This window comes from Apium graveolens, chromosome 2 (assembly GCF_009905375.1).
Source record: "Apium graveolens cultivar Ventura chromosome 2, ASM990537v1, whole genome shotgun sequence".
In the NCBI taxonomy this organism is placed as follows: Eukaryota; Viridiplantae; Streptophyta; class Magnoliopsida; order Apiales; family Apiaceae; genus Apium; species Apium graveolens.
Genome location: NC_133648.1, coordinates 230469143 through 230541231, shown reverse-complemented (window position 1 = coordinate 230541231; position 72089 = coordinate 230469143). Strand labels below are relative to the sequence as shown.

Here is a 72089-nt window from a genome sequence, read left to right as displayed (position 1 = left end):
TTTTCCCTAAAGATTGGAGGCACTACTTGTATGGAGAGAAGTGCAAGATTTACACAAACCATAGGAGCTCTAGTACTTTTTTACGTAGAAAGAGCTCAACATATGCCAGAGGAGGCGGTTAGAGCTAATCAAGAATTATGATTGGGAGATTCTTTATCATTCGGGGAAAGCCAATGTGGTGGCTGATGCCCTTAGTAAAAAGGAGAGACCCAAGATGATAATGTCTTTGGGATAGTTTATAAGAGATTTTGAGAAAATGGAAATAGAAGTGAAGGTAACCGGAGCCGTTACCGAAAAACTGTTTGAGATTGCAATACAGACCGAATTTTTGGAAAAGAACATATTGTGCCAGAAAAAGTGATGAATGAAGGCAGAGAGTCAATGACTGGAGAAGAGATCCACACCGAGAAAGATGATAAGGGGATAGTGAGGTGTTCCTACAGAAATTGGGTTCCAAAAGTTCAAGAGCTTAAGGATGAGAACTTAGATGAGAGCCATAGTTTGAGGAATAAGATTTAGGGCAAACCCTGAATGTGATAGTCAGGGAGGTTGCCATCAAGAAAGAAAGAACCCATAACATAATAGAGTGGAAAACAAGGTTTTTAATGTATAAGATAACCCCGATTATGGGAGAAGGTTGAAACATTTCATACTAAGGAAACAGAAAGTCGAGTAAGGAAAGGAGACCCGAGATGGTACTCCTATACGACAATTTATGGACCAGTCTAGACAAAACTTAGACTATTATCCCCAACCACCACCCTGAGGAAACAATGCGGTGAGAAATTCTTTCAGGACCTTTAAGTCGCTAAGCTCTCAGAGTTCCAAGGAACAAGCTGACCCAGTCGAGGCAAGAGCCTGGCTAAAGGAAATACAGGAATCATTTGAGATTCTAAATGATTGACGAATCACAAAAGACTATTTTTGTCACTTACCCTCCTAAGAGAGAGGCCACCCGCTGGTGAAAGACCAAGAAAGGCACGGAGCCAGAGGTTAGAATAAACTGATTTAAGTTCAGTCAATTGTTTTCGGGAAAGTAATTCCCAAAGATAAGGAGATAGTGTAAAAGCGTTAGAGCCAGAACAAGGGCAGACGAGTATGATGAATTATGAATCTAAGATGTAAAAGTTGTCAAGATTCGTTCTGAAGACACGAATCCAGAATGACGGGATGTTTGAAATCAATGCTTATGTTGTGTTGGTTCATGAAATAATGATAAGAGAAAGGAATATAACGGCAATAGAGTTTGAGGAATGATAAGGGAGTTGGGTATGAGGAAACCCTAAAGACTCGTAGAAATAGAAATAGAAGAGTATGTAATCGTCAGGATGAGGGTGATTCACCATGAGTTAAAATTGATGGTTGAGGGCATAAGAGATACATATATTTTATCCCCTGTAAGTTGGGAAGATTCGAGGAAACCTTGAGATAATTCGAAGGATAAATAATGAGACGCGGATAGACTGAGGAGACAAGAAAGTAAGAAATTAAGAAAATTGGATGAAGGAAGTGACCTTCAAGAAGGTGAAGTGTAAGATCGGTGGCATGATACCCAGAAAGGGAGACGCCAGATATGAAAGATATCCCAACATTGAGGTGACTGTTGAGATAAACAACAAAAGTAAATAAGGAATTATTAAGAAGAAGTTCACGTTGAACATGACCAATATCTTCCAGGTCATCCTTGTTATCGTTACCAAATTAGGCAAGAAAAGCGGATGACCATTGTTATCTTTTGGAGGCCATATTGATTGACCTCATTTTGAATACAGATGTTATTGCGAAATTAGGCATATACTATCGAGGTGGGAATGATTGAATAAGACACCCTTATCAGGGGTATATGACTTGATTTATCCATGAAAGGATGCATGTACCTTTTTAAGGTGGAATTAAGGATAGAACATCGATAACTTAAAACGAATCCTAGGGGAATGCCTAAAGGTTGGCATTTCACCCTTAATAGGGGCAGTATGAGTTTTGACAGTATGATTGGGAAAGGGTTAAGGTAACAACAACCTTTAAGACTCAGTGGAGAAATTTTTCAGAAGTATATAGACAATGGTTCTAGTAATAGTAAATGGTATTTCGATATGCCCTGTATCTAGGGAATACAGGAGGAACTATTGAAAGATAACCTTAGAGGTTTTGCATGGAGAAAGGTAATATTCAAAATTCTCAAGAATAGAAATATGGATAAAGGAAATATGACGTAATTATAGTGTTGCCAAGTGGGGCACGTGTTAAACCACGAGAAAGTATGGATCGAACCAGTAATGGTCAAAATTATTCAGGGCAATTAGGACTTAAGATAAAAGATGTTCTAATTATGATTGAGAGTCAGTCATGACAGTGATTAACCTCTAAAGACTGAGGCAATAACTTATGGAAAAATGGTGATTTTTTTTTTACTCATCAGATTTTAAGGAAAGCATTTTCATATAAGCTGTGATTGAAATAAGGTAGAAAATTTATTTGGAGATGGTTAAAGTGACATTGACTGTAAGGAAATTTTACTATCAGGAAAGGCCAAAGAGGTGGCCGACACTTTAAAGGTAAGAGGATAATTATAGGCGCTTGTGCCAAAAGAATACAGTGATGATGGTTAAAACTGTGAAGGTTGTATTATGGTTTGGAAGATTGACATTCCTTCTGATGACTGTGCAATACCCAGCCATAATAGTAGTTGGTAAAGGTTTAATTCATGTAATCGCCATGAGCGGGCTATCTATCTTAGAAGGTACTATCTTGAGAATGAGCCTGGACCATGTTTCAAAAGGACTTAACGAACCTTTGAGATCAGGAGTGTTCTTCATGAATCAGAAATGGTGATTATGTTATCTCCTTAGAAGGATTTGATACGACATGTATGGACTCCGTATGGTTAGCTATTAAGACTTCAAGGAAAATGAATGACTACAGTAGGTCAGTGGTGGACCATAGTAAGGCAGCAATGATTCTGCGAGTAATGAGCTGATTACAACCGTGAGAGTTGTATTGGAATGGTTGTTGAGATTGAGTACCACTAATCGGGTCGTGGTAGTGTATAAGTTATCATTGATAGACTAATTAAGTAGAGTGTCTACCTATTGTATATTTATTCTACTTATCAATAGAGAGTCGTATTACTATACGAGGAAGGTTGCAGTGCAGGCATAGAATTTTAGTAACGGTGATGTCTGGAATGAAAACCCAGATTCGATTTTCGATGTCGAGGGAGTTTCAAAGGTGATTGTGTATAAGCTCGAGGAAGAGCATGGGTCCATAGAATGATGGACGGATTAGCAAAAATTATTTAAGCATGCAAAATGCGATGCGATAATACTTGATGTTGATATAAATGCATATGTTTTGTTCTCCTACAACAAACCTCTATAGTTCAGAGGTAGGTTCCAAGCCAGATATTTTGTGGCAGTATATTTTTTTTTTATATACAATTCTCTTCAGTTCGTTCTTTTCTCTTCTTTTCATTTCATGTAAGTTGAGAAGAACAACCCTTCCAGAAGGGGAGGTATTGCCGAATGACTGTCTATCTGTGTGATAGAAGTCTAGTAGGATACCAACTATTGTTTAATTGCTTGTCAAGTACTAAAGGCTGGCCACCTTCTGTACTAACTATGCGAGATAACAAGTGTTCATGATCATAGTGATCTCTCAATAAATTCTTTTACTTCTATATGAAGGATTAAGCTTTCGAAAATAGAAACAGCTGAAAAAGGAGTAGTAAAGTTATGGTGGTATTCAGAATGGGAACACATTCGTAATACTAAGGTTGACGTGGTTATTAAAAGGTTATAGAACGCTAACGAGCAAAAGTATAACCAGTATAATATTAGGAACGGAAGGTAGTAGCGATTACGAACTCGAAAAGAATGGGTATTGAGAAGCAAAAGCTCTAATGCTAAAAGCTATAATGAGAGTCTGTGCAATAGACTTGAAAGAAATTGGAATGATTACTTAACACGGGTTGAGTTTTCTTACGACAATAGATCATATGTCAGTATTGAAGTATCGCCTTATGAGATCCTTGAGGGAAGACAATGTCGATCTCCCTTATGTTAGGATGAAGTTGTAGAGCGCAAGATGCTCGGACCCGCAGTAGTCCAAAGGACCAGGGATATAATAGATCTAATCAGAGGACGGCTGGTAGTAACCCAAGATGGACATAAGAGGTATGCTGATTTGACTCAAAAAGGACAAAGAGTATGAAATAGGGGGCCTAGTAATGTTATAGGTATCCCCTTGGAAACCCTTGAAAAAGGATTGATGAGGTTCGGAAAGAAAGGAAAGCTAAGTCTACAATTTGTTGGACCCTTGGATATATTAAGACGTTTGGGAAGTTAGCATATGAGCTAGCCCTACCCCCGAACCTGTAGCAAGTTCATAACGTGTTCCACGTATCAATGTTAAGGAAGTGTAATTCGGATGCCAGACAAATAGGGGCATATGAGCGCATAGACATGCAACCAGACGTAACCTATATGGAGCAACCAGGAAGGGTATAGAGTAAAAAGGAACGAGTGCTTAGGAGAAGGGTTATCAAACTAGTAAGAGTTTGATGGTAGAACCACAATGTGGGAAAATTTACTCGAGAGTTAGAAAGTGCAATGCTAAGAGAGTATCCCTATTCATTTTCTATCTGATTCCGGGACGGAATCCTTTTAAGGAGGGGAGACTGTAATAACCCCAATTTTTGGGAAATTTTTGAAACCCTTATGAATAATGTTTTTGCTGAATGAGAAAACTTTTCATGCCACACTATGTAGGGGTTCTGATATGGATATTCTGAGATTTTATTAGTACTTTATATGGGATATAAGTGTATGTAAAGATCGTCAGAATCCAAATCCGAACACTTTGATTTTTCCCGGAAATACACTAGATACGGAAAGATTTGAGAAAAAGGTAATAGGATAAAATGGATTTAAATTAAAGGATTATAGGAGAGGATCATAAAAGGAATATAATATATTGAGAAAGGTTAAGGGAACCTAAGTAATAAGATCCCGGGTATGATCCTTCAAACGGTAAATGAAAACGAAAGTTAAGCGAACCGTATAACAGATCGGCGGTCATTAGGCAAACAATTAGGAAGTTAATCAAAGGGATTAGAGAGGATGATGTCACCCAACCAATGAGAAGAGGACAAGGAGGGGAGGATGACATCATGAGGATGACACAAGCATGACATGGGAAGGAAGGAGATGTGGTGGCTTTTTAACCACACAAAATCAAGGGCAACTAGGTAATTTACTAAAACAAACACAAAAATCAAACCAACCAAGCCAAGCAAATCATTTTTCATCAAAATCAAAAAGAAACCAAGGCATTGTTCTTCATGCTCTCGGCCAAAACAGAACCAGAACACTAAAACTGCTGTATCTCATTCATTTCTCACTCAAATATTGTGTTCTATAGCTCATTGGAAAGGTATTGAGATGGCCTACAACTCTTGTTCACAAGTCTCGTCCAAATAATCATGGTAAGACCCTCATTTTTACAGTTCTTTAAATCGGACTTTTAGAAACTTCAAAGCCTAACTTTGTGTTCTTGATTTCTTTGGAAAGATCAAGCTTGTAGGAGGCTCCCTAAGGCTTCCTAGCAACTTAACACCTCCCAAGGAAGGTATAAACTTCAAACCCTAGCCTTTACTTTATTTGTTAGTAAGTTTAATGGTTGATGTTGTGAAATGAGAAGCATGGATTGTGATTATTAGTAGTTTGGTTTGATTTGGAAGTGTTTTTGGTAATTGAAGCTTGATTATAGTTCATAGGTCTTGATTGTGGTTGTTTGAGTTGAAAACCTTGGAGATTATGGACTGATGTGGTATGGTTTAGGTGAAGTTTTGTTGTATTGATGGTTATGAGTTGGTTGGTGGTTAATTGGAGTAGTTTAAACATTGGTAATCGCGTAAACATAGCCGTCGTAATATCCGATTTTCTTTGGACTGTTTTTGTGCATAACATTAGGACCCGAGAACCCCCTGCTAGATTATGACCACTGCCATGTTTAGGTAGCTCATGTTACGAGCTTCGTTTTGATATGTAGTTCGTTCGATTCCGATGCACGGTTTAGGAAAAACGACCGTTTCAAGTAACGGCGTTTCGCGAACGAAACTTTTCCCCTCGCCTTACTTTGAAATATAGGTTAAAGACCAAAAAGGGTTAATTAATGCATGAAACATTTATGGTAAGTGTGTTAGGCAGTTGGTAAGACACTCGCGAAGGAATCGCCTTAAAACTCGTAAAGGTTAAATTATTAAAAATGGTGGAGCCGAGGGTACTCGAGTGACTTAAGAGAATCAGTAAGCGCAAAACGAGCGTTAGAGTCTGAGTTGGTTAGAGTATAGATTTACAAGTGACTTTGGTTTAATTCCAACTTACTTGTTGTTTATAGGTTACCAGACTCGTCCCGAGCCATTCGTAACCCCCAGTCGCTCAGGCAAGTTTTCTACCCGTTATACTGTTGTTGTGATGTATATATGTATATGCATTATCTTGTGATAGATGCATGTTGGTTAATTAGCAAATTTTGCGATATATTGAAGCATGCTGATATGGAATATATATGCATGCCTGTTTCGTATTCTTTCCATATATAATTGTTGATAATACCTATGCTAGAGGATAGCGGTAATTTGCATATACCCTTAGTATAGGGACCCAAAGGTGGAAATATTTTCTAAAACCGGGAGTCGAGGATCCCGAGTAGATTTTGTATATATGGATATAAATATAAATATATATATACTTATATATATATGGTCATAGTTTTCAAAACTATTAATCGAATAAGGTTTATTCGATAACTTTAACTTTATTGTATTATTGAATATTATTTCGAATATTATTCGAAGGCGTATGACTCCTTTATATTATTTATTGAATATTATTTGAATATTCATTTGAGGATCTATGACTCCGATTATTTGCTGAGATATATTCTTTATTTTATTAAAGAATAAGGTGTCGATAATCAAACTTACTTTTGATTATTCAAATAAAGATATTACTTTCGTATAAGTATATCTTTGATTATTTGCTATTCATTTCAAGTATAAGTTTTAATACTTCTACTTCAATTATTTTATAAAGATTATTCTTTATGGGAATATTATTTAAATAATAATATTCAGACATTTTCTAAATATTCTGGGGACTGATTTACTTCATTAAATCAGCTTCACTCCAAACATTCTTAAAAATGTTTTGCGAGTCTTCAAAATGATTTTTTTAAAAGTTAGAGCGGATCCCAAAACTCATTTTTTTTAAGATCCTCCTTTCGAAGGGGATTTAAATACTCGCTCAAAACCTGAGGGATCCGGCTCTGTGGTGTGTTTTATATTCGCAACAAGGTTGCTGTTTTGATAAATGAATTGATTACTTACCCAACACTCGGGAAGTAAAATTCTTGGAACAAGTTAATCCATTAACAGGCATCGCCTGGGAAATATCGGTGAGTTCTCCTTTCCAAATAGATACGACTTCTTGGTGGAGCCGTATCAACAAGTTTCTACTTGGGGAAAGTGGGGACAAGCTTTATATTTCAGAGTCATGGATTTCATCTGAACTAGGAGTGGCGTAAGTGGCCGAGTAGCGCCGGCCCAGCCTTATTATATTGGCCCAAATGGCCTGGAAGTTCCGCTAAGGCGGTCCATTCCTTAGGAGTTCAGTGTTCGGTTGACAAGTAAATCCGACAGGTTCTCCTCTACATGTAGAAAATGGTGGGGTTGTACTACTACGACTGATCATCGTAAGTGGTCTTCCTGGCGCGGCAAACTCCCGTAATGAGTTCATCATCCAATTGGATAATTTCTGCAACACTACCCAGAGCACTTCGATAGAAAGGCTACGGTTGGGCGAATGTTGAGTGTTGGCATGGTCAAGTTTTCAAAATGATGTTTACATCAAATGAAGTATCTCGTAACTTCATTTTATTTTGATAATATTTTAAAGATTTAATCTATTCAAATCTTGCCTTATAGTCTCATCTATGTGATGAACTTTTGAAGCTAATTATAACTTGAACGGTGGTAGTTCAAGTAGTATTTGGGAAAGATATAAGTATATTGGGGTATCTTGTAACTTCATCTTTTAAACTTATATCTAATTAATAATTGTCTTATGAATGACAAAGATTTTCAGAAAAACGTTGAGACAAGGTTAGATATATGAGATCACCTTGCAATGATATTTTTTTTATACAGTTATACACTGGGACTTTGTGTATATTGTGCATGGAAGAGGACTTCCAATATTTTGAAAAGTATATATGTATATATATATACTGAATATTTTGCGACTTCATCGCATTAAGATATCAACTTGGTTCATTTCTTTTGACCAAGACTTTCATGAGTACTATGAGAAGGCTCATATATTGTTAATCATTATACATATTATTTTGGTGGGCTTGCTGCTCACCCTTGCTTTCTTCTTTCATCACACAACATCAGATAGACAAGATGAACCGGACCAAGCTCCCGATTCGCAAGAGGTTAGGAGACGTTCCGCAGTTTTCTAGAAGCACTGATGCCGCCATAGCTGAGGTAGGAACTACCAATAGGCTAGGCTTTCAACTTTTGATATATCATATTATGTATATTTATGAATTGTAATAATGGCAAAGAAATGTAAATTTATTCAGAAACCTGTTTAAGGTGTATTGGCATATAATTGTGGAATAAAACGACTTGTGATTATTTTTGGATATTCATCTCTGAGACTATAACTTGTGGTGTGTGTGTTTATTGTGGGGTCACAGTACAGAGTAGTTGATTATTTATTAAGATTGGGTGTTGTTAAGGGAAATGGAACTCGTGACAACCCGGATCCCCGACCCCGGATTTGGGGGTGTTACAGAAGTGGTATCAGAGCTAAGCGTTATAAACCTCAGAGATGATGTGACGTTAAGATAATAACTAAGATAATAGGAACTCTTGCCAAGTTCATAGTCGGGCTACCTAACGTAGTACTGACAGTTAAAACCCTTATGGGAACCCTTATAAATATCGTGATAGAAGAGTAGTTCGTTATCGTATATGGTAGCGGGACTCCGAACCTTGAGGTTGAGGAGCAACAACGCGATGATGTTTTATTACTAATTGGAGATCGGATTGTGGATCCGATAGAGCGTCCTAACGCAGGACCGGATGATGTTCATATTGAGGATGTAGCGGTTGAGGATGTTGTCCTAGAAGGGATTGTTGCTGAGGAGGATCCCGTGGAGGATCCTGACAAGAATGAATAAAGGACCACTGAGGAATTGATGACCATGGTTAGGGAAACTACCAGAGGTAGGATTGGTCGGTCACTACCGGAGGTTCGTTCAAGTTTGTAAAGATAGTAGCCCCTTTAACGCGGCTTACTCGTAAGACTGAGAAGTTCGAATGGACAGAGAAATGCGAGAACAACTTTTAAGAACCGAAGCAAAGGTTGGTGACGTTCCCTATGTTGGCATTGCCGGATGGAAAATGAGATTTTATGATGTGTAGTGACGCTTCGCATAAGGAATTAGGGTGCTTCATATACAGCACAGCAAGGTAATCGCGTACGCGTCAAGACAATTAAGGGAATATAAAATTTGATATCCCTACCCATGAGCTTGGGCTCGTGGCAATAGTTTTTCCCTAAAGATTGGAGGCACTACTTGTATGGAGAGAAGTGCAAGATTTACACAAACCATAGGAGCTCTAGTACTTTTTTACGTAGAAAGAGCTCAACATACGCCAGAGGAGGCGGTTAGAGCTAATCAAGAATTATGATTGGGAGATTCTTTATCATTCGGGGAAAGCCAATGTGGTGGCTGATGCCCTTAGTAAAAAGGAGAGACCCAAGATGATAATGTCTTTGGGATAGTTTATAAGAGATTTTGAGAAAATGGAAATAGAAGTGAAGGTAACCGGAGCCGTTACCGAAAAGCTGTTTGAGATTGCAATACAGACCGAATTTTTGGAAAAGAACATATTGTGCCAGAAAAAGTGATGAATGAAGGCAGAGAGTCAATGACTGGAGAAGAGATCCACACCGAGAAAGATGATAAGGGGATAGTGAGGTGTTCCTACAGAAATTGGGTTCCAAAAGTTCAAGAGCTTAAGGATGAGAACTTAGATGAGAGCCATAGTTTGAGGAATAAGATTTAGGGCAAACCCTGAATGTGATAGTCAGGGAGGTTGCCATCAAGAAAGAAAGAACCCATAACATAATAGAGTGGAAAACAAGGTTTTTAATGTATAAGATAACCCCGATTATGGGAGAAGGTTGAAACATTTCATACTAAGGAAACAGAAAGTCGAGTAAGGAAAGGAGACCCGAGATGGTACTCCTATACGACAATTTATGGACCAGTCTAGACAAAACTTAGACTATTATCCCCAACCACCACCCTGAGGAAACAATGCGGTGAGAAATTCTTTCAGGACCTTTAATTTGCTAAGCTCTCAGAGTTCCAAGGAACAAGCTGACCCAGTCGAGGCAAGAGCCTGGCTAAAGGAAATACAGGAATCATTTGAGATTCTAAATGATTGACGAATCACAAAAGACTATTTTTGTCACTTACCCTCCTAAGAGAGAGGCCACCCGCTGGTGAAAGACCAAGAAAGGCACGGAGCCAGAGGTTAGAATAAACTGATTTAAGTTCAGTCAATTGTTTTCGGGAAAGTAATTCCCAAAGATAAGGAGATAGTGTAAAAGCGTTAGAGCCAGAACAAGGGCAGACGAGTATGATGAATTATGAATCTAAGATGTAAAAGTTGTCAAGATTCGTTCTGAAGACACGAATCCAGAATGACGGGATGTTTGAAATCAATGCTTATGTTGTGTTGGTTCATGAAATAATGATAAGAGAAAGGAATATAACGGCAATAGAGTTTGAGGAATGATAAGGGAGTTGGGTATGAGGAAACCCTAAAGACTCGTAGAAATAGAAATAGAAGAGTATGTATTCGTCAGGATGAGGGTGATTCACCATGAGTTAAAATTGATGGTTGAGGGCATAAGAGATACATATATTTTAGTCCCTGTAAGTTGGGAAGATTCGAGGAAACCTTGAGATAATTCGAAGGATAAATAATGAGACGCGGATAGACTGAGGAGACAAGAAAGTAAGAAATTAAGAAAATTGGATGAAGGAAGTGACCTTCAAGAAGGTGAAGTATAAGATCGGTGGCATGATACCCAGAAAGGGAGACGCCAGATATGAAAGATATCCCAACATTGAGGTGACTGTTGAGATAAACAACAAAAGTAAATAAGGAATTATTAAGAAGAAGTTCACGTTGAACATGACCAATATCTTCCAGGTCATCCTTGTTATCGTTACCAAATTAGGCAAGAAAAGCGGATGACCATTGTTATCTTTTGGAGGCCATATTGATTGACCTCATTTTGAATACAGATGTTATTGCGAAATTAGGCATATACTATCGAGGTGGGAATGATTGAATAAGACACCCTTATCAGGGGTATATGACTTGATTTATCCATGAAAGGATGCATGTACCTTTTTAAGGTGGAATTAAGGATAGAACATCGATAACTTAAAACGAATCCTAGGGGAATGCCTAAAGGTTGGCATTTCACCCTTAATAGGGGCAGTATGAGTTTTGACAGTATGATTGGGAAAGGGTTAAGGTAACAACAACCTTTAAGACTCAGTGGAGAAATTTTTCAGAAGTATATAGACAATGGTTCTAGTAATAGTAAATGGTATTTCGATATGCCCTGTATCTAGGGAATACAGGAGGAACTACTGAAAGATAACCTTAGAGGTTTTCTATAACATAAATACCTGAATCAGAAGTGGCAGCAGCCTTCTTATTCTTCAGATCCTCCAAATAAGCATGACAGATCCTCTTTCAATGACCTGGTTTTTTGCAATAGTGACAATCACCAACATTTTGAACACCACATTTAGGCTTCAAAGTCTTGGTCGGATCAGGTTTCGGATTGGTATTAGATTTAGATCTTGTCTTGTTTTTGCCTTTACATTTACCCTTTCCTTTGGCCTTCCCCTTATTCACCATCAATAATGGCATCAGATCTACTTGCGAAATATTTTAATTCAGTTGTATGTTTACAATTTTGATATATATAAGCATTTATGTGATTTTTGTTGCGTGTATATACCTGTATATATGATTTTGAATATATATATATGATATTCATGATGTATTGTATAATCATATGATGGTTGTATATATCGCTGTATGTGTATATATGATATATATTTCTTTATTATGGATATTGTATACGATACGATTTTTAAAAAAACTGAACAGATTTGGTGAAATTTGTGTCGAGTATCCGATTTGTGAAAATAATATGTGTTTTCTGACTGGAATTGGGTCACTGAGCAAGACTGACAAAGTGAGCTTTGCATATTTAAGCCATTGGATGTCGTTACAGACCTTGAAACAGCAATTTTTAGTTTTCAGAAAGCTGATTTTAATTTTCTGAATTTTGGTAAATATGCTATTTTTGATTATATAATCTGATATATGATATGTGATACCATATTAAGATTATAAGTGTTTTTTATGTGTCATGTGATAGTTTGGTGTATGGTTATGGCCTTAAGACCCTTTAGTTAAAGGTTTTTATTTATGATTTTGGTTTCTAAATACGACTCGCATGTCATTTATTCTTTGTAATTCATTTATCTCGAATGTAACGAGTTATTCTTTTAACTGTATTAGAATATATTTTTTATTATTCTATGTAATAATTAATGGAGACTTGCAAGGAAGAAGGAGGTCCAAAAGGGGAAGTTTGAGCAATGAAGAAAGAAGAAGACATGAAATAGTATAGTATTTTAACCATCATAGATTGACCTTGATCTTTTCATTAGCATGAAAAGATCACATAGTATTGGGCCATAATCATGACATAATTTGATTTATGCACTTTATATATATGTGATGTATGTGGTGCAATATATGGATATATAATGCATAATTAATTAGATTATTTATGTTTGTATTAGATACGACACTCATGTCATGCATGCTTAAGAAAGATAAAATCTGTAACGGCTCAAGATTTTAAAATTTACAAACGATTATGAGATTCTCGTATTTATGAAACACGGAATAAAATACGAATCTTCTTTATTTCCGATTTGGGGTGATTTTGTCAAAAATAGGTTCATTGAACTTGTAAGGTTGTGGGTTTTAAGCGAGATCGATGTGACTCCCTCACTACCTAAAAATCAAACCATTGACGAGTATTGAATTTAAGTATTTTAATTAAGGAAAAATTGGGAATCACTTTATGATGGGATCATGATCATTTTAAAATTAATAAAAGCCTAAAATTAATATTAAGTTGATTAGATGTCTTCTAATGAGTCCAATGTGTTATGCCCTAGATCGATAAGGAGTGGGTTCGTCAAAGTGAAGTAGTTCCATTTATCGTGGGAAGGCGTGTTGAAGTATATGATACTTTTTAGACCTTTGGGTTAGACTTAACTAAGTTACCACAATAGGATTGTAAATTTAGAGCCATAGAGTTTGGCGAGATTTATTGGATAAATACGAATAAATATTGTTCCACTAAACTACACAAGAGTTATATAGTTGATATAATTGACAAATGTTCTCTATCTAAATAATCTTGTTTTGGGAGAAAAGCCAAAGCTCACCTAAGGTATGATGAAATATGGATCTTGGCTCACTAGAAAGTATATAGAAGATATTATTTTTGAATAATAGTTAGGGCTAATAATTTGATAAAAATAGTGGGAGATATATATTTTGAATATATATGAATAATTACTTGAACATAATTTAATAATCATTTGTAGACTAATTTATCTTATGCATTTTAAAACATTGTAGATATCAAATGGCAAACAATTCAAACAATTTCTATGTGCGACCAGTCCTTCAGAAGGACAAACTGACAGGAACAAACTTCCTTGACTGGCAAAGGAACTTAAGGATTGTCCTCAAACAAGAGCGCAAGCTCTATGTGATAAATATTCATTGCCCTGCACCTCTCCCTGAAGGATCATCCCGTGCTCAACATACTATTTATCAGAAATATATCTATAATGACACGGATGTTCAATGTCTCATGTTCGCTCCCATGAGTGCAGAACTTCAGAAATAACATGAGAATATGGATTCTTATAATATGATTGAGCACCTTAAACATATGTTTGAAGGACAGGCTCTTCAGGAGAGTTTTGATACTTTCAAATCGTTGAACGCATGTAAGCAGAGAGAACGTGATTCGGTTGGACCACATGTTCTAAGGATGATAGGGTATATTGAGTACCTTGCCAAATTGGGTGCATGCGAAATAAGATATTTAATTCGGAGATTAGATGTTTACCTTAAACGAAGTTTTTACAATTGATGAATAATGGTGGTCAAGCTTGAATCGCCACGTATCTCGTATGTACGATTTACGTCTCTACCAGTATCCATATGAACACTTGATCTTTGAAGGAGGAACAATGTATTAGCACCCAAGGTTGTTTCTCTCTATCTCTCTCTTTCTGAAAAGGCTAGGGTTTTGCCAAAATAACATTAGGTTAACCAGCCTAGAAAGAGATGTATTTATAGAGTACATAAACAGGCTTTCTAGCCCATAATCTGATTGGGCATTTAATTTATTTAAACTTTGAATTCTAATTTAAATAACTAATTAAATCATACTTAATTAATATTTAAATATAATTCGAATTCTAATAAAATCAAATTTCTTTTTTTATTAATTAATTAAGTCCAGCTCAATTAATATCATAAACAAATTTGGATTCATATTTTATTTAAATAAATTCTCCTTCAACTGTTCTTTGTGTGTGACCCTAGAGTTATTATTACGTTGGAAATAATTTTATTATCCAATAATAAAATTATAAACAATGAGCGGCATCTAATAATACATCATTGCTACCCAAGTAATAATAATAAATTGGTGATTCAATTAAACATTTTGCGACTATTGTTCCATGTAATATAATCATTTTAACCTTGATATTTTGGATTAAACTCGAGGCATGGTTTGTGTCATCCTCTTCAAAATTTAATCTTTATTTTCTTGATCGATGAGTAGACTATATTAAACAAATCAATATTTGAGCACGGTCATGCATTTCATAGTCTCACTCAAACAAGAGGCCAATAATATTACTCCTAAAATAGGAGGGTTAAATCTCATCTAGATTATTCATATTTCTCATATGATTCATAATGTTATTCCCAGTGGACTAACAATGAGATTTACAGAAGGGGGTTGAATGTAAATCTCAAAACTTTTTCAAGTTTTGAGCAGTTTGTAAGGCTAAGTGTTTGAGTGATCAAATGTGTGTGAATTGCTTGGAGCTGATGCAGACAGATATATATTCAAACACAAATGTAATGAACACAAAGAACTTAAAAACTTTTCTGGTGGATTTGTTGTTCCACCAGAGATGTGTTATTTCAGAAAATCTGTGATTCAAAATTAAATCACAGCTGCTTCCTAGTACAAACTAGATGATTTTCTCTCTTGATATTTCTAAACAGCTCAGGGAAAATTCACATCTAATTACTAGCTACTACTTGGTTTATATATCACCAAGTTTACAAGTGAAGACAAAGATAAAGTACAATAAGAAAATAGTTCTCCACTTGTTACTATTCCATTTTTATCCAGTGTAATATGGAATTATTTGTTGTCTTTCCATTTTGAACCAGACTTAAAACGGCTGCTTTTTCTGCTGTTCCTGAAATAGGCTACCACATCTCTGTCAATCCATGTGCCTCTGTCAGCTTTGTTAACTGTCACTATCAACTGCTATGAGACTGAGCATCCGTTGAAGCTTTCATCCGTTGATGGCTTTATCCGTTGATGCTCTAGCAGTTGAAGCTTTATCCGTTGAAGCACTTATCCGTTGATGGATATTTATCCATTGAAGCATTAGAGACATCCGTTGAAGCTTTGTTTCTTATCCGTTGAAGGTCTTCAATATCCGTTGACACTTCTTCATTTATACAAAATTACAAGGCATGAAATATTTACAATTAGCCCTCCTATTTGTACATCCATTAGTAGTCAACATGACTGATTATTTCCTAACAACATCTAAGAATTACAGCTTGAAACCAGAGAGTGAAATGTGCTACAATACCAAACTTATTGCTAAGTAAGGTTACTCCTTCAACGGATAGCCAAGATGGTCTTATCCGTTGAGGCTACAAACACTAGATTTCTACTTAAGTGTTTTGCTTAACTTATCATCAAACTAATACACATATTCCTAACAATCTCCCCTTATTTATGTCTACTAGAACTGTAGGCATAAATTTGGGTTTAGCTTGATGATAACAAAACACTTAACAAATATATAAACTGTAACAAAGCAGAAATTCAAAAGTGCTATAAAAGTGTATATGCTGAGTTGAAATTGAAGAAATACATTGTTTCCGAGGGTGCTCCTTTAGCCTGAGCAAATTACTTTCTTTTCCTTTGATCCCTGGTTTTCTTTCCTAGCCTCCTGTCATTCTCCTCTATTTGAAGTTGAAGTTGTCTGTAGAATTCAGCTTCATCTTCTTCATTGATATCTAACTTAGATTGCATATCCTTGAGAGTTTCATTACTGGCAATCTTTAGCTGATCTTCAATTCTGAAAAATCTTCTGACTCCTTTGTTGTCTCTGAACTCCATCAACCAATGAGGTGATTTGTGAATTGTAATACCTCTCTCTTGAATGAGTAAAGTTCTAGGCAAGGCATTGGGCTCCCTCCAAGTTTTCCTTATGTTGGAAATCTTGTTGAGAATCTCAGTCCTGGCAGTCCTAGTAAAGCCAGAATCCTTTTGTATGGCTGAGTAGACTCTAATCAAGGTAGAGTAGCCTTCATTCAGAATTCTGTGAAGAGGCCATGTTCTTTCCCCAGCTCCTTTGTATTTGAACACTAGTCTTTCTGGTAGCTGTCTGTAGGCAGCTATTCCCCTTACATCCTCCAGCTCATCCAGATAGAGTTCAATGTCTGAAAATTCTTTTATGTCACAGATGTGAACATAATCATCTTTAGAGGTTTGAGGTTTAGGCTTAGGCTTCTGTGTGAATTTGATTGAGGCTTTAGGGGGTGTTGATTTGATTCTTCTTTTCTGCTTCTTTGATGGTGTAAAAGAGGTTAGGAAGGTGGGCAATTTGATGGTGTCCCAATCAATTGGTTCCTCCTTAGGAATGATTGGTTCACCATGAATGTTTATGAAGGGGTCAGGCACAATGGGTTCAGGAATAGAGGGTAGTGGTTTGGATATTGATTGGTTTTCTTCAGTCTCAGCTACCATCTTTCTCTTTGCATTGACCTTCTTTCTATTCCCTTTCTGCCATTCTTCCTTACTTCTTTCCTCCATCTCAGTACCAACCATGTCCCCCATAGCTCTATCTCCACCTTTGTCTTCAATTTCTTTCTGTTCTTCAGCCTGACTTAACTTTAGCTATTTTTCAAGCTTTGCTTGTGCTCTTTTGTTAGCCTTTAGCTGTTTGGCTTCTTCCTTCAACCTCTTGGTTTCTTCCCTCTTGGCTATTGGGAATTTGGGATGTCCTTGCATCACATAGATGCTCTTTCCCTCTCTAAAGATAACAGCCATGTTCCTCCTTACAGCCTCATCCATGTTCTCTTTGAGCTTTATGATACTTCTACCCAAAAGCTTGTCTTCATCAGGCTTTGGAAGAGGAAAATCCACTCCTTTCATTTGAGCAAGGCTTAGAGGGTTCTTTGTAGAGTACTTGTTGAAGCTGTTGTTGGGCTTGAGAACCATAGGTTGCAGATCTTTGGAAGAAGTTTCTCCATCCTTATGCCTCCCTACTGGCTTGAGTTCCATAATAATTGATTCCACTTTTGTGCTATGCTTCACAGATTGTGATTGAGAAGTTATAGAACCAAATATTAGTTGCATCTTTTCATCAATCTTCTTCCTTTGCTCTTTGACTTGCAATTCAGCTGCTGCTATCTGGATTAGATCAATTCCATCTAGCTTTCCTTTGACTTGAATTGGTGGAGAAGTTGTGATGACAGGAACCAGCACTTGAGAAATCTGAACTGTTGTAGATGGCTCTCCTTCCCCTTCCCCTTTATTCTCACCCTTTTTGTTATCATCAAGGGTAGGGGTCAAGCCTTGTGCTTTTGCCAGCTGCATGAGTAGATTTGTTTGAGTTTGTTGATTCTGAAGAATGGTGACCATAGAGTCTTCAATGATTTGAACCCTATCTTCCAATCTGGCCAGCCTCTTGTCAGCATCAGATGCTTTCCTCAGTCTCCCCAACAAATCTTGTATAGTACCATAGGGTATAACTGAATCCAATTTCTCAGCATTATAGGATTTCAGATCAGCAATGTCCTGCTTGAGCTCATCCGCACTTAGATTTTGCTGGTAATGCTGCAACTGCAAGAGATGCAGAGATTCCAGATGAGCTTGAAGAATTGCCTTGGTACCAGCATCTTGAGTCTCCTGAAAGGCCTTTTGAATTGTCATGACTTGTCTGACCAAAGTGACACCAAATTCTCCTGATGTTGGTGATTTGGCCAGTGCCCATTCAGGAAGAGCAGGAGCAGAACTTGGGCCTTCTACTCCCCCTAAGTTCATGCTCTCATTCAAAGAATTAGAGTCATCATCATTAGAATTTACTCCAAATTCTTCAGATGGCTCACCAGCTTGAGAAGGCAGCCTGTTGACAGCAGCTTTGTCTCTGAGAAGAGATTCTGAAGTGTGTACAATGTGTAGTGTCTGTTCTGCCTCCACATTGCCCTGAGCAGCCAAAAATTGAAAGGCTGAAATAGGGTGAGTAAAAGTGTCAGCATCCAAGGAAATGTTATCAATGACAGCTTTGTAATGTTGCTGAAATTGTCTTTCCTTATCTGCATCATCCACTTTCATTAACTCACTAGCAATGGCTGGATCCACCCTTATAGCTTCTGTACCTGCCTTTCTCTCAATTTCTCTCTGTTCTTGCATCAGGGGCTCCCCCTGGCTCACACACACCCTTACACCCTCACCTTCACCTTCTAAGGTGGCACTCATCTCACTTACTTTTGCCATGCTGGAAGAAATAGCATGCATTTGGTGACTCTCAACCTCTCCTTTTGCCTGGGAGCAACCCAGCCTCTCACTCAAAAAATCACTCCCTTCCCTCAAACCTAAAAGTGATTGTACAGTTGCCATGTCCTCTACAGTTGGAATTGTTTCTGTTAAGTGTGTAGAGACCATCAACGGATAGGGAATATCCGTTGAAGTGGAAACAGATGGTATCTACGGATAACTGATGTTAAGCTTATCCGTTGAAGAACAACCACTTGCCAACGGATGAGAGATATCCGTTGAAGAAGGAAAAGATGTAGATATAGAAAGTGACATAATTGTTGAATCTGTGTGGATTGATTTTAAGTGTGGTGACACAGATTCTGCAACTACATCTGAAAGAATTGGCTGATGATCCAACAAATCATCTAAAAGATGATGATCACCAGGTTTTGAGTGGGGCTCCTCCCTGAGTTTTAATGAGGGAGAATCAGGAATTGATGTGAATATCATATCCACATCCAGAGAGGGTGTTGGAGAGTTTGATGAATGGTGTGTTTCTATATTGAGAGAATGGGGCTGTGATTCCACATTTGCTGGAATCACATCAAGCTGAATTTGAGAAGACACAGATACAGGTGGATGTATTTGTGCTGTGTGTGTCCCTTGTGTGGAAACTAGGGTCTTGGCATTCTTCTTCCTTGAAAAGGCTTTAAATGGTGAATGTGTGGCTTCAGTGTCCCTCCCTCTTTTATTCTGTGTCCCTGGTTGAGGACTATTTTCAATAGTTACAACCTTTTGGGAGGATGCAACTAGGGATGTGTTGGACTCCTTTTGAACCACCACAGTCTTTTGAGAGACTGTGGCTTGGCTGGTTTGGGTACCACTCACCTCTCCCACCATATCCTGGGGGGCTTTTTGATGTTCACCCCTCCCCTCACCACTCACACCCTGTTCACTCCCTTCAGGGTTTATGGTAGTTGTTACAACTGTTGTCTTTTGAGAAACAACAGAGGTAGGTTTCTTTGACTTGACTTTGGAAACTTAAGATTTGGTGGCTTTGGTAGGAGCCTGTTTGGACAAAGACACAGGTTCCATAGCCACACTAGAAGGCAAAGAAACATTGGGGTTGGAAATAGTAGGAGTTATAGAAACATTTACCTCACTTACCTGTGGTGCATTCATGATTGGCAAGTATACCAATGGCACCTGGCTGTTGAGGTTGATTCTCAAAAGGTCTGCAAGGACCCTTTTCTCTTGTGCCCAGCATTTGAGTTTATTATTCTCATTGGATATAACCAAACCTTCAGCAACATGGTTAGCCAATAACATAAAGAATCTAGCAAAGTAGATGTTATGTGGTCTATTAGCTTTGTTGCCTAATCTGGAACCTAATTCTAGCATAACACAGTTGCTAAAATTAAAGTACCTATCAGAAACTAGCATAAAGATCATATTAACAAGAGATGAAGTGATAGCATCAAAATTGCTAATCTTCCCAGAGAAAACCTTAATAAAGGCATCTCCAAGAAAACTCCATTATTTCCTAAGGCCTTTCCTTCTAATACTACCTAAACTAGAAGAATCAAAAGCATAGCCTATGGAATCTAGCATTGCAGAGACATCTTTATCAGTATGTGGTGTCATGGCATTATTCTCAGGCAACTTAAAGCAAGATTGTATATCATCACAATTAATACAATAGTCCTTACCTTTGAGAGAGAAGGCAATAGTCATATCTGTGGAGTTGAACTCTGCAATTGTCCAAATCTCCTCAATCACCTCACAGTAGATGGTTGGGGCTTCCAACATTGCATAGCTTAGTTTGTAGTTCTTGATGAAGTCCATCATCTTGTGATAACCAGAATGGGCTTCATTCATTTCAACCAAGGCTATGAAATTATTCTTTTTATAAACAAATCCTGTTTGAGACATAATTTTGACTACTGGTGCCATTGTTGTGAGTAGAGGTTGCAGAGAAAAACTTGAGAATTGAGAGAGAAAGAGAATGATAATTGCAAGAAAGCGTAAAGTGAAAATAAGAATTCAATTGGGCTTTTATACTTTCTTGAATTAAAACATAAATAAAATAATTAAATGATACTTTTAAGTAAGTGACAGCCGTTCAGGAATAAATAAAACTGTAGAAATTCTGAAAACTACCGTAAATACAAATACATACAACACTGTATATCTGTATCAACGGTTGAGTAAAAGAATCAACGGCTGTGACTCACTGACGTGACACATCAACGGATAAGGTAAATAGTTATCCGTTGATGAACAACACCATTTTATCCGTTGAAGGATAAAATTACCAGAAATGTATTTGTCTTTCAACGGATGACGAATATCCGTTGATAGAACAATTTTGGCTTTCAACGGATAGGGAATATCCGTTGACAGGATAAGTCTTGATTAAAGCCAACTTTGTTCTTGCAGCAAATTCATTTCAGGCTACAAGACAGATTATATAGATGACATAGATTATAAATAGTTGAGCATACCTAACTCACTTACTAATCTTGTGAATGTTGATTCATCAAGTGGCTTGGTAAATATGTCTGCAAACTATTTTTCACTTGGAACAAAATGAAGTTCCACTGTACCTTTCATCACATGTTCCCTAATGAAGTGGTACTTGATATCAATGTGCTTGGTTCTTGAGTGCTACACTGGTTTTTCAGTAATGGCAATGGCACTCGTGTTGTCACAAAATATTGGAATTTTGTCAACAGTCATACCATAGTCAAATAATTGGTTCCTCATCCATAGTATTTGTGCACAGCAACTACCAGCAGCAATGTACTCAGCTTCAGCTGTTGATGTGGAAACAGAATTCTGCTTCTTGCTGAACCATGATACAAGCTTGTTCCCTAGAAATTGACAGGTGCATGTTGTGCTTTTCCTGCCTATTTTGCAACCTGCATAATCTGCATCTGAGTAGCCAATTAGATCAAAACCAGACTCTCTAGGGTACCAAATTCCTAGATTTGGAGTCCCCTTGAGATATCTGAAAATTCTTTTAATAGCCACTAAGTGAGATTCTTTAGGGTCAGCTTGAAATCTAGCACAGAGACAAGTAGAAAACATAATATCAGGTCTACTAGCAGTTAAATATAAAAGTGAGCCAACTATGCCTCTATAACTTGTAATATCCACAGACTTTTCAGCCTTGTTTAATTCAAGCTTGGTGGCAGTGGCCATGGGAGTTTTTGCAGGTGAACAATCCATTAAGTCAAACTTCTTTAAAAGATCATAAATATATTTAGTTTAACTAATGAAAATTCCACCACTAACTTGTTTAACTTGTAAACCATGAAAGTAAGTTAGCTCTCCCATCATGCTCATTTCATATTTACTTTGCATTAATTTAGCAAACTTTTTACAAAGTTTATCATCTGTAGATCCAAATATAATATCATCTACATAAATTTGTACAAGTATCTTAGAGCCATTAACATTTCTAAAGAAGAGAGTTTTGTCAACAGTACATCTTGTGAAGTGATTATCTAGAAGGAACTTTGATAAAGTCTCATACCAGGCTCTAGGTGCTTGCTTTAGTCCATAGAGTGCTTTCAACAAATAATACACATGGTCTGGAAAATTTGGATCTTCAAAACCTGGAGGTTGGCTTACATAAACTTCTTCCTCCAATTCCCCATTTAGAAATGCACTCTTGACATTCATCTGATAGACTTTGAAATTGGCATTAGCTGCATAGGCTAGAAAGATTCTGATGGCTTCAAGTCTGGCAACTGGAGCAAATGTTTCATCAAAATCTATTCCCTCTTGTTGAGAGTAGCCTTTAGCAACCAATCTGGCTTTATTCCTTATGACAATGCCATTTTCATCCATCTTGTTTCTGAATACCCATTTTGTGTCAATAGAACTCTTGTTCTTTGGCTTGGGTACCAGCTTCTATACTTTGTTCCTCTCAAATTGGTTTAGCTCCTCTTGCATTGCTAAAATCCAATCTGGATCCAAAAGAGCTTCTTCCACTCGCTTAGGTTCCTCCTGTGATAGAAAGCTACTATACAGACATTCATCTTGAGTAGCCCTTCTAGTTTGTACTTTTGATGTAGCATCACCAATGATCAGTTCAAAAGGGTGATTCTTGGTCCATTTCCTTTGAGGTGGTAGATTAGCCCTTGATGAGGTTGCCTCAGTATTGTCATGATGTGAGATAGAATGTTGATTTGTTGAAACTCCCCCTGAGTTGCTGATCCTTTGAAAGGAATTGGGAGTTCTATCAACTGATGAGGTGAATTGATTATCCATTGACAGACTGTGATCAACGGATGCTTCGTTATGAACTTCAACGGATGATGCACTTTGTCTTTCAACGGATGCTGCATTGCTTCTTTCAACGGAAGCTGAATTATGACTTTCAACGGATGCAGCATTCTGTGCATTATCCAAAGGCAGACTCTGGTTTCTTCTTGAGATGCCTTTTTCATCATTCTCATCTTCACTATCATCATAATATATCTCAATATTGTCAAATTTGAGTCCTTCATGATGTCCCTCATCTGTTAGTCCATCAATCTTTTTATCATCAAACACAACATGTACAGATTCCATGACAATATTGTTTCTTAGATTGTAGACCCTATATGATTTTCCAGCAGAATAACCAACAAATATTCCTTCATCAGCCTTTGCATCAAACTTTCCTTTGTGATCAGATTGATTCCTTAAGATGTAGCATTTGCAACCAAAGACATGTAGAAAGTTTAAAGTTGGTTTTCTTCTCTTGAATAATTGATAGGGAGTCATGCATTTTGCTTGATTGATTAGAGAAATATTCTGAGTGTAACATGCACAGTTAACAGCCTCAGCCCAAAAATAAGTTGGGAGTTTTGACTCCTCAAGCATTGTCCTTGCAGCTTCAATTAGTGATCTGTTCTTCCTTTCCACCACACCATTTTGTTGTGGAGTTCTTGGAGCTGAGAACTCATGCATGATCCCATTTTCTTCACAGAACATCTTCATGGTTGAATTCTTGAACTCAGTTCCATTGTCACTCCTAATATTCTTTACTTTGAAATCATGATGATTGTTGACTTGCTTGATATGATTGATGATGATTTCATTAGCTTCATCCTTTGATCCAAGAAAATAAACCCATGAAAACTTTGAGAAATCATCTACAATCACTAGGCAGTATCTTTTCCTTGAAATTGACAATACATTGACTGGTCCAAAAAGATCCATGTGTAGAAGTTGCAGTGGTTCATCAATTGCAGATTCAAGCTTCTTACTGAATGATACTTTCTTTTACTTTCCTTTCTGACAAGCATCACACAGTCCATCCTTTGTGAATTCCACTAGAGGCATTCCTCTAACTAAGTCCTTTTTGACTAGATCATTCATTGTCTTGAAATTCAAATGGGACAGCTTCTTGTGCCATAGCCAACTTTCAACTGGACTTGCTTTGCTGAGAAGACAAGTAATGGATTCTGCATCTGTAGAGTTAAAATCAGCTAAGTACACATTCCCTTTTCTAACTCCAGTTAGAACCACTTTATTGTCCTTTTTACTTGTGACAATATAGGCTTCAGAATTGAAGGAAACAGTATTCCCTCTGTCACATAGTTGACTGATGCTCAATAAATTGTGTTTGAGACCATCAACCAATGCAACTTCATCAATGATGACATTTTCTCTTGAAATCAAGCCATATCCCATAGTGAATCCTTTGCTGTCATCTCCAAAGGTTATGCTAGGGCCAGCTCTCTCCTTAAACTCTGTGAGCAGGGTGAAATCTCCTGTCATGTGTCTTGAACAACCACTGTCCAAGTACCATAGATTCCTTCTTTGTCCCTGCACACAACAAAATCAATCAAGTTGATTTTGGTACCCAAGTTTCCTTGGGTCCACCCTTGTTAGTCTTTTTCCTAGACTTCATTCCTCCTGCATCTTTTGACTTAGGTAACTTTGGGTCAACCTTGGTCTCAGATGTGGTTGGTTGAAGTGTAGGGTTAGTCACAGAATCATTTAACACATTTGATTAAATTTGATAAGGCATATGTTGTGCAAGCATGTTATTCCACATAGGCATACTGTATGGCATTTGAGGCATACTAAATGCAGTAAAATAAGGATTGTTAATGTATGGCATGTTTGCAAAATGTGTATGGGGATTCTGGTGAGACATAACAGGCATAGCATGCAGAGATGACATAGACATGTTAGGTATGGAGGGATTTGAAGGCATGGGAGTCTTTTTAACAGATTTGCAATTATCAGATAGGTGATTAACACTTTTACAATGCACACAGCTTTTTCTAGGAGCATACCTATCAGGTGTGTAATTGTTGTGTTTATTAATCCCTACCTTCCCATTTCTTTTAGATTTTCTTTTAATTTCCTTCTTATCCTCAACCAACTTAAGTCGATCTTTTAGCTGATCTAAAGTCATATGTCCTATATTCACCTTACTAACATCTCTGGATGTGCTAGCTCCTTCTTTGACAAAGTTCTTGAGAGTTGAATCATTCTTTTTATTTAGATTTTTATTTTTAAAAGAACTTGCATGTTTTAATTGATGAGCCTTCAACGGATGCTCCTTTTCTTCCTTCAACGGATAACTTTCATCATCCGTTGATTCCACATCCGTTGACAATCCATCAATTAATTCTAACTTCTTTTTGTTTTTCTTCCAGGCATCCTCACAGAATGATTCAATTCCCTGGACCTTTGCAATCTGAACACTGACATCCCTAGATATTTTCCAGGCCTTGATTACCTCTTGCCCACTTTCTAACTGTTTAGAAAGAATTTCCACTTTCTTAACAGCTTCTACTAGTTCACTCTCAACAGTCAGGCATTTAAGTTTTATCTTTTCAAGCTCAATTACCTGATCCTCTAACACAGCATTCCTATCACTTAAAAACACATTATTCTCCTTGATCCTAGTGTTTTCTTTTGCTAGAGATTTAAGGGAAACACGCAAATGATATAATTCATTGGTCATATCATTTATGGCTTCATTGCATTCATGTTTAGAGAGCTGAGAGAGATCAGTAGTAATTACCTGGTTGCTTGATGAACTAGTTTCATTTTCATCAGAATTAGCCATCAGGGCTAGGTTGACATATTCCACATCATCATCTTCGTTTACCCCATCTGCTGCCCAATCATCTTGAGTGAGAAATGCTCTTTCCTTTTGTTTGAGCAAATCAAAATACTTCTTTTTGTAATCAACTTGCTCAAATTTCTTTTTCTCAGAATTTGGCTTCCTACACTCACTTGCAAAGTGTCCACTAATGCCACAGTTGTAACATTTGAACTTTGATTTGTCCACCATGTTTTTGTTTGGCTTAGTGAACTTTGTGTTTTTCCTGAACTTCATCTTTGCAAACCTCCTGGACAGAAAGGCCAAATGTTCTTCAATATCATCAGATTCATCCTGACTGGAATTATCTTCATCCTCAGCAACTTGCTCTTTACCCTTGCTTGATTCTGATTTGCTTGTGCCAACTTTGAGACTTGGCATTGTCTTCTCCTCATTCCTGGCTTCCATCTTCTCACAGTCAGCTACAAGAGCAACTGTTCCTCCTTTTCTCTTTCCCTTTTCCAACAGCTCATCCTGCTCCATTTCAAGTTCATAAGTCTTCAAAATTCCATATAATCTTTCAAGTGTGAAGTTCTTATAATCTTGAGAGTTTCTCAAAGAGACAGTCATGGGCTTCCATTCCTTTGGCAGAGACCTAAGAAATTTTAAGTTGGAATCCTTGACTTGGTACACTCTACCATACAGCTTCAATCCATTCAACAGTTTCTGAAACCTGTTGAAGGTATCATTTAATGATTCACCTTCTTCAAAGTGAAAATATTCATACTGTTGAATAAGAAGCTGCATTTTATTCTCTCTGACCTGCTCAGTACCTTCACAGATGATTTGTACAGTGTCCCAAACTTCCTTTGCAGTTTGGCAATTGATGACATTGTCAAACATATCTTGATCTAAGCCATTAAACAAAATGTTCATGGCTCTCTTATCCTTGCGGATTTCTTCCATGTCTTCAATAGTCCATTCTGCTCTTGGCTTCGGAATAGACTGTCCAACAGCAACTGTTACAGTAGCAGCTGTGGCTACCTTGTGAGGGATGTGAGGACCATTTTCAATACAGTTGATGTAGCTTTCATCTTGAGAAAGAAGATGTAAATGCATCTTCACTTTTCAGTGATGATAATTATCCTTTTCCAGGACTGGAATCTTTACACCAATATCCTTCCTATTCATGATGGTAACAGGAGAGTTCTTCTGTGCACTCATGATGTTAGCAGAATAGATCTTTAAACTCTTTATATGTTAAGAGCTTGCTCTGATACCAATTGTTATTCCCAGTGGACTAACAATGAGATTTACAGAAGGGGGTTGAATGTAAATCTCAAAATTTTTTCAAGTTTTGAGCAGTTTGTAAGGCTAAGTGTTTGAGTGATCAAATGTGTGTGAATTGCTTGGAGCTGATGCAGACAGATATATATTCAAACACAAATATAATGAACACAAAGAACTTAAAAACTTTTCTGGTGGATTTGTTGTTCCACCAGAGATGTGTTATTTCAGAAAATCTGTGATTCAAAATTAAATCACAGCTGCTTCCTAGTACAAACTAGATGATTTTCTCTCTTGATATTTCTAAATAGCTCAGGAAAAATTCACATCTAATTACTAGCTACTACTTGGTTTATATATCACCAAGTTTACAAGTGAAGACAAAGATAAAGTACAATAAGAAAATAGTTCTCCACTTGTTTCTATTCCATTTTTATCCAGTGTAATATGGAATTATCTGTTGACTTTCCATTTTGAACCAGGCTAAAAACGGCTGCTTTTTCTGCTGTTCCTGAAATAGTCTACCACATCTCTGTCAATCCATGTGCCTCTGTCAGCTTTGTTAACTGTCACTATCAACTGCTATGAGACTGAGCATCCGTTGAAGCTTTCATCCGTTGATGGCTTTATCCGTTGATGCTCTAGCAGTTGAAGCTTTATCCGTTGAAGCACTTATCCGTTGATGGATATTTATCCGTTGAAGCATTAGAGACATCCGTTGAAGTTTTGTTTCTTATTCGTTGAAGGTCTTCAATATCCGTTGACACTTCTTCACTTATACAAAATTACAAGGCATGAAATATTTACAATTAGCCCTCCTATTTGTACATCCATTAGTAGTCAACATGACTGATTATTTCCTAACAACATCTAAGAATTACAGCTTGAAACCAGAGAGTGAAATGTGCTACAATACCAAACTTATTGCTAAGTAAGGTTACTCCTTCAACGGATAGCCAAGATGGTCTTATCCGTTGAGGCTACAAACACTAGATTTCTACTTAAGTGTTTTGCTTAACTTATCATCAAACTAATACACATATTCCTAACACATAATATACTCAATGTCTATTTTTATTATTACCCGGTCAAGGATAACTTTTAATAGAATCAAAGTGTATTAATTCTCGTATATAAATATAATCACTTCAGGTCTAAGGACGCATACATCATTATCACTATGAGATTAACTTATGACACTATAAACATGTAGTATCTCACAACGGGTCAATCCAGCATCATGTATCTAATACATGTGCCTGTATTTTGACTTTAGTATCATCATACCTATGATCAATGAGATGTGATCATCAGCCAACAAATACGCTAGTCTCAATGTATTATTATCGTCCCTTAACAATAATACCTTACTAAGGAACTTTAGGAATATCAATATTATTCTCATAATCTCATTTTTAAGTCACGTACATAGAGAGATATAGATTTACATATCATATTCCAAGGACATTTATTAATGTAACCTTTTATCGCAGAAAATAAAGATATAATAAATTTCTAAAAAATAATCCATAAAATCATAATTAATAATCCAAATATCTCATAACATAAACATAATAGTGTTGTCTCTAGGGCACACACATTAACACTTGACTTGCACGTTTTACGAGATATCATTCCTCGACTCTTGTTGGCAGTAATTATCCTTTCCAATTTTATTTTCCCAATCACCACTGTTATCATCGCGCAGCCACTTACTCCGATTATTCCCTGCAATCTGACATGGAGGTGCACGGAGCCATCCTCCACATTCCCTTACAAGTCACGTACCACCATCATCAAACTTTTTTTTACAAAATCTCTTCGTGTGAGTTAATAATCCTCAGATAAAATAGAAATCACCAAGCTTCTCGTACTTACAATGCACAATCATTTCTAACTTGTCATTTTTCCATATTTTTTTCTTCCTTTTTAAAGGTTTCCTAGCATCGACACGGATTTTCAATCTCATGAATTCCGTCCAGATGCTAAAAGTTCCAAAGAAATTTCCTAGTTCTTTTCCCACTACCTTAAACATGTATCCAACCGGGAGGTCGTGAATTTGAATTCAAAAATCAACATCCCCCAAATTAACTTTTGTAGGATCTTCACCTGGAGTAATATATTCAGCACAAGCAATGCATTTGTTAAAAGACCATGGACCTTCATTCTTGACCCGCTGTAAATCATCCATCTGATAAAACTGAAACAAGAACAGACCAGGCTTGATGTCTTTAATAGTGATCCCCGATCTCCATATATCAGCCATTTTCGTCTTCATTACCCTACTATTGATATTTTCGGTCAAGAACCTTCCCACCAAACACAATTCAAACCTGTTTATCTTTTTCCTCCACCCTTTTCTCAAAGACAAGTTCTTCGTTCTCCTCATTCTCAATGTCCAAATCCTCCATTCGCATTTCAAAATCATTAACGGTTGTCATATTGACACTCTCACGTACTTGAAGAAGGTAGGTGAGAAAAAACGAATCTCTCGCGGATGCAGAAAAAGAATTTTAATTGATAAATTTCTTAATAATAAGATATGTCCCTACATGCATACATATATATGCACAAACAAATTAAAATATAATATAATCAATTTGAGGTATTTACCACAACTGGTCATTAATTTTTTGTGGAGCATACAAGGTGTATAATTTTTCAGTATTTTAGTAAATGATACTATGTAATTGTTAAAGCAATTATTTGCTTAATTTGAAAAATTATCAAGACATGTCTCTCAAATTACTTTACTCACCCAATCGTGATCTTAGGTAATATTTGTGCACAAAATACTGCAAAGAGTAAGTCGACTAATGTTAATATTCAAATCTGAAATTCGGTTTTACCTAATTTTTTTTATTTTTCATATAAACTGAGTTATTGCAAGAAGTTCTGAAGAGAATTCTGAACATGATTTCGTAAAAGTGATGCACAAGTAGAGTTTGATTCCTTTATATTTAAGAATTAAGATCGAGTTAAGCCAAGATTATAAGTTAGAAAAAAGGAAATTTCATGTTTAAACTGAATTACTTAAAAAATTATTTTATTTGTTTATTGCAGTACGTTAAAGTGGTAAAATTACGAAATTATATTTTATGGGTTGGGGTCAAAATCGCAAACTCGATTAAATTAGGTTGGTTTCTTAAAATCTATTAAATCACATAAATGTGTACACCTCTATTAGCATGTATAATTCACCTAGCAACAATTACAAAATTAAATAAAATTGAAATCAGAATTTAATATTAAATTCTACTTTTAAAGATTGATGATACTGTTTCATATAATTAATTTTAAAAATTTACTAAAAATAATTTAAATTCATTTTATCTTATGTATATAGAGAAACTGCTATAGCTACCCAAATACAAATCTCAAAATACTAAAAATAATTTAACAAATCGAAAATCAACATTTTTTATTCAAAATTTATAATATAACATGGCTTCAACAACCGCGCGAAGCGCGATTATTTCACCTAGTTTACTTCTAAAAATTAACCTTTTATCATAACCATTACATGAAAATTTCAATAAATTAATATTCTTAGGACGGGAAAAAATACTAATTAATCGATAAATTAATAAATTAATAATTTATGTATACATATTATTTTTAAATTTTTTAACATCTTATTACAAATTTTTTTTAAAATATTATTAATTATCGTGATGTAATAAATATCGAAAAAAATATTAATAATCCAGGTAAAAAAGAAGCATTTGGATGACAATGCTCATAAGCAGCTTTGTTGGGAAATGAGAAATAAGAGGAAGGAAAATGGCGTATAAAGCAAAGCTGAATAGAAATAACAATGATATTATGTAAACCAGAACTCAACAATGCAAAGAAAAATATAAGAAGAAACATGAACAAATCAATTTCAAAACAAGGTAAGTTACATTAGAGTCTTAGGACAAATGTATAGTTTTGATATAATATTAAATTATTAATTCATATATACTATATGAAACTTATATGTTTTAATAAAAAAATATTATTTTATTAATTTAGCAAATTATTAATTCAAAGTGCTTGAGTTGGAATTAAAAAAAATATTAATTAATTAAGATTATTAATTTATACATCGGGAAACTTGGTATTAGGAAAATAACAAATTTGAAAAATAAATTCCAACTTTTTCCGCTGTAATTTTCAGGTTTAACACTAAAAGATTATGTGAATGTAAATCAGAGTCTACTAATTCACCTGGAATTTTTGTCAATGGTTATAGCTGACACATGGTCAACAACAATGGACCATGTTCTGTAAAATTAATTCTTGCTTTTTACCAAATATTTGCTAAAATTTAAAGTTCAACCATGTCAAGGTTTCAAAAAAGATTAAATCTTGGGTATTGCCTTTTGGCATGGTGAGAATGTTTTAAGGTTTATTCCTTAGTTCTGTTTTGTGTCAAATATTTCACATTTTTAGTTCTGTCTTTGGTGCTCGATTTAGTCATTCTGTCTCATTCGGTCATGGAGAGTTTACACAAAGAGGTGCACGAAATGGAGGAGAAGTTTGCAACGATTACGATTGAGGATGAGGAACTGGGAGGTTTAATTTATGATGAAGAGGTAAAAGGTTTAAGCGAGATTGATACAAGATGGTGCCTGGTGGGTAAATTTCTGACTGAATCTTCGATTGATTTTCAGGTCATGCAACATAAGATGGTCTCACTGTGGCGTCCAGGCAAAGGAATGTATGTCAAACAGTTGGGAGCTAATCGCTTCATTTTTCAGTTTTACCATGAACTGGACATCACCAGAGTTTGCAATGGAAGCCCTTGGACTTTTGGTCATTTCCATTTAGTCTTTGAAAGATTGCAGGAAGGAGACAATCCCCGTACAAAACCGATTAACAATCTGGAGTTGTGGGTACAGTTGCATGGTATGAGTTCTGGTTTATGTCATAACGGGTGGTTATGGATGTCGGTAACTATATTAGTAGGTTTGTAGAGTCAGATGCAAACAATTTCGTAGGTGTTTGGAGAGAATTTATAAGAATTCGGGTAGCTATTCCGTTGGATAAGCCATTAAAAAGACGCATGAAATTTAAAAAAAAAAGTGAGGCAAATTGGTGTTGGGCGAATTTTAAATATGAAGGTATACCCACATTTTGCTTCATTTGTGGAATGATAGGTCACAACAATAAGTTTTGTGAGAAATTATTTGATATCCCAGAGGACAAGATTGAAAAGCCATTTGGAGGGAAGCTGTTAATGTTAATTTGCTGAGCTTATCTAGTAATCATATAGATGCCGAAATTCATATTACTGATAATTAACCATGGCGTTTGACAGGATTTTACGGTGAGCCCAACAGAAATTTGAGAAGAAGAACCTGGAACTCACTTCGAACTCTGGCGCGAGATTCAAATTTGTCTTGGTGTATTATAGGCGATATGAATAATATTGTGACTCATACAGATAAGAAGGGAGGTGCTGCCTATCCTCAAAATTTGGTTGATGGTTTTAACAATGTTCTTGATGAAATTCAGTTGGATGATTTAGAGTTGTGTGGACACCCTTTCACTTAGGAAAGAGGTCGTAATACGGATGCATGGACTGAGGTGAGACTCGACCGTGCTCTGGCAAATAACGATTGGTGTCATTTATTTCCATTAGCAAAGCTTTATAACTTAGAAGGGTCCCCATCATATCATAGCCCAATTTTTCTTGACCTTAACAACACCAAGGAGATAACTACTAAGAAAAGGTTTCGATTTGAGAACGCTTAGTTGCTGGAGCCCTTGTGTGCTCAAATTGTTCACGATAGCTGGGAAGATGCTACAGGGAAGGATATTGTCTCTAAAGTTCGCCAGTGTGGGGAGAGTTTACAAACATGGGGTAGGGAGATTACTGGATGTTTCAATAGACGAATAAAAGATTGCAAGTTGAGGCTCAAACAGTTGCGTCGAGCTACTGATGATCTTTCGATGGAGCAGTACAAGGAAACAAAGCAGCAATTGTTTTTAATCTTGGATCAACGACATATTTTTTGGTGACAGCGTTCAAAACAATTGTGGCTTCAGTTAGGGGATAAAAACACAAGGTATTTCCATGCATCTTGTAACTCTAGAAGACGATCCAACCATATTCAAAAATTAAAAGATGATAATGGAGTTTGGCTAGATTGACAATCGGGCCTGCAACAATTTATTTCAACTCATTATCAGAAATTATTTACGACTGAAAATACTGATGCAGTCAGAGTTATGGAGTGTGTCCCTCAAACTATTAATCAAGCTCAAAACTCGGATCTAGTGAAGGATGTAACTGATGAGGAGGTCAGAGATGCGCTTTTCCAAATGAATCTGGATAAAGCCCCGGGGCATGATGGCATGACCCCGGGTTTCTTTCAGAAACATTGGCGCATTGTGGGCAAATATGTAATTAATTTGACAAGGCAGTTTTTCAGAACAGGGGAGATTGTACAGGGCCTTAATGACTTTAGTGGGTGAACTTCGACTCATTGCATTGTGTAATATCATTATGAAGGTTATTACCAAGGTTATGGCTAATAGATTGAAGTTGGTGTTGGATAGTGTGATCTCAGACACGCAAAGTGTATTCATCCATGGCCGTTTAATTTCAGATAATATCATGGTTTCCTACGAAGTTATGCATTATCTCAAGTGCAAAAGAGTAGGCAAGGATGGATATATGGCTTTGAAATTGGATATGAGTAAGGCGTATGATCGAATTGAGTGGAATTTTTTAAAAGTAATTCTTAGAAGGATGGAATTCTCAGAATGGTGGGTAAAACTGGTCCTTCAATGTGTTTCTACGGTTCAATATACTATAGTGCATGGCACTCAGGATATGGGTCCAATTCTTCCCACTCGAGGTATTCGCCAGGGGATCCTTTATCCCCGTATTTATTTATCATTTGTGTTGAAGGCTTCTCAGCGCTGATTCGTAGGTTTGAGCAAAATCAGAGGCTGCATGGGATCAGAATTTGTCGGAAAGCTCCTACAATCACACACATGCTATTTGCTGATGATAGCTATCTGTACTGCAAATCTGGTCATTCTGAAGCATAAAGGATTTTGGAGATTTTGCATATGTATGAAGAAACATATGGACAAAAGATAAACAAAGAAAAATCCTTAATTTTCTTTAGCTTGAACGTTATTCAATACAACTGTGATAATATTTGTAATCTTTTACAAATGGTTGAAGCTGATGATAGATGTACCTATCTGGGTTTGCCGAATATTATTGATAGAAACAAAACATCAATGTTGGGCTTCTTGAAGGAGAGAGTAAAGAATCGGATTAAAAATTGGGATGGCAAATGTGTTTCAAGGCCTGACAAGGAAATTCTTGTTAAATCAGTAGCTCAAACGCTCCCCTCCTATTTTTGCTCCCTCTTGAAATTGCTAGGGACATTGAAAAGAGTCTGTCATAATATTGGTGGAGTTCTTCACAACAAAAGAGTTCATATATAGGGTGGATGTCTTAGGACCGTTTGGCAAAGCACAAGAACTCAGGCGGATTGGGTTTTCGAAATTTTCGCAATTTTAACATTGCCATGCTAGGGAAACAAGGTTGGCGTTTCATCACCAACCCAGATAGTTTGGTTTCTAGACTATTCAAGGCAAAATACTTTGCAGACGGGGATTATTTGAATGCTAGTTTGGGACACAATCCCAGCTTTATTTGGAGGAGTGTTTTTGAAGAGAAACAGCTGCTTCGGGATGGGGTACGGTGGAGAGTAGGGAATGGCGAAAAAATAAAAGTTCTGGGCCAACCTTGGATATCTAAAGGAGTTAATCTTTTTATCACCACTACATCTCCAGTTGTTAATGATATTAATGTTGCTTCTCTATTGTGCGCGGATAGAAAAGAATGGGACGTGGAAGTTATTCAAGATGTATTTGACAGTAGAGATCAGCAGCGAATTTTGAAGTTCAGCTAGATGTTTCAACTGATGAGGATGAATTATTTTGGCACCTGAAAAATACGGGGGTCTACTCTATCAAAAGTGCATATAATCTCTTGCAATTGCAGGCTGGAGTATGGAATATAGTAGATAACTCAAGCATTTGGAAGTTGTTATGGCGTATTAAAGCTCCTCCAAAGTCTCTCAATGTGGTTTGGAGAGCACTTTCAGGTTGTCTACCTACTATGTCACAATTACAGAGCAAACATGTTCCAGTTGAGCACTGGTGGTTATGTGCCCTTTTGCTCAACAGTGTTGGTTAATTTTAAATCATTGTGATACTGTGGGTCATCACACTGACTTCATGTTCTGGTTTTCGAGTAAGCTGGTGTCAAGTGATAATAAGCAAAGAGCGGAAGTTGTCGTGATGTGTTGGGCCATCTGGAGGGCTCGTAATGATCTCATATGGAACCAAAAATTCTCGACACCAAACAAAGTAGTTGCAGCAGCAAAGTAATTCCTTATATAATAGAAATATCCTAGAATAGATCGTTTGTTCCTCTTATTCAGCCTCAAGCCGAGGGAGACGGAGCTTCGAGCTGTGTTAGGCCTCAAACAAATTCAGTTAAGGTTTCAGCTGATGCAACAATCTTTGCAGATCAAGAGAGTGTTGGTTTTGGGTTAGTTGCGCGTGATTCAGAGGGGTCTCATTGAGGCCAAAGCTTTAATTCATCATAAACTCATCTCTCCGGTGCTAGCGGAGGCAATGGCAATAAAGGAGGCGCTTAACTAGATTGACAAGATGAGATGGCATAGTGTGACCCTCGAGTCTGACTGCCTTGCTGTGATACAGGCGATCAGAAGTAAGACTTCAATGCGTGCTCGTTTTGGTGGAATTATAAAAGAGTGTCGGGATTTGATTCGGATAAACAATGTTAAGTTGTAATTTGTTATACAATGTGGTTGCCCATCAAATTGCTACAGAATCATATTTATACTCAGGTCGTAGTTTTGATAGTAGGACTATTCCTACTAGTATTAAGGATTGTATTGAGTTGGATGCTTCGATTTAATAAATTTTCTCAGCTTTTCGTCAAAAAAAAAATCTTACTTTTTACCAAATATTTCCTTCAATATTGGGATTGTATAAAGGATTGTTTTTCATTCATGAAATATAGATGTATTCAAATGAAATTTTAAAAAATGTATCAGAATTTTATGATATTCAACTAGAATTTTAAATTATGCTACAAATTCTGTGATATTCAATCAGAATTTTAAATTATACCTAAAAATCTGATGGTATTCAACTGAGATTAATAATATTCATTAAAATGTGATGGTATTCACGTGCTAACGGATTTTTTTGGACTTCATAAAATAATGAATTTTGTGGGATTGTTCAATTTATTTTATGGTTTTTGAAATCCCACTATAATTCATTAGATTTTCAAGGATTATGCTTAAATTCTAAAAACTTTTCATCAACTCTAAGATATTTTATCCAGAAACTGCCTAAAATCAAAACAAGATATAATTCATTCAAATCCATTAATTATATATAATGTTTAAAATCTTACTTTAATACACCCCCTTAAGATTTTACTTGGACGTATGTTTCTCAACGGAAACGGGGATCAAGGGCAAGCAGGCTTCAGCTCGGAAAAGATCAAATTGTTAACAACAGATAATGCACAGTTCTGGCCAGAGATCCTTAATGTACTGTGGTGGCGCTCTACTACGGGGTTTGCACGGTTCAGTTTGGCTTGATTTTTATCGAAAGCCGTTACCAAACCGTGTATGTCGATTCGGTTTGATTTCTAACTATTAACTATAACCGAACCGCTTGGTACGGATATTTTCGATTCGGTTAACCGTTTATCGGTTTCGATTTTTAACTTTTTTAAATTAATTATGTAATGTAATGCTAAGAAAATTTTATAGGTGTCATTTTATCTTTGCAGTTGCAAAACTAAAATAAATACTATTAATTATTGTATAAATAGTTAACCATGCAGGTATATAAGTGCTACAGTATTATTATTATATAAACAATTAGCATTGTTCGTCTCAGGGATTCATATTGATAGGCTCATCTGCTTCAATGCGATGATTTTACAAATTTTAAGTAACTAAAATAAAATTTTCAATTAATAAACCACGTACGTGATGTTTGTGATATTTTAGTACTACTGTCTACAGCTCTGCAAGTACCTCTACAGAAGTAGCATTTTAAATCAAAGATGGTCTGTACACTAGGGACTACCATAGTACCATGTACAGAACTTTTATCAATTTCTGATATAACATGGTATAAGTGTGGTTACTCTTTTATTTAGAAAATGCAAATATAAATATATATTAAATATTTAAAAAGTAATATAAGTAATATAAGCGGTTCGGTTATAGGGATATTTATAAAATGCAAATATAAATATATATTAAATATTTGAAAAGTAATATAAACGGTTCGGTTTTTCGGTTCGGTTATAGGGGTAAAACTGTAACCGTTTCATTGGTTCGGTTCGGTTACGATTTTTTTCGGTTTTTGTCGGTTTCGGTTTGGTTTTTCAGTTTTTCTGTCCGGTTTCGGTTTTTCGGTTTTATTTGCTCACTCCTGCTCTACAGTCTACATAATACATGACATTACACATGTTCCTTCTCCAAACTGTTATTCTAGCATATACATTCCGAGACCATGGTGTTCATCTATAATCATTCATTTGGTTTACAGGTTTAGGTTTAACTATGGAGCTGTGCGATAAGTATGATTTGAGTGTGACCTGAGATAACCTAAAACTATCCGTACCTGCTTTCCACCACAAGCTGAGCAGTGAGCTCACCCGTGTTCTATCAGATTGAAATCTACCATACAATGCTGAGGAATCAACTTTACATAGATTAACCAACTCCCTCTTAGCTTCTTCCGGCCGCTTCTTACTGTTAAAGAGCTGCAAAAACAGTTTTAACTGATAGTAGCATGAAAAAAGCAAGGATCAATCTCCCTAATATTAGTCTATCTTGCTACCTCAATTCAACATGAAGTCAGATTAAAAGCTTTTAAAAAGGTAAGAGTTGATTGTCCAAGAAGTGGATGGGAGCTAAAATTGAACTTGTGATTTATCATAACCCCAATCAGAAATAAAAGCTATGTATTACAAGTTTCAGCAAATTATAGCTTGTTACATCAAATTAATAGATGAGATTTTCTAACAAACTCTACCAGGATTTTCTTGCAAAAAAAGTTATTAACTGGAACTTGAAATTCCCAATTGCTTTAATTATATTTTATATTTTCCTGCTCTTTTCCCCAAGTTCTATTAATTCCAGCTCCGAGTTTGTTTTCTACTTGAAAATGATCATGAGTAACTCTTTTGATCCACACCATAGCATGGAAACGGAAATAACACCACCTGACTCCTCTGCATTGTATAAATCATCCAGACCATCTACAGAATGAGTACTTTTATTTTATTTTTTGTCTAGTTGAAGATTTATGGAAACAGGAAGCTTTTGAAATTCCTCAGTAGGTGTTACACTAAGAGGTAACAAGTTCATGGCATACAAAACTTCCCATATAGTTTCATGATAGTATTGCAGTCCTTAAACAGATATGCTAATCTGTTTCACTTCATACAATTATTCATATAACATGTACTTTCTAGATTCATTAGCAAGAGAAACAATTTTTCAAAATAGACTAGATGTCCTTCTGTATTCATGAACATACTGACCTTTTAATAGTAGCATAAACATTGCAAGTGATCCAAGCAATGACCATCGCTGCAACTCTCCCCACAGCTAGAGTGAAAATTATCTTCTGTTGGCTCACCGCTCCGCCATTGCATCTGTGACAAACTGCATCCTTCCAAGCTAGATTTACCCCCAATGATCTTCTCCGGGGCCTGTGGTCCGATGAACCTTGCAGTTAATCCACTTGTACATAGGTAATCCATCAGAAGGGGATGAAAAAAAAAGAGGGTTTAGCATGCATTCTAAGGTAATTCAACCAGTTGCCATTTTAGTTTTAGATGAAATTATAGAGGGTTAAAATGAAATATGATGAAGCTGAACTATGATAAAAAGGGCTAAGATAATCATATTTGTGGACTATTTGCAGCAGATAAAATTTTAAAACTAATTAAGAAACAGATTAATATAAAATAATAGTGGTGAATTGATTTTTAGAAGATGAAACTGTAGTTCACTATTTGATCTTTTGATAAGGTTTCAATTTCATTACTGCAACTGGTGAGGCTCTGTCACACTCACACTGATAGCTGCATCATTTTGATAGCATAATCACACAAATTCATATGATCAGATCAAGTGAAGAAAAAAGATGTTGAATATATTCCTCAGATAGCATACATTACAATCCCTGATTGCTTAAATAGCATATCTTAATTACTTCCGTGTGTAGTAAATTATATAATATTAGGAAAAACACAAAAAAAATAACAAGCTCAGTCACATTTAATCATAGTTTCATTATATGTAACAACTAATTAGGGGTCGTTTGGTTCGGCTAATTCTGGTATCAGCTATGGGTTTCGTTCATTCCAAACATATACATGGTGTTTTTAAAATCTGGGTATCCCATTCCTGGTACCCATCTGGAATCAAATTTGATACCTTAGAGGGATGTGGGTTTGAGAGAGGGGTATGAGATATCAAAATAAATTTCATTATTTCATTACTTATAAAGTTAAATACAATCTTAAAAAGATATATCTTAATTATCATATTTAATTTTAGGTAAGTTGTGCTTATTTTTAATTAATACATAATAGTAATATTTTATTTTATTTATTTTTAAAAATTATAAATTTATATTAACATTAAAAATTTTAATTTTTTAATCACTTATATTTAATTGTTTTTTGTTTGTAAGTTGTATAACAACTTAAATTTGACATATATAATATATAAAAGTTTGATTCAATCAATGAATCAAAAGTTTTTAAATTAAACAAATTTCATTCCAGCACTTAAACAAATTTCATTCCAGCACTGAACCAAACACATGATATCAGGATTCCTCAACCTCATAGCCTAAACCGATTCCTTATTCCAAACCTATACCGTCTTCTGAACCAAACGACCCCTTAGAGATTTTTTACTACACAAGGGGATATCTAGAACTATTAGGCAGTACATTATAAAACTATTGTGCAAAATGAAGTCATGTAGGATCAAATGAAATGACAATCTCAATTTCATTTCTAACAGGGTAAAATTATTGCATAGTTGTCTTGCAAAACTTATTCTTCTCGACATATTCAGCCGGACTTGTAGTTATCACTTTCAAATTCATAACATTTTGGTAACATATACCGCCACTCAAATAGGCAGATTAAGTTCATCAAACTAAAGAATCGAAATAGATTAATGGTATAAGAAAACATACTAATTACAGATAAAAACAGCAACAAAATACAAGTATAATGTATCCTAGTACTATTACAATATGGCAATAACCAACTAACAAAATTAGTACTCTTTTACATTACCTCTGCTGCACCTCTATACAACATAACAATAGAGCATCATTACATACAATGCCCAAGCTATCCCTCCATATACTCTGTTTATTACCACTTATACCCTCCTTCCTGTTCTTTCACTCTCTTTAAAACACCTTCAACAGCAATATCAAATGCATCTTTCATACCATCATTAAGACCTTTATTAGGCTTAGCATATACAAGTTTTGGAATATATTCTACCACTTTTGCCCTCATTTTCTTCACTTCTTCTTCACTAAATTTCTCAAGCACACTTCTTATAGAAGTCCCATTCTCCACCTCATTCCGGTCTATAAAAACCGAATAACTCATCGGTTCATCAGGCAAAAACCACTCATACTGATAATAAGCAGTTCTCTTCCAGAAGAAAACCGGAATCGAACCAGCAATCATGCAATCAAATATAGACCGTCGAGTAAAACTATCCCCTCTAGGTTGCAAACAAAAATCTGAATTAAGAAAGGTTTCAAGGATCGCAGCTGTATCATTACTACATTTTGAACCACCACAATTAACAACACTACATTTCTCCGAATCAGCATAACATTGTCTCAACAACAACCCCCGAAAATCATTCTTAATAAACCCCCTCGTCGCGCCTGCAAAACAATAAAGTGTTCTACGACGTCTTCCATTAACAAAATCCTGCCAAATTTTCACCTCATTAGCTGAACTAGGATGAAATCCAGTAGGATAAGGCACACCAACATCAAAATAATCCCACGAATTCCGTTCAATTAAAAGCCTAGTAATGTTCCTCATCCCCGGTAAATAAATACATTTCGAGCCCCAATCACCATCCTTAGTTCTCCGAAAATCCCACGTAATTCTCCCCATACTAATAAAATGATCCCAGCCATTCGACCTATTCCAATAAGGCTGTTCTTGTACCCACTTCAAAATCATTTCACAATGATAATCTCGATCTTTCGCAGTATAATTACTAGACCACAAATACTTCCCCACAGCAAGTCCAGCATAAAACGGAATATAAAACGCTGTAGCCAATCCAGGCTCATTAGTCCTACACTTATAATTCACCATCCTATCATGAAAAATAATCTCTAACGCAAATTGATCAGTTCTGTACCATGCATTCACAACACTTTTCGGTACAACATTTGCAACCGCTGTAAATTTCTTTCCCAAACCATTATTCGAAAACGTGCCGCACCTCGAGCCCCAAGGGCTCAACTCTTTACATTTGTACAAAAACTCTTTATTAAAGCTTTCGGGGATATCGTAAATGTAAACCTTACCATTGGGGCAAAGCTCCGTGGAATTTAAGCTCACGGTGGTGATCTCAGCAGGGAGAGAACGGTGGAGAGAGAAAGAGGAAATGGGTAGAGAGAGAGAAGCGTAAATAATGAGGATCTGGAGGATGAGGATCAAGAGAATGAGACATGATCGAGGGTGGTATATTAGGGTTTGAATGTAAGAGAATGAGAAGGAGTTTGAGTTTTTTCGATCTAATGATTTTGTTGGGGTTTTGGGTTTTTCCGGGGAGGAGTGATCGGATATGGGAAGCATTAGAGTGTATTTTTAGGAAGTTCCGGCGAGTTGTTGCCGGAAAAATAGTGGGGACAGAGAGAGGAGTGTTTGAAGTGTGAAGTGTTTTAGTTTGATGATCACAGTTTTCTAGGAAAGTGGTAGACACTTGACACATTATAAAAAGCGCCACGTTTTATACTTGTGAGTTGTGTTGTTTATTTTAAGGGTGTAATATACATTGGATGTGTCCAAAAAGCATACAATAAGCACTAAGTCTGGTGCATTTTGATTGGTGTTTTAATTATAAATATTGATGGACCTCGTATTTACAACAACTTCATCAATCAAAATGCACCAAACTCATAAAATTTAGTGCTTATTGTATGCTCTTGGGCACCCATTAGAAAGACCGATATATATTTTAGCGTATCTTACTATTTTTTATTCGAAGTGTATCTTACTGTGTGTATACGGGATTTTAATGATGATTAGCGGTAATAACGGGGGTTTTATCTTTAGCATGTTTTCTAAATTAATACTCCAAATAAAGTTGTTTTGAGGTTACGTAATATTTTATCTGTCACAATTTATCTGTATTATTATTTGAGTTTTATTGTTAAATTGATTCAATTTTGATATAAAATAAAAATTTATTCATTTATTATTTTAAAAAATTGAAAAATACATATTAAAATAGAATAAATATACTTTTAAATGATATAATTTTTACAAATATTTTTAATTACATGCCATGTGAAATTTTCATCAAAGTTGTATTAGTTTTACCGCGAAAAATTAAACAGAACGGATAAATTGGGACGGATTAAATACAATATAACTAATTTAGAGGTCATTTGGTTCAGAGGACGGTATAGGTTTGAAATAAGGAATCGGATTAGACTAATCTGAGTTTGAGGAATCATTCATGATATCATGTATTTGGTTCGGTTCTGGAATGAAATATGTTTGATTTAAATATTTTTGATTCATTAATTGAATCAAATTTTTATATATTGAATATGTCGAATTTAAGTTGTTATACAACTTACAAACAAAAACATTAAATATAAGTGATTAAAAAATTGAAATTTTAGAATTTCAATGTTAATTTATAATTTTTAAAACAAATAAAATAATATATTACTACATCCGTCCCCCTGATTTCTTTATAGTTTTTTCACATGCTTGACACGCATTTAAGGCAACTATAAAGTATATTTCAGTAATTTAATTTTAATTTTTTTTTATAAAAGTTTGAACATTATATTTTTATTTTGAAGAATAAAAATTAAAAAATATTTATGTAACTACATTTAATAAGAGTATTAAAGTACGTGTCGAGCCCCCGTCCCCCAATATAAATGAATTGAGGGGGACGGAGGGAGTACTAATTTGTATTAAATAAAAATAAGCTTACCTTATTTAAGATTAAACAACATGATATTTAAGATATATGTTTTCAGATTGTATTTAACTTTATAAATAAAAATATAATTATAAAATATAATTTGATACTTCAAGCCCCTCTCTCAAACCTAGCTCCTCCTAAAATATCAAATTTGATTTCAGATTAATATAAAAAATGGATATCAAATTTTAAAAATAGTCAACCAAACACGAAGTACGGGTGTGAAGTAAAACACAAAAATAAACCAAACCAAACGCCCCTAACTCCTAAGTCATTGGGTTGGCACTTGTTAAGATCCTTAGATATAATACAAATAAATTATTCCTAAACTATCCAATAATATAATCAATCGGTTGTAGTTCTAAATTTGTGTAAATTTGACCTATTTTTAACATAGAGTAATATGAATTTTAAATTCAAATTTGATTGTTTTTTAATCAGCTAAAACTTTTATTAAATATGATCAGTGATCAGTGTCATAATCAGGGTCTCTAATGTAAATCTAATGTAAATTTTGAAGGAGATAATTTTTTTAAAGCTATTGAGATAAAAATTCAATTTGAGTGTTGGTATGCAAGGGTTATAATTTCTGAACTAATTACATGCTATTAAAGAATTCATTGGGGGTAATAATATTAGAATGAGAAATGTGGTAAACAAAAATTTGAAATAAGAAAATAAGAAAGGGGTAAGACTTTTTTTTAAAATGCAAATTTGTAATAATAATCTTGCATAATTACATCAAACAATTCAGGAGATACATCATCTCTCCTGATAATACGATTTGCAATATAATAGAATGTCCTACCTAAGTAGTGAGCAACGCTATTAAAAGAGCGTCTAACAAACACAATTGAAACATGAGGCCTACTATGTAGACTACTTCTGCAATCATTTATGTTAGATATATTTGATAATGTCATGACTAATATGTTTTATGTTTAGCTTTCAGATCTTGTGTGAACAGGATAGATCAGTACTTAACTGTTGATCAGTAATTATACTGGAAGTCAGGACTTAAGGATATCAGTACTTGTATTATCAGGAGATAATCATCAGAAGATAGATATCAGAACTTAAGTGCTGAAGGACAATCAGATAAGGACAGTAGCTGATTAAAGGAAAGAAGATCGAGATAAACATAAGAAGAGATATGCATGAAGAAGAAATTCCGTGAAGAATGGAATACTTGGAAGAAAAGATATCTGATTGATATATTTTAGGAAGCAGAATTATATTTCATATCAATTAGCGATTATCTTGTAACTGTGTAGTATATAAACACAGGCATAGGGTTTACACTATAAGTGTTATCATTATCGAAGTTATTATTCTTTGTAACCCTAGCAGCTCTCGTGATATTTGTTCATCACTGAGAGGTAACAGTTCCGTACTGTAACAGAGTTTATTGTTTCAATAAAGTTTGTTTTCTGTTACTTAAGTTCTTAAAGTTCGATTTGAGTGTACTATACACTGTATTCACCCCCTCTACAGTGTGTGTGGCCTAACAATTGGTATCAGAGCCTATCTGTTAACTTACATACAGTTAAAGATCCAAACACAATCATGTCGGACACAGAAACTCCAACTAAGCCTACCACAACTGAGGAACCACCAAAGACACTAATTCAGAGTCGGTATGAGACCATCAGAGTCCCCATACTGAGACCATCTGAATATCCCATATGGAAGGTAAGGATGACCATGTTCCTGGAAGCACCAGATCCAGAATACCTGGATAGAATCAAGGAAGGTCCTCACAAACCAACCAAACTCGTTGTTGCAGTTGCAGGTGAAGCAGCAATGACCGTACCAAAGGAGAAGAGTGATTATACTGCTGAAGACATAGCATCAATTGCTAAGGATGCTAAGGTACGACACTTACTGCATAGTGCCATTGATAATGTAATGTCAAACAGGGTAATCAACTGCAAGACTGCTAAGGAGATATGGGATGCTCTGGAAACAAGGTGTCAGGGAACTGACACAATTAAGAAGAACAGGAAGACAATACTCACTCAAGAGTATGAACACTTTGACTCAAAGACTAATGAGTCATTGAATGATTTATATGATAGATTTGTCAAACTTTTGAATGATTTGTCATTGGTTGATAAAGAGTATGATCTTGAAGATTCAAACCTAAAGTTCCTGTTAGCTCTTCCTGAATGCTGGGATTTGAAGGCAACGACAATAAGAGACAACTACAATCTTGATGAAACAACTCTTGACGAAATCTATGGAATGCTCAAGACTCACGAGCTGGAGATGGAACAAAGAAGCAAGAGGAAAGGAGGAAAGTCAAGGACAGTCGCTCTTAAGGCTGAAGAAGAATTCACCAAGACAGCTTCCTCAAAGAAAGACAAGGGTAAAGCTCTTTTCATAAAGTCTGATACTGAGTCATCAAGTTCTGAGAGTGATGATGACTCAGATTCTGAAAGCTTGCCTGAGATCGATGTTGATGAGGAGATGATGAAGCTGTGTGCTCTTATGGTGAAAGGAATCACCAAGATTGCATACAGGAAGTTCAGGAAGGGAAAGAAGTTTTCCAGAAAAAGCATAAGTTCTGATAAGAAGAATTTCAGAAGATCTGAAGGCAGAGGAGGAAAGTCTGACAGAGGAGATTACACCAATGTTAAATGCTATAACTGTGGTGAGAAAGGCCACATATCTCCTGACTGCAAGAAGGTAAAGGGTGACAGAGGCAGGCTCTTGTCACAAAGCAGAAAAGCTGGACAGACACTTCAGACTCTGAAAGTGAGGAGAACTATGCATTGATGGCAAATGCTGATAAAGAAAGTGCTGAGAGCAGTTCTGAAGTTGCTGAAACAAAGGTACCTCAGACTACTTATGCTTTTCATATCGATGATATTAATGAGTTGAGAAGATATCTTAAAACCATGTTTGTTAGTTATAGAGATCAAACCTTAACATGTGAAAGATTAACTTCTGAAAATCTTGTTTTTAAGAAAAGAAATGATTTCTTAGAAAAAGAGTTAGTTATATTCCATCAAACTCAGAAGGATAGAGATGATGCTTTTTATGTTAGGGATGAAGTGCTAAAAATGAATGAATCTCTAAAAACTGAGTTAGAAAAAGAAAGAGAGATAATCAGGACTTGGACTAACTCTGGCAGAACAACTCAAAATTTGCTAAGTAGTGAAAATTGGAAAGAGGGCTTAGGTTATGGAGAAAATAAGAATGATAAAGGAACTGAAGAAATTAAGCCTGTTGTTAAGCAAAAGCCAAAGTTAAAACCTGTTAAGTTTGTAACTGTAAAGTCTGATAATGAGAAATCAGAAGTTAAAGAGGAATTAACTTCTGACAAACTAAAACAGGAAAAGACAGCTGAAGTAAACATAGGCTTAATGACAGAGAAGCAGCTTAAGCATAAGCTGAAAGATGTCAAGAATGCAAACAAGGTAAAATCACCTAGGAAAAATAGGAATGGAAATGAAGGTGTGAATAAAAGCAATGATTATAAACCTGTTCCTGATGCTCCTAGGAAAACATGTCATAACTGTGGAAGTTCTAACCATCTGGCTTCTTTTTGCAGGAAAAATAAGAATATTAACTCCTTACCTTCGAAATCAGGAGTTAAGAGTCAGTCAGTTAGATACAAACCACAAAATCCTTGTTTTCATTGTGGTAGTTTATGGCATTCCATTTATACTTGTAAGGAATATCATAGTTTGTACTATGATTATTATCAAATAAAACCTTCTTTGAAGAAAGTTTCCATTGTTCCTTCTAGTATAAATTCTGATTCAAAGTCTGATCATGTAAATTCTGATAAGAAAAATGTTAACAAAAACTCTGATGCTAAATCCGCTGCAAATGTTAACAAACTTAATAAGGCCAAAGGATCCAAGAAAGTCTGGGTCCTTAAAACTAATAATTAGTGGTCTTTATGATTGCAGGGCAACAGGAAAAATATTCTAGTTCTGGACAGTGGATGTTCAGGTCATATGACTGGAAATAAGGCCCTGCTATCAGACTTTGTGGAGAAAGCTGGCCCAAGTGTTTCTTATGGAGATGGCAACATTGGAAAAACATTGGGATATGGCAATATCAATCTTGGGAATGTCATCATTAAAGAAGTAGCTCTGGTCTCAGGACTTAAACACAACCTTCTGAGTATAAGTCAAATCTGTGACAGAGGTTATCATGTTGATTTCTTTGAAGAACACTGTGAAATTGTGAGTACATCTAAAGGCAAAGTTGTTCTGAAAGGATATAGACGTGGTAACATTTATGAAGCTAAGCTTTCAACAAGTACTGATGGCTCTGCAATCTGTCTGTTAAGTAAAGCATCAATTGAAGAAAGCTGGAATTGGCATAAGAAACTCTCTCATTTAAATTTCAACAATATAAATGAACTGGTCAAGAAAGATCTTGTGAGAGGATTTCCAAACACAGTATTTGCTCCTGATGGTCTTTGTGATTCATGTCAGAAAGCCAAACAAAGAAAATCTTCATTCAAGAGCAAGACTGAATCATCAATTCTTGAGCCTTATCATCTTATACATGTTGATCTATTTGGTCCAGTAAATGTCATGACTATTGCAAAGAAGAAGTATGCGTTGGTCATAGTGGATGAGTTCACCAGATACACATGGGTGTATTTCTTGCACACAAAAAGTGAAACTGCATCTATCTTGATTGATCATGTCAAACAGCTGGATAAAATGGTCAAAGATTCTGTGAAAATTTTAAGGAGTGATAATGGCACTGAGTTCAAGAATTTGATAATGGAAGAGTTCTGCAAAAGCCATGGAATAAAGCAGGAATTTTTTGCTCCTGGAACTCCACAGCAAAATGGAGTTGTTGAAAGGAAGAATAGAACTCTCATTGAAGTTGCACGTACAATGCTTGAAGAAGCAAAGCTTCCAACCTATTTTTGGGATGAAGCTGTGCAGACTGCTTGTTTTACTCAAAATGCAACACTCATTAACAAGCATGGAAAAACACCATATGAGATGGTGAAGAAAAAGAAGCCAAATCTGAAATATTTTCATGTATTTGGATTCAAGTGTTTTGTTCTCAAGACTCATCCTGAACAGCTATCAAAGTTTGATCTAAAAGCTGATGAAGGAATCTTTGTTGGATATCCACTTTCCACAAAAGCCTTCAGAGTCTATAATTTGAGAACAAAAGTGGTCATGGAATCTATCAATGTCTCTTTTGATGACAAGAAGATCACTGGTCTTAAAGATTTCGTTGACCATGATCAGCTGAGATTTGAAAATGAAGACTCATATTCTGATACTGAAAATCCTGACAGTCTAAGTCCTGATACTACAAACTCTGACGGATTAAACTCTGATGTTATTGAAACTGTGGTGACTACGTTAAAGGAAGATGCACCTATGCAGGGGGAGCATACTCAAGATCCTACCACATCTCAAGAAACATCTAAACATGCATCTGGCTCTTCAAGTTCTTATTCGTCAAGTTCTGATAAGCCAAGTTCTGATAATGCTGAAAATCTTAATTCTGAAGAATCCAACTCAGAGAGCATAGTTTCAGGGGGAGCATCAGAAAATGAAAATGAAGATAGCATGGATCATGGGGGAGCATCCAGTTCTAGAGAAAACATTCCATCTGCAAGGAAGTGGACAAAATCACATACACCTGATTTGATAATTGGAAATCCTGATGCAGGTGTCAGAACTAGAACAGGTACTTCAAATGAGTGTCTATACAATTCTTTTTTCTCTCAGACTGAGCCAAAGAAAGTAGAAGAAGCTCTTCAAGATGCTGATTGGGTGCAAGCAATGCAGGAAGAGTTGAATGAATTTGAAAGAAACAAAGTCTGGACCCTAGTGCCAAGACCAAAGAATAGATCTGTTGTTGGTACAAAGTGGGTATTCAGAAACAAAACTGACAGTGATGGCATAATTACAAGGAATAAGGCAAGGCTGGTTGCAAAAGGATATTCTCAACGGGAGGTAATTGATTATGATGAAACATTTGCATCAGTTGCTAGGTTAGAAGCCATAAGGATATTTTTGGCTTATGCTGCTCACAAAAAGTTTACTGTCTTTCAAATGGATGTGAAAAATGCTTTTCTCAATGGAGAATTGGAGGAAGAGGTATATGTTGAACAACCTCCAGGTTTTGTAGATATCAAACATCCAGATTATGTCTACAGGCTTGATAAAGCACTTTATGGACTTAAGCAAGCTCCTAGAGCATGGTATGAGACTTTAGCTCAGTTTCTTCTGGAAAGTGGATTCAACAGAGGGACAATAGACAAAACACTATTCTACCTCAACCATGGAAATGACTTACTTCTGGTCCAGATTTATGTTGATGATATCATTTTTGGATCTACAAATGACAAACTTTGCAAGAAGTTTGCCAAACTAATGCAGTCAAGATATCAGATGAGTATGATGGGGGAACTTAGCTATTTTCTGGGCCTTCAAGTCAAGCTGAATGAGGAAGGCACTTTTATTTGTCAAACCAAGTACACCAGAAACTTGCTAAAGAAATTTGGAATGCAAGATTGTTCAAGTGCATCCACTCCAATGGCCACTGCAACAAAACTGGATAAGGATACCGGTAAATCAGTAGATATTACTGACTACAGAGGTATGATTGGCTCTCTACTCTATCTAACTGCTAGTAGACCTGATATCATGTATGCTACCTGTCTTTGTGCAAGATTTCAAGCAGATCCAAGAGAACCTCACTTAACAGCTGTAAAAAGAATCTTTAAGTATCTTAAAGGAACAGCTGCTCTGGGATTATGGTATCCTAGAGAATCAGATTTTAAACTAATAGGTTACTCAGATGCAGATTTTGCAGGTTGCAAAATTGACAGGAAAAGCACAAGTGGAAGCTGCCAATTTCTTGGAGGCAGATTGATTTCTTGGTACAGCAAGAAACAAAAGTCAATTTCCACATCAAATGCAGAAGCAGAGTATATTGCTGCAGGAAGCTGTTGTGCACAGATTCTTTGGATGAAGAATCAGTTACTGGATTATGGGTTAACATATTTCAAAATCCCTATTTACTGTGATAATAAAAGTGCTATTGCTATGACAGGTAATCCAGTTCAACACTCTATGACAAAGCACATCAGCATCAGGTACCACTTCATCAGGGAACATGTGGATGAAGGTACAGTGGAATTGCATTTTGTTCCCACAGATCAACAGTTGGCAGATATCTTCACAAAACCATTATGTGAAGCTACTTTTATAAGATTGGTAAACGAACTTGGAATGGTTTCAGGTTCCTTCTCTAAATCTGCTTAGACTTGTTCTGTGTTATCAGACTTTATGCTCAGTATTTACAGAATTAATCTCATTGTGTATTCTATGCTTAATTGCTAAATATTTTTAAGTACTGACTGTTGTCTGATATATATTTCTCAACTCTGATAAGTGATATATTTGTTTCAGTAATTATTCAATCCTATGAGCATAATTGTGCTAGATATTGACCTAGTAGTCTTCAATAAACAAATGATTCCATGGAAGAAGTAATTATTTCAGTGGAAATCTTATGACACTAGCAAATTCTGATAATTGAGCTTAGTTAAGTTCACTTTGTATATCTTATTACTAAGTCACAAATTAGAATAATGCTACTCATCTGTTAAGTTCTGATACTAGTAAAACTGCTGAATGTACCAAGTGCTGATAAACCTCCCTTATCAAAAGAAAAAGCAAAAAGATCAAAGAATAAAATCAGGTACTCCTTTGAGATCTAGAGTAAAAATGTGGAAGGGACGACCCAAGTGCATTGCTGGTATTAAGTAAATATGCATCAAAAAAGTAAAATATTTTCTTGGTGACTTTTCACACTCTATGATTACTGGAGAAATACTCTGAAAATAGCATAAATTCTGATAAACAGTCGTGACTCACTTACACTGAGAAGCCACTGTAAAATAGAATTTCAAAAGATGCATAAAATTAGCACAAAATAGTTGAGGTAGACTCAAGCATAAACTCATTCTTCAGTCGGTTTCAGGACAATGACAGATCTTTAGCAAAATTTTAGTTATGCCTTATTTCTAAGATGTACTGCAGTGAATCAGACTTTACTCTTTGTCTGTTTTTAGCTTAATGCACACACTAATCACTCCATCTGAATGATGAAAATTTCTGTGGTGGTCTATGTTATTTTCGATAAACAGTCAGTGTGTCCTTATTGCACAAATTCTGAGGACAAGTTCTAAGTTACACGTTCTGATGATTAAGTTCTGACGTCCATAACTCAGAACTTGTATGAGGATTTACTAAGATGGGCATTCCTTTTTCGAGTTAAGAAATTATGTTCTGATGACTGTTAAGTTCTGGTATAGGTCTAAGTTCTGATTTCTCAGTCTAATCCTTTACTTGGCTTATCTTTGAATAAAATTTGATAACAGTCTCAGTTTGTACTCAAATATGTTGAAGTGGAAGATTAATAGTCACTATGATTAGGATTAATGGTTTTGTACTTGAACAGTCCACTGTTTCTTGTGTCTTGTGCGGTCTAGACCATGATTCCTCTTTCCAATGACTGTTATTCTTTTTCAAAGTCTAGGGAGACGAGGTAGAATTAATTCTACCTGTCAGCATTAAATATCTTTGCGTCTCTTGGCATTCTCTTGCCTATATAAGCAACCACTTCACATCAGTCTTTCCATCACATTCTTCTCACACACTTATCCTCCTTCTTCTGTCAAAAACACAGTGGTTCGATACAACATGTTTTTGAACACACAAACCTTCACAATGGAGCTCAGTTGTGCCGAGTGGCAGCAGGAGTGGCATATAACAGCCATTCCTGAGGAGATCTGGGACTCTGTCCCACAGGAGGTGCTGGCTCACCTTCTATTCTTCGAGATGGATTACCATCGCCATCTGGAGCGCCTGGAGGAGGAAAGGCGGGAAGCTATCCGTCAGCAAGAGCGAATCATACGACTCGCCATCTTGTTCGTCGAAGACAGGAAGAGGAAGATGACTTAATCTTGTCTTCTTCCTGTTCTTCTTCATCCTCAGCTTTGTCAGGCTTCTTAGCTAGGACTAAAGCTGTAGATGTTAGGATTAGAAGCTTAGGGAAAATCTTGTATAAGTATTGATATAATTTCCATTTCATAAATGTATTGACTTGATATATTAATGAAAACTGTTTTTACTTCAAGATTGTGTCTCTGAGTTATTTTATCTTGAGTTGATAAATCCTGATTGATATTCTGATGACCATTTAAATTGTACTTTTAGTTAAGTTCTGATTCTCTGTCAGCATTTATTCATCGACATTATCTCGGTCATTTTTAACATGATTTATTTTTAGAATATTAATGTTGCAGTGACAAATAATTCAATCAGTGATAACGGGTTAAAATTTGAATTGTTTCCCTTGATAAATGGAACATTTTTTCCTTGAAACTCGGCAAATGGGTAAGTCATGATTACTGTTTTCTCGAGCCCAGTAACTATCCGTTATTACTGCATGTCTGACAGGTGTCCAACGGTAATATTTTTTTTGTATAAGTACAGCAGAGAGAAGATTTCTTTAATCTTTTTAATTTCTTCATCTTCTATCTCTCTTCTTACTTTTACTCTCCTTCACTTTACTATTTCCGTTGTTTTCATACAGATATTATATCAAACACCTATCAGGCATACTTAACTCTAAATTTTTTTTCACATGGCACCAAAGGATTTAATCATTGATGGAGCTAAGTTTGTTCCAAACAACTATGCTGCAATTCTTGATCACGCTGAAGCTCCATCTGAATTGCACTTTGTGCAAGATCTTCTTGCACATAGTGAGGTTGGGTACGCCTTAACTCAGCCTGAATTATTTTCAAGTCAACAAGTTCTGAGGTTCTGGAGGACTGGCATTTTTGATGATGGTGGTAACCGTGGAACTCCTAGTATTATCTTCCAAGTGGGTGATTCATCTTTTGTAGTCACTCCTGGTACATTACGCAGGGCTTTACATCTTCCAGAGGATTGTACTTTCTCAGTTCCAGAGGACTCAGCCCTTAGGGAGTTTATGGCTGCATTGGGATATGAAAAGAGTCTGACGAAACTTGGACAGTCGAAACGGGCTAATATCAGAAGAGAATGGAGTTTCTTCTTTGATTGCATCACCAAAGCTTTTGGAAATAAATGTTCGAATTTTGATGCTATTCCCATTATGAGTCAGCACATCGGGTATGCAATTATCAATCAAACTCATTTTGATTTTGCAACTGCTTTAATTGGTTTTATTGGGGATAGGATGACAGAGGATCGAGATGTTGTTTATTTTGCTAGATTCTGTCAACTTATTTACACTTATTGTACTGATGAACCTCAGTTAGTCAGCACCCAAACCCCACCTTTTAAGGTTGCAAAAAGGTACTTTAATGATCTGGTAAATGCTGATACTAAGAAGAAAATGGTTAGACCATTACAGATTCCTAAGTCTGTAAAACAGATCTTGGTAAATGCTGATCCTGATACCTATAGATCTGTTTACCCTGATGTTCAACCACCTCCAACCACCCAAAATCCATCAACCTCAGTACCTACCTCTCATTCTACTCAACCTACCCTCAGAACTTATCTCAAATCCTATCTCTCCACTTCACAGACTGCTCAACCTTCTTCTTCAGCACCTATTGTGAAGCCTACATCCTCTAAGCCAAAGAGAACAAAGACTGTTCCTCAAACACCTCAAAAGAGGAGGAGAATTACTTTGAGAGATGAATCAGATTCTGAGGATCAGATTCCTTCTTCAGAACCTGTGGTAGATGAAGCTGAGACGGCAACTTCTCAGAAGGATTCTGCAATTGGGGGTTCTAGGCTTCTCAAGAGGCTTAGACGTATGACAGTTCCTGAAACTCCCAAGGAATCCAAATCAACAAGGAAGTACAAGAAACAGAGGGCACAAAGGTCAGTTTCAGATGATGAGGAGGAAGCAGCTAAGGAAGGGGATCAGGAATCTCTGATCTCACAAGACAAGGAATTTGCTCCAGTCACTTCTTCTCCATCAACTCCATCTCAGGAAGCTGTATCTGACAAGGCTAATTCACCTTCTGTGTCTCTTGTTGATCCAGGCACAAGTGCTGAAATTGATATTCAGAACCTGGTTGTGCCTGAAATACTTTTCTTAGAAGCTCCAACAGCAAATAATCCTTCCACAATACCTGTTACTGATGTTGTTCAAACTCCTGAGTTATCACCAACACCTTCTCTGCATCAAGATGCTGATGATCAGATTTTAGGTAAGCATCAGGATATGGCTGTTGATCAGAACTTAGTATCAGATCAGCAATTAGAGGATGTTGAAGCCTCCATTGCTACTCACACTGTTGTCTTATCAGAAGATACTGATTCTCTAAGTTCTGATGCTGTAAATGTTGGAGATACTGGTGAGGTTGCTACAACTGTAGATGCTGATGAAGCAGGTCCTTCAGGACATACTCCTCCACTGACTCTTCCTAAGTCTGAACTGGTAAAGGAGTTTGTTATCAGGGATGCACCAGTACCTTGGAGTGAAACTCCTGCAGGTCAGGAGTGGACTAAGGAATGGAACTCAGTTTCATGTGTTCCAAATGCTTTACATCTTGCTGAGCACTTGACTAAAGCTGATGAAATGTTATATTCTGATGATTTTAAAACCCAGCTTAGAGTCACTGCATTGAGTACTAAACATCTACAAGGTCTTCATTCCAACACTCATGCAGAGCTACACAAGATTCAGGAGAACTTTATCAAACAGGAACAAGTTTGGAAAATTGATAAGAAAAAGTTCTTCCAACCTACCATTGACAGGGTTGCTTATATTGAGAAAACTCAAGAGAAGCAACAAGCTCAGATTGATCAAATTCTGACAAATCAAGCTTCTCAGCAATCGCAACTTACTGAAATCCAAACCTCAGTGGAACTACTTATCTCTCTTTTATTACCTGCTGATGCCAAAAAGGGGGAGAAGGTAATTAAGTCCAAATGCAAAACCAACAAGACACTGCAAGGAAAGGATGATGGAAAAGATGACCAAGGAAACTCTGGAATGGGTAGTGGTCATAGTCAAGGTAGAAGGTTTACATCAAGACAAGCTAGTCACAGAACAAGTTCTGATACTGGGAAAAGAATAAGTTCTGCTGCTGGTAAAAGGATAAGTTCTGATGAACTTCTAGATCTTGATGAGGAAATGTCAAGACAATTATTTCTTCAAGAAAATCCAGGGATGGACTTGGAAAGTTTAAAGGAAGAAGAAGCCAGACTTAAATCAGAGAAAGTCACATCTAAATCTGAAGCTTCTGGTAAAAAGTTACTTCCAAAACCTAAAGGCATTGTGATCAAAGAAAGGATACATACTGAAGAAACTTTGGCTAGATCACAACCACAGATAGATCCAAGATCCAAGGGTAAAGAAAAGGTTGGTGAACCTATCAAGCCTTATGTACCTCCTGAGGAAGAAGAAATTACTGATGGAAAAGATGATCTTGCTCTGACTTCAATAAAAGTTCTTAAAACAACCTCTGACATGGCTCAAGTTGTTCAGAGTCAAGAAATTGTAAGTTCTGATATTCAGAAGAAGCAAGTAACCTCTGACAGTGCTCAAGTTAACTTGATATCAGAAAATAGATCTAAAACACTCCTACCAGGATTCACTAAAGCAAAACAGACTCAATCTTTGAAGACTACTCCAAGTGGTTTTGAAGAAAGAGTAGTTACTGGAAAGGAAGCTAGAGATAAAACTGGATTGGGAAGTGCTGATGAAAGAAGAGTACACAACACTACCGATGATCCAACTTCCTTGAGTGAACCAGGTATTGGAGCAACTCCTGAGAGATTGAATCAACTGGAATCTCTACAGATGGTTTACCATATCTACTTGAAAGAATACATCATGTTGTATTTCATGACAGATGGTAGGGTTTATCATATAAGACAAAATGCCATTCCTTTGAAGTATTTTGAAGAATTGGAGCATGTACTTTTCTTACTTCAAGTGGATGACAGAATAACAGAGACTGCTGCAAACTACTTAAAAGAACAGATTCAGAGACAGAAAAGGCTTTATTCTGTTAAGTCTGACAGCAGATATGTTCCAAAGTACAGAGATCACAATGGTGATATTGTTGATATGAAGCCTAATACTGTACAGATCAGAACGTATCTTGGTATTAAGGGACTTGAATTCAATCTTGAATCTGACAAAGCTTATGTTATAAGACTAGATCAGGAGTTAAGGAAAGCAAAGATTAATGATCTCAGAGCTGCAATCTTTCAAACTGGTGAAGATATTGTAGAGCTTAAAGGTGTTAAAAGGAGAATGATTGATGAACTAAGATATGCTGAGAAATGTTTGTTGAAGAACTATCTCAGAACAACTCCTGACATCAGAGAGATCAGAAGATGATGAAGCCAAGTCGAAGATCTACAACTGCTTAAATTCTGATATTTATACAGATTGAAGTTGTTATCAGAAGTTGAAATTGGTAAAACTTTAAGGACTGTAAGTTGTAGTTATCTAGTCTATTTCTCATGCATTTGTACTTAATGTTTTTGACATCATCAAATATCTGTTTAACTTGTATATTTTGTTAATTTACAAGTTGGGGGAGATTGTTAGATATATTTGATAATGTCATGGCTAATATGTTTTATGTTTAGCTTTCAGATCTTGTGTGAACAGGATAGATCAGTACTTAACTGTTGATCAGTACTTATACTGGAAGTCAGGACTTAAGGATATCAGTACTTGTATTATCAGGAGATAATCATCAGAAGATAGATATCAGAACTTAAGTGCTGAAGGACAATCAGATAAGGACAGTAGCTGATTAAAGGAAAGAAGATCGAGATAAACATAAGAAGAGATATGCATGAAGAAGGAATTCCGTGAAGAATGGAATACTTGGAATAGAAGATATTTGATTGATATATTTTAGAAAGCAGAATTATATTCCATATCAATTAGCGATTATCTTGTAACTGTGTAGTATATAAACACAGGCATAGGGTTTACACTATAAGTGTTATCATTATCGAAGTTATTATTCTATATAACCCTAGCAGCTCTCGTGATATTTGTTCATCACTGAGAGGTAACATTTCCATATTGTAACAGAGTTTATTGTTTCAATAAAGTTTGTTTTCTGTTACTTAAGTTCTTTAAGTTCGATTTGAGTGTACTATATACTGTATTCACCCCCTCTACAGTGTGTGTGTGACCTAACAATTTATCACCGAACCAAAGTAAGATAGCATAGGCATTATACTCCGCACTGATTGGACAACTACCAAGCTATCAGTTTCAGCAGTAACATTTTGCCTGAGCTTTCGCTTAATCCAGCTCAGAGCTTCCCTTACTCCCAACGCCTCAGCCATCTCTGGAGCTATCACACCCGCTTTACCGCTTGTTATCGCCTCCAGGACTACTCAATCTTTATCTCGAGCCACACATGCATAGCTGTAGTTCCCTGATTCTGTAAACAGAGTTGCATCCACATTCACTTTTATAGATGTTCCCTCTGGCCTTACCCATCTCTCACTACCATCTGCCTCCGTAAAAAAAGCTGCAGTTGAAACTGAATTTCTATCTTGCGCTCTTGTCCAGTTTTCCAAAGTTGTTTTTGCCAAAAACACCACTGTAGCAATAGTGGCTCCTTTATTCTTCCAGACCTAATCATTGCGCATCGTCCATATAGCCCAGCAAATCATTATTATATCCTTCTTTCTTTCGATCTTCCTCGGCTACCTTTAACATCTCCTCCAATCACGTACCAAAACACACTTCGATTTCCACAGATATTTATATATCCATTTGACTCCAACAAGCACAAGCAAAAGAGAAATTAATCAAACAATGAACAATCGTCTCTCTATCTACCTGACACAGAGGCCATATCTCATCTACGTTTACATGTCTTGATCTCAGTAAAGACTTTGTAGGGAGACAATTTGACACGACACGCCATAACATATTCTTGACCTTAGGTGGCACCCGAAGCTTCCATATAGTCTTCCAAAAGCTTGAGACTTCTCTATTCACACCCTCATCTTTCATCTCTTGCATGTGTCTATATAAACTCTTGACTGAAAACTGACCTGATTTCTTTAGTGACCAATACCACACATCATTAGTTCGACTTACATTTAGGGTAATGCTCAAGATAAGATCAGCATCCCGTTGATTAAACATATCTCGTACTAAGTCAACATCCCAGGACAACTCATCAGCCACCATTAACGAAGACACCTTCTCCCCCACAAGATTAGGATGCACAAAAGTAACTTTTGGGTTAACATCACAAGGCAACCATGGATCTTTTAGAATATCTATCTCCGTCCCACAACCCATCCTTCTTATAACCCCTACTTTTACACATCGTTGAGCCTCAAAAACACTCCTCCAAATGAAATTTGGAGAATTTCTCAACTCAGCATTGATATAATCACTAGATTTAAAATAACGAGCCTTGAAAACCCGACCAACCAAAGAATCAGGATGATTTTGTAAATGCCAACCTTTTTTTCTTAACAAGCACAGATTAAAGTCTCTTAAACTTCTAAACCCCATTCCTCCCTTCGATTTATGAACATTCAACTTGCTCCATGACTTCCAATGAATACCTCTATTCCCAGTGGAGCTGGATTGCCACCAATACTTACACATCAGCTGCTCTAATTCCTTAAACAGCTTTACTGGAAGAAGGAAGACATTCATAGCATGACAGAGGAGTGTTTGTGCAACACTCTTTAGCAAAATTTCCTTCCCAGACTTGGAGACATACCGTCCTTCCCAACGTTGAATTTTCTGCTTCATCTTTTCTTTTATGAACCCAATAATAACTGTTTTATTTCTTCCCATGATGGATGGTGTTGACGGAGGAATTTGGTAACAACAAAATTTGAGGTTTGTAGCCGGAAACAAGATCTGTGATGGTGGTTCTTTGTCGGAAACGTGAACAGTAGTCGATGTAGGATTTTAATCGCACCGGAAGCATGTAAAAACTCTTTTACACATACAAAATTCAAATAAAAGCATATAAATCGTGGTAAAAATATATGGATCGATTACTAACCTTTAATATGCGATCCAAAAGCAACGATCGGAGATCCTTAGCAGTTGCTCCTCAAATGTGAAGCACTCCACCGGTATCCACCAAGAAAACGACGTTAAGGAGGAGGAGGAGGTGGAGAGAATTAGGTTTTATAAAATTTTGGGGTTTAAAATAAAAATAGGGTTTATAATAATATATTTATAGGCAAAATTTTCAGCTGAAATTTTTCCATAAATATTATTATTATTATCCCATTTATTATTCTCATTAATAATTAAAACACCTTTTAATTATTAATCATTTTTCTAAATACTTTAGAAATAATTCTCTCTCTTAATTTAATTTCCAAAAATTAAATCCTTTAATTAATAATATTAAGAACTTTTCTTAATTAATTTATAATCAATTAAATCTCATTTAATCAATTATTAAATTTGCCAATTAATTATTTATTTCATAAATAAATAATTATTAGCCATTATTAATTAATTCCTCCACCATTAAATCATTCTCTTTTTATGGTGTGACCCTGTAGGTTCAATATTAAGCCGGTAGTAGAAATAAATAATAATAAAACTATTTTATCATTATTTATATAAATTCTCTAATTTATTAAATATGATTAATTAATTAATCACATTTATTCTACATTGTGAGGGATACTTCTCAGCATATCGCGACTATCCGGATAATATGAATTCACTGCTTAGAATACCAAGAACCTATTCAGTGAATGGGTACCGTACAATAAACTCCTTCTACCCTACAATGTCCTGATTAAATACAAGGCATGGATCTCGTGTCAATCCTATCTAATTTAATCACTTGCTTACCATTTACTATGCTCAGTTCTATGTAAATTAGAAACTCCTTTCTAATTTCATTCACTCTGGTCAGAGATTCCTGAACTAGCATAAGTGGATCAGCCTTGAACATTCGCTTCCTTCACTGGAAGGGGTAGATCCTTTATTGATCATACACTATCTTCGTGTACAAATTCCTATACCCAGTAGAGCCCTAATAATTGTCCCTGGAGACTAAGAACTAAACCAAAGCATAGTTCAGTGTACACAAGATGACTATGATGACCTCAAGTCTAAGGATACTTGTACAACTATCACTATATGAACAACTGCTGACACATGAGTGAACTCCATCAGTTGTTCAGCTGGGCGAGTCATGTTCAGTGAACTTATTCTATAATAAGCACCTACATACTAGCTATAGTATCACCACACAAATGTCTATGAGAACAGACATCCTTCATAATGAAGCAAGCATGGTATGTACCGATCTCTGCGGATTATTAATTACCAGTTAGTAATCCTACGACCAGGAACTATTTAAGTTTAGAGTTATCATCTTTTAGGTCTCACTATTATAATCTCATCATAATCCATAAAAAGCTTTACTCTAAACTATGGTATATCTTATTTAAACACTTAAATAGATAAAGCCCGTAATAAAAACAAAAACAAGTCTTTTATTAATATCAATGAAATCAAAACAGATTACACAGGAAGTTATTCCTAAATCCTAATACATGATTGGACTTAGGACATATTCCTTTCAGTCGGTGGATCTGTTGAACAGTATTCGTCGGAAAAGATGAACAGTGTTTGATGGTGGTGATTATTGGGGGTTGAGATTGCTTAGGGTTAGTGGTGGCTCCTTTGCGCTCTCGCTTCTGACCCCTTACAATGTGCCTACGTACCTCTATTTATAGGGTATCAAGCCCACATAGTTCTTGGGGAACAAGAAACCTAATGGGCTTAGATTTCTTATCCCGAGGCCCAATGGGAAACCCACTGGAAACCGTCTTCTACTAGCTTTAGGATTGTCCGCCGATGAGGCCCAACCACAAAGGCCCAAGGCTCGTCCGCGGCTTCGAGACTTCACGGATGAGGCATCTCCCTGACCAAGGATAACCCTCCGCTACCAGCTGTTTCTCTAGTCCGTGGACGCATGTATAGCCGTGGTTCACCCCAAATGTTGGACGCATCCTTGTCCCCCGATAAGGAGCCCCTACCGGATTACAGGACAAGTGATCCCAAGCTTTTGGGTGCAAAGTGCAGGATACTCCAAAGTCTCCCAACGAGGACACTCGTTGACTACAGAGACAGAGCTCCCAAAGCACACACTAGATTTCACCCCACATCCCCAATGAGGACACCCGTTGACTACAGGAGGAGGCCTTCAGTCCAGGCATACCCCTGGAGGTCTCTGACCACGGACACCGCCTTTTCTGTAGATATGCTACAGGAAGGAGTTCTTCAATAGAGTACCTGCATCAAATAGGTTAGTAATAATAATCTCCCTCTTCCGAGAATCATCCAAAGAACCCATCCAATTAACCATGTTGAAGTCCCATCCAAGCTATTTTTCTCACTTAGAGCGCGCCCTAATACCTTAGGGGATAGCTCTAAGAATCAGTTGAACTCCTTTTTTCATATATCAATAGGGCGCGCCTCCTTCACCAACGAGGGCGCGCCTTGATTATGTAAGGCACCAGCATTACTTTTTTCGTATGCATAAGGGCGCGCCTCCACATACCTGTAGGGCGCGCCTTCTTCCTTTGTAGTAAAATAGATGCCTTATCTTTCCTTAATTTTAGGCACCAAAATCCCAATTCTAACCAATTGACCCGGTTTTTGACCCGAACAAAGTTTATACCAAATTTTGGGCATAACAACTACCCCCCAAATTCCATATGCCATTGAAAATGGGATTGGAATTTTCAACCCCCCTAGCAAACTTGAAAAATTTGTATGAGCATCTATAAAATTGAGGGTATGCCCTTACGAACTTATTCATTCCTCTTTCTTCATCCTGCTCTATTTCTTTTTTTGAACATGACAGGGCGCGCCCCCAGATAAAGGCGCGCTTCATGAATCTAGACAACAGCTTCACACCACACAACGTAACATCTTTCACTCTCTACCGCTTCTCTTCTTAGTGACTTTAACCTTTGGTTTGTCTAGGGAGGTTTACCACTTATGCACCACATCTCTAAGCTTACATGAGCTAACTCGGCATAAGAAACAAGAGAAATCGTACAAAAGAGTGCACCTCGCGTACCTTGGAAAAGAATAATCCGTTTAACAAAGGTTTGAGGGTTTTTTCCAACTTTTTCATCCTAATATTGGTTTCCTATAAGCGCGCCTTAAACAGAAAGGGTCATCATTATAGGGCGCTCTCTAAGGGAAGGCATAACCAGAAGAAAAGACCAGTTCTCTGATCTTTCAAATAATAAATAATCTTTGATGAAAGGAGGACGTGTTTTGTTAGTGAAAGTGATCCTTCCATGAACAACACAATACCATTCCATGTTTGAATTCTTTCTCCTTGTCAAATCATAACTCTAAATCGTTAATCTCGTCTTTTCCACAAATAGTGTGATTCATTTTAACTCAAAGTCAAAACCTTTACGATCTTCTATAATCATATACTTTTAGAGGGCGTGCCCTTTATAGTGGCGAAGTCTTCTTCAAATAAAGTTTATCTGTGAATTAGAGGGCGCGTCCTCTTTACGATGAGCGTTTTGCTCAAAAAAGGTGTTCATCCTTGGAGGGCGCGTCTTTTTTACGATGAGCGTTTTGCTCAAAAAAGCTGTTCATCCTTGGAGGGCGCGTCTTTTATATAAGGCGTGTCTACCTTGATAAAGGTAATCATCCTTGGAGGGAGCTTCCTCTATAAGAGGCGCGTCTACCTCGATAAGGGTATTCATTCTTGGATGGCGCGTCTTCTGGAAGAGACGCATCTACCTCGACAAGGGAAATCATCTTGTCGAGGGCGCGTCCTCTGTCAGAGGAGCATCTACTTCGACAAGGGAAATTATCCTTGGAGAGCGCGTCCACTGTAACAGGAGCATCTACCTCGACAAGGGAAATCATCCTTGGAGGGCGCGTCCACTGTAACAGGAGCATCTACCTTGACAAGGGAAATCAACCTTGGAGGGCGCGTCCACTGTAACAGGAGCATCTACCTCGACAAGGGAAATCATCCTTGGAGGGAGCGTCCATTGTAACAGGAGCATCTACCTCGATAAGGGAAATCATCCTTGGAGGGCGCGTCCAATGTAACAGGAGCATCTACCTCGACAAGGGTCTTCTACAAAATCTTCATGTAATTAAACCAAATCAAATATTAATATTCTTAGAAGGCTTCTATCTTCTACAAAGCTCAAGGGATGCTGAAACCATCTCATATAGAAACATCTCTTGGGCATCTCACGAAGTGTCATCCAATAAAGGGCATCTCACTCTCAATATTTCTCTGAGGGCGCGCCTTAAAGAAAGGGCGCATCTTGAAAGACAATAAATTAGTTCTAGTCGATCCATTCTTCAAGTACTGACTATGACTCATCTCATCATCAAGACATCTTCATTGAAAACTTCCATTTTTCTTCTGAGGGCGCGTCCTGGGAGGGCAATTCTCCATTGAATGTTTCACCTGCAGAGGGCGCGCCTTAATAGATTGTGATATTGTGCTTCGCAAATCATGATATTTTTCCCAGATAATATTTCCTACCTGCAAGAAATACAATTAATATGGAACTTTAAATGTTACCTGGAGGACGCGTCCTAGAGGGACGGACGTGTCCAATCAGCGAACTCTCCTGAAATATGTTGGAAGTCTTCTGGGCCTCGGATGTCTTCATCAAGGCGCGTTCTAAGTGTTTGTGGGGGTCTCCTCCGTGCTAAATTTCTTTCACAATATTCTTCCTGCACAAGTCCTAGAAACAATTAACGGAAAACACAACAAAACTAGTCGAGTGTTACCTCGAGGAATCATCTTAACGGCGATGACTAGCTCATGGTAGTAATGCCTTCTTCTTGAAGTGTTCTCCTCCCGATCCTCCTCAGATTTGCCCTTGGTTAAATCCTCTAAACTGAATAGTGTTCTCAAATATTCTAAATCAAATAGGATTCTTCAGTCTTCTTGTTGGAATAGGATTCTCCAATCTCCTTAATGGAATAAGATTCTTCAATCTTCTAATTAGAATAGGATTCCCCAATTTTATATATCGAATAGGATACTCCAATCTTCAAATTAGAATAGGATACTCCAATCTTCTAATTATAATAGGATACTCCAATCTTCAATACCAAATAGGTTTCTCCCAATCTTCTAAACCAAATAGGGTTCTCCCAATCTTCTAAACCAAATAGGATTTTTTGAAAAAATTCGCAGCTACTGTTTTCCTCTGTTTTCGGACTGCTCAACTTTTATTCTCGTAATAATATCATCTCCGAATTAAAGAGAATTCAACAAGCTTCGCGTAGACTGTAAGATCGTTCAAATCTGACTTACGGAACTCGAGATACGGCCCAAACAGTGTAAGCAAATCGCTTAATCCATCAAATCCGAATTTTCCATCCAACTTCACTCCTTCGTGGCTATGGCTGTAAACTTCAACCTCCATGGCTGGATATCATCATCCATGGATCTCCCTCGTGGTCGCGGATACTACACCCAAATCTCCTTCGACCCCCTACCGAAAACAGTTATTCACGGATCTCCTTCGTGGCCGTTGTATGCAACTCCTCTGTGGCTATCCTTCAATTCTTGCGTCAAAGAACCTTCACCGTGACGAGACATCTCTTCCTCCTGAGATTTTGATCTTGATTAGCCCCTCCTTCTAGCGCCAATTTGTTGACGGAGGAATTTGATAACAACAAAATTTGAGGTTTGTAGCCGGAAACAAGATCTGTGACGGTGGTTCTTTGTCGGAAACGTGAACAGTAGTCGGTGGATCTGATGAACAGTATTCGTCGGAAAAGATGAACAGTGTTTGGTGGTGGTGATTATTGGGGGCTGAGATTGCTTAGGGTTAGTGGTGGCTCCTTTGCGCTCTCGCTTCTGACCCCTTATAATGTGCCTACGTACCCCTATTTATAGGGGATCAAGCCCATGTAGTTCTTGGGGAACAAGAAACCTAATGAGTTTAGATTTCTTATCCCGAGGCCCAATGGGAAACCCACTGGAAACCGTCTTCTACTAGCTTTAGGAATGTCCGCCGATGAGGCCCAACCACAAAGGCCCAAGGCTCGTCCGCGGCTTTGAGACTTCACGGATGAGGCATCTCCCTGGCCAAGGATAACCCTCCGCTACCAGCTGTTTCTCTAGTCCGTGGATGCAGGTATACCCGTGGTTCACCCCAAATGTTGGACGCATCCTTGTCCCCCGATAAGGAGCCCCTACCAGATTACAGGACAAGTGATCCCAAGCTTTTGGGTGCAAAGTGCAGGATACTCCAAAGTCTCCCAACGAGGACACCCGTTGACTACAGAGACAGAGCTCCCAAAGCACACACCAGATTTCACCCCACATCCCCAATGAGGACACCCATTGACTATAGGAGGAGGCCTTCAGTCCAGGCATACCCCTGGAGGTCTCTGACCACGGACACCGCCTTTTCTGTAGATATGCTACAGGAAGGAGTTCTTCAATAGAGTATCTGCATCAAATAGGTTAGTAATAATAATCTTCCTCTTCCGAGAATCATCCAAAGAACCCGTCCAATTAACCATGTTGAAGTCCCATCCAAGCTATTTTTCTCACTTAGGGCGCGCCCTAATACCTTAGGGGATAGCTCTAAAAATCAGTTGAACTCCTTTTTTCATAAATCAATAGGGCGCGCCTCCTTCACCAACGAGGGCGCGCCTTGATCATGTAAGGCGCCAGCATTACTTTTTTCGTATGCATAAGGGCGCGCCTCCACATACCTGTAGGGCGCGCCTTCTTCCTTTGTAGTAAAATAGATACCTTATCTTTCCTTAATTTTAGGCACCAAAATCCCAATTCTGACCAATTGACCCGGTTTTTGACCCGAACAAAATTTATACCAAATTTTGGGCATAACAGATGGTATACCCAAATATGAACTTTGTTCATCTGCCTCCCCAACTCTCAAATAGAACACACTTCCTGTCTAACATTCACATGTGTGTTCGGGCTAAAAAAACACAGAAGATTTATTCAAATTAACCTGTTGTCCCGAAGCTACTTGAAAATGATGAAACAACTCAAGGACCTTCGCGGCTTCCTCTTTCGTAGCTTTGCAATACAGATAACTATCGTCGGCGAACAATATATGTAAAATCATTAACTATCGTCGGCGAACAACATATGTGAAATCATTGAAGCCTCGTCGATTTTTCAAGTTTACTTAAAGGGTCAAGACTTAAAGAGCATATCTAACAAGTTTTCCATATAAACTCTTAAGGGGTAAAAAATAAACGTTAGACTTAAATTTGAACACTAAGAGACTCCCAGAGATTTTAAAAAATTTAAAAATTTATTCACTTTGCTCAATTCTAAGAACGTCTAGCAAGCTAGCTCTTAATTAATATTTTTATAATAAATTAGTAAGATATACTCTCTCTTTTTAAAAATTTATGGCTTCAAGTTACTTTTAATGATATAAATTGAATAAGAAGTGCATATAAAGAGTATTTATTTTATATTTAATACTCTCTCTATTTTTTTTATTTGTAACTGTAACTATTGCACACATTTTAATATGTTTTGTCTAGCGAATTAGAAAAATAATATTAATTTTTTTATGTGAATCAAAATATAAGTTATTTTTTTTTATTTATAAAAAAGAAATTATATAAATTAAAATTTTAACTAGTCGATCAAAGTATATTTGAAATGTATATAAAAATTAAAAATGACAAATAAAATAAATACAGGGCGTAGTAATATTAAGACTCTGTTGGAGACTTGGAAGATGCTCTATGTGAAATCGGAAATAGCTGCAGGATTTATGGGCGTTTGTTTATTACGCCGGTAAAAATTTGTTGGCGGTGTTTGGATGAGTAACCTGATTAGAAACATAACCGACAATGAAATAAGTTGTACGTGTCTTTTCTTTTCTTTCATGGTTTTGTTTTCTCTGTTACACATGTCATGTCATTAGGGTGTGTAAATGTAATGGGGATGCTTCACAGATTAAATGTTTTCCCAGCCAAAATAACCTTTTTCTTAAAGTCGCTATTTCGATTTTCAAGCACTTCACACCAAAAAACATATAATCATGTTTTAATACCCACCCACAAGGTTAACTCCAACTTTAAAAACATATAATAATATTTTAGTACCCCCAAGATTTAAGGACTTGGGTTCTTGTTATGTTAGGTTGTAACTATCGATCCCGAGTTTTTTTATAAGAATAAATATTTATTCTAAGGCATATAAATTTATTTATTTCAAATATGAACCAAATTAACTAATGAAAATTTTTAAACAATCACAAGCAACTAATAAATAAAAATAAGATTTCCTTAGCATTTACACATGGAAATGAGATTTGAACGCTTGGAATTTCCCGTGTTTAAGTTTAACAAAAAACGAATTTTAATTAAATAACCGAGAAATCTCAAAATTCTAAATCACCAAATCAACTCAACCTCGTATTCAAGTTTATAGAATGTACTAATAAGATTACTATCTGCGGTTTGGTTATAAACTTAATGAATCTCTTGTGACCATGTGTAAATGTTAAACACTAGTAAAAAAATTTACTTTAAGTGTTATAGTTATTGTGAATGAGGGGATCCACTATTATAAAAAAATCTAAATCAATCAAGGTCCTAAATCAAGGTCCTGTTTGGTATTAATGTTACAAACAGTTAAAACAGCTTTCGCTCAAAAACGGTCAGAAAAATGTTTAATAAATTCTAAAAGCTGTTATCCTGAAAAACGTTTTTATCTAAAAACTGCTATTAGTAAAAGTATGTCTCCATACTTTTAAAAAAAAATTGTTTTCAACTTTTACAAAAAATATCTAAAACACTAGTAAAATTTATTACTTTGATTGTTATAGTTATTGTGAATGAGGGGATCCACTATTATAAAAAAATCTAAGTCAATCAAAACAAATCAAGGTCCTGTTTGGTATTAATGTTACAAACAGTTAAAACAGTTTTCGCTCAAAAACGGTTAGAAAAGTGTTTAATAAATTCTAAAAGCTGTTATCCTCAAAAGCGTTTTTGGTTGCTATTAGTAAAGTATGTCTCCATACTTTTGGAAAAAGTTGTTTTCAACTTTTACAAAAAATATCTACCAATTTCACCATCAAACCTTCTAAAAAATATTACTTTATATATTATAAATATTAAAAAAATTATCAAACAGTCATTTGTAACACTTTTTCTCACAACACAAACAGTTTTCAACTGCACTCTCAAACATAGCATATATATATATATATATATAAGGTGCACCACGGAAAAACTGATTTAAAAATTAGTAAAGGTTAGCGTAAACCTATAAATGCTTAATATTTGATCACGTGCACACCACTTTCTGATTCAAACATAGCGTAACTTGCTGTCATTAATTTAAAGTAAATTTAACAACTTCTGTAAAAAATTGAGTAATACAGGACCTCGTTAACACAGTCTTGTTAGGTCTGCCTGTATAGAAAGAAGGTTCTACATGTGACTATTAAGTATTAACTAGGATAGAAAAAAAATAATTTTTTTGTTAAAGTAGTGGGTCCAAAATTGAAAGAAAAAGGAATTGAAAACACACAACACAGCTTGAAGATATGATGTTCACATTTTAGGTGTCACGTGAAAATGGGTCCAAGTGTTGACAGCCTGATTAATGTTTGAATAAAATTAAGTGCATACATCAAACGTTTCCGTCGGTGGGGGCTAGGGGTAGTACGTCAACCGCGGTTAACGGGGGGGGGGGCTATAATTCACGCTGCATGATCCGCTCAATGTGTATTGAAATCAGCAGCTAAGACGTAGCTGTATGCAAATTACGTATTGATAAGAATAAGCTGTTGCAAAACATGACATGACCAAAAAAGAGGACGATGAGGTTCCAAGAAGATTAGCTTAAATATGCGGGGTCATGTACCGACAAATGTTGTTAGTTTGCGTTCGTATGGCCTTATCTTTTTTGCGTTATTTCAGAGTACTCGCATTCATTTCTTGATTGAGAGTCAGATTATATCCCCTGCCCTCTCGTCTCTTTGTCAAATCCTCAGCCACATGCTCTGCATATCATCTTCTACTTTCAGTTTCGGGTTGCTTCTTTATCAAACAACTTTATGTTTCCAATATGCTTCAATCTCCTAACTCTACATGCATAGATTGAGACTCTTGATCTTGTTGTTTCTGATTTTAACTCGGTAAATCTCATAATTATTGAGATTGGGTCATTTTGCATTTACATTAATATGAATTCATACTAATACACAAATAACATACAATATTACTATACTAACTCATAACAAATTCTAACTTATCTCTTGCATTATTAACATAAGCAAGTGTTCTAGCTTTACCCATTTAATGACTAGTCGGTAAACGGACAAGTACGTCTCAATTAAGCATAAATCGTCGGGTGAGACGGAATTAATCAGTTACAACGATCAGAATTCGTCCCCCCTGCAGCAGGGAAACGAAAATAAATTACTTACTAACTTACTAAGAAGATGAAATATCATTCCCCCTGCAGATTGCAGATTGAATGTTTAATTAATTAAAAACATTATTGTAATGTCAAATGTGGAAGGCAGTCACCAACTAGTGCAGCTAAGATTCTATTCGACGATGAGTCATTAGATCACTGGGTTTCAACTCTTTATTTATTCTGAAGCTACCAAATTTGAAGAATTAATATCTTAAACAATATTTAGGCTTATGGAAACATCTGCATCAAGTTGTTTATGCAGGAAGAACGCTATGTACACAAACTAAACTCGAACATGTAGTGATGCCCCAACACGAACTGCGCTGACATACAATCATAGTCAACTCTGTTAAATACTACGTTATGCATATGAACCACAGAAGGCAGTCTACATCCATGTAGTAATCAAGTCAGTTGCTTCTTTATACCAAGTCAAGTCAGCTGTACAAGAATATGTCAATAACACTGAACTCTTCTCTATGCCGAAACGAGTTTGTCCCGCCAGTGGTTGCGGTGCTGTGAGTTCTAAGTTCTATCCACCGACCATTTTTCGTCTATTTTACCTGGAGCCTTAATTACTTAACTCAGATTTAAAAGTAAAAGATGCTTTAGAAATACACAGCAACCAGAATTAGGCCAGAGCCCAGACATACAAATATATTAAGCTACCATTTATAAAGAAGTAGCAAGCAGAAAGCCTAAAGAAATCCAACTAGTCTTAGTCAACCTAGGATATGCCAACCCACTACCCCCTTGCTTCAATAAAATTTCAAGTATTAAAGCACTAGGCTTCAATAGCAGGCTTATGGAGAAAAGTCTAAACACATGAAAATTGAGTACTGGAAATCCAAGGAGATTTAAAAGATAACATTGGCAATTAGTGTATTCACATGTGTTTGTACCTTTTACTGTTAGTTTAACACAACTTGTTTGCTTTAGTCCTAAATGTACCTATTCAACTTCATAAAATATGTCAAAAGCTATTCTACGGACCTTTTATCTCATGATTAAAGCCATTTGGAGAAGGATATAAGTATAGAATATAAGAAGAGTACTAATTCCACGAATTATCTTTTGACATAAGCATCCATATAATGATTAAATGATTTAGTACTATTAAAGATCAAAAGATGTCTCCTAAAAGACCTTTAAATGGAAATAAAAAAAATCTAAAGTGTATTCAGCATCCATACCTTAGCAATAGAGATTCTGAGTTTCACATAACATGTATGAGGACTAACATACTGTTCTATAGTCATAAAGAGCATTTGCTTTTCTTTTCTTTTTTCATGATAAAGCTAGTGAAATAATCACGGAAATGTGTCGATACTATAAAAGCTTGAATCATTTGCCAAGAGAGTGATGCCTAAATGTATACCAATGAAAGTGAATAAATGATTTTTTTAGGGCAGAGACAACAAATGTTGACAAGGATAACTAGCTTGACACAAGTAGAACATCTGGTTACCAGTGGCACAGTATGTAAAAGTGCTATATAAGCATGGAAGAAAGACCCTCAAAATTTGAGTCATGTTTACAACTTCTACATATACTGATGCTCAAATGAATATTAAGAGCATAAAACAACGATCTTTCTTCCTAGTGACTTGTGGAAGAAAGAGTGACATACATGATAAAAGTGAGCAGCTTTAATATCTTTACATCATACTTCATACATCAAGTAGCTTAATGTTTGGGAGTGAACACGTAGTGTTCAATCATCGTTATCAATCTCCCTAGTCCTAACAACGTAAATTTTAATTGCACGTGAGGTTGTACTTTCTTAGTAAAAAGATTGAAGCGTGACAGGCCCGATAATTAAGGCAAAAATTGCAAACAGACTACGTAAATAACTGAGTTGATTCTCAAATCTTAGAACTCACTATCTGATGGTTATAACAAAATCGAGAGTAGATATTAAGTACACCCCAAATTGCAAGATTTTAAAATGTAGCTTAAACTGT

At 36.3% G+C, this 72089-nt stretch overlaps 3 protein-coding genes across 5 annotated transcripts in view; 1 reads left to right on the top strand and 2 right to left on the bottom strand.

Annotated features, from left to right (window-relative positions):
• Positions 1 to 33579: 33579 nt before the first annotated feature.
• LOC141697454 (uncharacterized) lies at positions 33580 to 35963 on the top strand. Its single transcript, XM_074501843.1, has 5 exons — positions 33580 to 33753; positions 33863 to 34211; positions 34906 to 35240; positions 35378 to 35563; positions 35820 to 35963. Exons 1-5 carry the CDS (start codon positions 33580 to 33582, stop codon positions 35961 to 35963), a joined length of 1188 nt encoding a protein of 395 aa, XP_074357944.1.
• Positions 35964 to 37883: 1920 nt separating this feature from the next.
• Positions 37884 to 42449, bottom strand: LOC141708155 (xyloglucan galactosyltransferase XLT2). 3 transcript variants are annotated; one of them, XR_012569415.1, is made up of 3 exons: positions 39522 to 40031; positions 38984 to 39154; positions 37884 to 38200 (listed from the first exon to the last, which is right to left on the bottom strand). XR_012569415.1 is itself a non-coding variant. In XM_074511634.1 (3 exons), the coding sequence occupies exon 1, from the start codon at positions 42305 to 42307 to the stop codon at positions 40844 to 40846; it is 1464 nt and encodes a 487-aa protein (XP_074367735.1). In that variant the 5' UTR covers positions 42308 to 42449; the 3' UTR covers positions 37884 to 38200; positions 38984 to 39154; positions 40763 to 40843. The 3 variants fall into 3 exon arrangements, 2 of the variants coding, with proteins under 2 accessions (XP_074367735.1, XP_074367736.1); XM_074511634.1 differs by lacking the exon at positions 39522 to 40031 and adding an exon at positions 40763 to 42449; XM_074511635.1 differs by lacking the exons at positions 37884 to 38200; positions 39522 to 40031 and adding exons at positions 38316 to 38698; positions 40763 to 42449.
• A 29546-nt stretch (positions 42450 to 71995) lies between these two features.
• Positions 71996 to 72089, bottom strand: part of LOC141708154 (CDGSH iron-sulfur domain-containing protein NEET) — a 1737-nt gene continuing 1643 nt past the window's right edge. The window contains exon 2 of the mRNA XM_074511633.1: positions 71996 to 72089. This exon is cut by the window's right edge and continues 266 nt beyond it. The gene's annotated coding sequence lies outside the window, so the exon portion shown is untranslated.

Bases quoted from the DNA above. Each gene is read 5' to 3' on its own strand.
- LOC141697454 (XM_074501843.1), top strand. From the start codon at position 33,580: ATGGAGTGTGTCCCTCAAACTATTAATCAAGCTCAAAACTCGGATCTA. The intron at 33,754-33,862 runs GTAATTAATTTG...ATCATTATGAAG, and splicing joins GGCGCATTGTGGGCAAATAT to GTTATTACCAAGGTTATGGC. The intron at 35,241-35,377 runs GTATTTGACAGT...TTGCAATTGCAG, and splicing joins ACGTGGAAGTTATTCAAGAT to GCTGGAGTATGGAATATAGT.
- LOC141708155 (XM_074511634.1), bottom strand. From the start codon at position 42,307: ATGCTTCCCATATCCGATCACTCCTCCCCGGAAAAACCCAAAACCCCA.